The sequence below is a fragment of the Aplidium turbinatum genome, chromosome 17 (assembly GCF_918807975.1).
Source record: "Aplidium turbinatum chromosome 17, kaAplTurb1.1, whole genome shotgun sequence".
NCBI classification, from domain to species: Eukaryota; Metazoa; Chordata; class Ascidiacea; order Aplousobranchia; family Polyclinidae; genus Aplidium; species Aplidium turbinatum.
In genome coordinates, this window is record NC_137488.1 from 925,552 (window position 1) to 997,640 (window position 72,089).

At 40.6% G+C, this 72,089-nt stretch overlaps 1 protein-coding gene across 1 annotated transcript; it reads right to left on the minus strand.

Moving 5' to 3' along the window:
* Positions 1-26,691: 26,691 nt before the first annotated feature.
* LOC145786311 (protein CLEC16A-like) lies at positions 26,692-58,232 on the minus strand. Its single transcript, XM_082597950.1, has 25 exons — positions 58,040-58,232; positions 54,035-54,163; positions 42,020-42,153; positions 41,429-41,577; positions 39,216-39,321; positions 38,153-38,276; positions 36,977-37,163; positions 36,843-36,890; positions 36,300-36,395; positions 34,932-35,046; positions 34,712-34,858; positions 34,575-34,629; positions 34,214-34,317; positions 32,507-32,626; positions 32,292-32,401; positions 31,306-31,350; positions 30,883-30,933; positions 30,597-30,725; positions 30,360-30,480; positions 29,783-29,931; positions 29,461-29,582; positions 29,253-29,392; positions 28,779-29,140; positions 28,486-28,651; positions 26,692-27,299 (listed from the first exon to the last, which is right to left on the minus strand). Exons 1-25 carry the CDS (start codon positions 58,105-58,107, stop codon positions 27,241-27,243), a joined length of 3,036 nt encoding a protein of 1,011 aa, XP_082454076.1. The 5' UTR covers positions 58,108-58,232; the 3' UTR covers positions 26,692-27,240.
* Between the last annotated feature and the right edge of the window lie 13,857 nt (positions 58,233-72,089).

Sequence of the window (72,089 nt, forward strand, 5' to 3'; positions counted from 1 at the left end):
TATTTTGTAGTTGCCCAAATCAAGATGATGCGTTTATGGATATTATGAAAAAAATTAGAGACTTTGTAAATTTTGATGCCGAGGCAACTGCATCATGCCAATTTGGGCAGTTTTATAAATAGACTACTATGGTCAGATAATTTCATATTTTTTTGTTGCCCAAATCTAAACGATACAGTTATGTAGGCTTAAATGGGAAAACTTAATGAATTTGTCCATTTTGGGGAAACTGCCTCACGCTAATTTGGCCAGTTGCATAAACAGACTAATCAGTTTCATCAGATAATTTCATGTTTTCAGCTGCCCAAATCAACACGATGCATTTGTGAAAATTAATAAAATTAGCTATATAGCAAATTTTACGTTTTGATTTGGGCAGTTTCACAAAAGTATTAGAGATATATTTTGGTGGCTGCCCAAATTGGCATGATGCTGTTGGTTAAATGCATTTCGTACTACAGTTTGATCACTATGCAATACATTACATCAATACGGGTGTGCCAAATGAAAATTTTGCTGCACATTTCTTGTGCAAATAAGAGGCTGTAGGCCTACTTAGTTTGACAGGTAAAAGATGTTAATTTATAGTTTTTCTTAATTCATGCATATTTGTAGCTTCTTATGTAGCTATTTTTGCCCTAATAATTGCAAGATTTTGCCCGAATTCGCGATGTTTTGAAACAACAGGGGGGGCAGCTGACCCCCCTGGCTCGTACGGCTATGCGCTAGTGTATGCGCTGACGCCGCCAACTTTTTTTACAAGTTACGTTGACGCATACGGCGTATGGTTTTTCGAACGTTTGCGTTTACGCTGACGGCGTCAATATTTTTTGTATGCGCGTACATCACTGTTTTTGACAGCCACGTAACATCCAGACCCTGTTTCTTGCAGAAGATAAGCCTCAAATAGCTACTGCCATCACAGAACATGCCAGCAGTGTGATGTCAGCCGATTATGAAGTAGTGAAAGAATCTGCCTCGAAAACCGATCACTACGTCCTTGATGGAGGGTTCTTGTTGCATCGTGTGCCATGAAAACTGGAGACAGTTATGGGTCTATTGCACAGTCGTATGCAGATTTTACCATTCGTCATTATCGCTTAGCAACGGTGGTCTTTGATGGATATGGTGGTCCGTCTATCCAGGGCGTCTATCAAAGACAATACCCATCAAAGACGCGGCATGAACGGACGTTGTTCACCACCCGGTTGTTCACTTTACTGTAGACACCGAGTTCATTGGAAAGAAGGAGCAGTCTTGTCTCGAGCTTTCAACAAGGAAGAATTAATTTCTCTAATTTCTGCTCATCTGAGGAATAGAAGCTGCAATGTGATCAACGCACCAGGTGATGCAGATGTGGACATCGTCAAGACGGCAGATGGCCAGCTCTCATCGACATAGCACGACTTTAATTGGTGAAGACACAGACCCTTTAATATTGTTACTATAGGCTACACTATGCTGACACTGACCCAGACATTAAAGACCTTTACTTCCGCTCCGACAAAGCTTACGCAACCAAGATACACGACATCAACAAACTTAAAGCAATCATCGGACCAGACATTATGCTCACAGCTCCTCTTCATTCATGCATTCACCGGTTGTGATTCAACGTCAAGGATATTTGGTATCGGAAAGAAGACGCTTTCAAGAAACTAGTGAAAAGTCAACCAATAATCAAAGAATGTGCAAATTGCTTTATTCTCCCAAATCAGACAGACCACATCATTAAGGATTTTGGAAACAAAGCTATGACCCAATGTTTTTGGGGTCAAACCATATATCACCCCCCCCCCCCCCCCCCCCCCCCCTATAGTTATTGCCTATACCTTCTATACTAATCTATAAGAAAAACATCTGGAAAAAAATCACATAACAAAATTATGACGTCATTCATGATGCAATACTGACGTCATATTTGAAGGAGTAGCCTAATTATTTTAGCATTGGTAACTTATTGTAACCAAAAAAGTAACACCAACACAAACAAGCGACTACAATTAGAAAAAAACAAGCAAAAAATTAATATTTGACGTTACAATGACGTTATTAATAACATAATTTTGTGTGATTTTTATCTCGTGTATTTTGTAGTGGCAGTCAGACCAAATGTAAAAAATAACGTATCTAATTGCATAGAAATGCCGTAAAAAGAGCTCAAAATTGATTTGGGGGAAATCCCCGATTTGGGGGTGATCACGTGACCCAAAAAGGTGCGACACCCACTAAAATTGAAGTTAGATTCATCAACTACAAAAAAAATGCAAAAAAACAACGTGTAACATGTTTAGCCTAAAGATGCTTATGTTTGCCCCTAAAGGCCTGCACTAGGCATTCAGATCTATTTGTTCATTCGCTACAACTATTTTTTTTTTTGAAAAATTTGTATTTTTTATTTACCTGTTCATTAGGGGGGGGGGGGGGGGCATCGCTGTAACGTCTTGATCTCTCAAGATATATTGATTCTTATACTGAAATATAGCTTCATCAAACTAGCGGCTTGCGCATACATCAGTAACACGTGAGAATGTATATTTCGTCATAATGATTGTAACCGCACATATATACAAATGGTAGATGGCGCTATAGGCCTAATCGTTCAATCTGTTACATCTTCCTTCTTCAAATAGGCCAACATCATTTACACAGCATAAAAATACATTCGTGAAATATGAATAGTAACACAAATGCTTGTAAGACACAAGTCGGTGAATAAATCAATCACGATATCTTTGTGGGGTGACAACTTGTCTGCCAGATCGCGTTGTCCTATTTTCAAGTCGAGAAGTACTTGATTCATTTCGAACATCAGGCACATTTTGATTCAAGTCATGATTATTTGCGATACAGTTTTCATCAGGATCAAAATGGAAATCACCATGACAGTACAGATCAGCGGGCATTTGCAATAGATGTCTACGATTACGTCGAAGAGGTCCACGTTCATTATGAACAATGTAAGATCGAGGCTCATTGCATACATTCGAAACAACAGCATTGTTCCAATAATTACGTGTTTTATAACGTACTTTATCTCCTTTCTGCAAAGTAGGTAAGGGTTTTGTATGACGATCAAAATAAGACTTCTGGCGATTTTGACGTTTGCGTAAATCAGCATATACATCAACAACTTTAGGCACAAGTAAAGTGTTAGCAATAGGCAATTTACTGCGAAGACGACGACTCATCAAAATTTGAGCAGGTGAATAACCAAGACCAGCAATGGGTGTATTACGGTACTCTAACAAAGCTAAATAGGGGTCAGTGCCTGCATCAAAAGCTTTTTTGAGCATTTTCTTTAACGTCTGAACAGTGCGTTCAGCCTGGCCATTACTCTGAGGATATTCGGGGCTGGAAGTAATACTCTTAACACCATACTCTTTACAAAACTCAACAAACTCTTTGCTTCGAAACGGCATATTGTCGCTGACAATTTCTTCAGGAATACCGTGTCTCGCACAGACACTTTTAACTTTGTTCTATAACAGTCTTTGCTGTCTTGTCAGCTAAGGAAAGCAGTTCCGGGTACTTGAAATAATAGTCAACAACAACAAGATAATCGCGATTTTTAACAGTCATTATGTCCATAGCATTTTTTAAAAAGCGTCCATCTGGTATTTCATGAGAAACTAGCGGTTCACGTTGGTTGTTTCGTTGATGAGCACAACAAACATTGCATTTTGCAACAATGTTTTCGATGTCTGATAACATCCTTGGCCAATAAAGCAAGTCCTGCGCTCTGGATTTGCATTTTTCCATTCCAAAGTGGCTTTCATGGATTAAATTCAACATAAACGATCGTAACTCGACTGGAACAACGATTCGATCGTTGGCCATTATTAAATGTTCGGCTTCATGCAATATGTCACGCATATTCCAGTAACTTCTAGCTTCGACTGGAACGTCTCTTTGTGCACGAGGCCATCCATTTTTGCAATAGCTTTTGACCTTTTTAAGACCTGCATCTCGCTCTGTAGCCTCAATAAGCTCGTCCATGCGAGATGGCGTAACTGGAAGGCTACTTATAAGAGTGTGGATTACACGGACAAGGTCATCATTCAATTCATTGTCTGGCACAACATCGAGATAAGCACGTGATAAAGTATCAGCTAGGTAGTAGGTACATTTCTTTTCCTGGAACAAATTTAATTTTTAAATCGTATGGCTGCAAACAAAGCATTAAACGTTGAAGTCTAGGCGGAGCTTTGCACAATGGCTTCTTCATAATTGATTCAATTGGTTTGTGATCAGACTCAACAACAATAGAGTCTTTTCCATAAATGTACTGATGGAACTTTTTTGCTGCAAAAACGATAGAGAGCATCTCTTTTTCAATTTGTGCATAGTTTGGTTCGGCGGAAGTCATGGACCTAGAAGCATAGGCAATCGGTTTTCCATCTTGAAGTAAGCACGCTCCGAGTCCCTTTTGAGAAGCGTCGGACTGGATTATTACACTGTACAGGCTTCATGACATCGTAAAACAATAAAACTGGCTTACTTGTCAACAGTAATTTAAGATGAGTTAATGCTTTGTCATGAGCATCAGTCCACTTCCATTCAACTCCTTTCTTTAACAGATCACGTAAAGACGCTGTAATGGAGGATTCATTAGGTATATATTGAGATAAGAACTTCGTCATTCCTAGCAATCGTTGCAAAGAATGGACATCTGTGGGCTTGGGCATGTTCACAATAGCGTCAATTTTCTTTTCATCCGGCTTCAGACCATCTTGTGAAACAATATTACCCATATATTCAACAGTTTTCACTTTGAGTTGGATTTTTTTTTTGTTAAACTTCACTCCTTTTTGACGAGCTCTGTCTAGCACAGCTTTGAGAATTTTGTCATGTTCTTTCTCAGAAGATGCTGCTATGATGATGTCATCAGCTATGACATGCACATTGGCAATGTCACCAAATGTCTCTTCATTTCGTTTCTGCATAATTTCAGATGCGGACGACAGTCGACAGTCCAAAAGGCATTCGAAGAAATCGTTTTCTACCCCAAGGGGTGTGAAACGTAGTGAGGTAAGAAGATTCTTCTGTCAACTTTACATGCCAGTAAGCGTCTTTCATGTCAATTACAGTAAATAAATTCTTTCCGGACAGTTGGGTTGGACATCCGCTGGTGTGGGAATATTATGACGTTCACGCTTTATAAAAGTATTCAATGGTTTTGGGTCTAAACAAATGAGCAACGATTTGTCTTTCTTTTCAACCACAACAAGGTTATTTACCCAATCAGTTGGCGTATCAACATCAGCAATGATTTTTTGAGTTTTTCAAGATACTCTTGCAAGTGTGATCTGATAGCATAAGGGATTTTTCTGGGGTGCTGGATTACAGCTTTGGCATCAGGCTTGAGCATTATGTGGTATTCTTTATCATACGCTCCAATGCCAAAAAAAATATCAGCATATTTATGGGCAGTGGCGTACGCAGGATTTTCTCAAGGGGGGGGGGGGGGGCATTGAGAGTAGCGTTGTCAAGAATTTTGAAAGGGGGTTTTTGACGACCTGCGGGCAAAGCCCGACGGCGTTTTCGCTTAAGACGACACCCAGTGGCGGGGGTTCTGGGGGGCCTCCCCCAGAAAATTTTGAAAAATTACTTTGAATTTGGTGCATTCTGAGAGCATTTTCAACAAAAATGTGGGTATGAATATTCCTGTAAAATGGTGCTGTCAGGTGGCATAGCAAAAGAATAAGATCATGTTTTCTTCGGCATTTTTCGAAAATAAAGCTAAGTCTCTATGTTTTCTTGTTGTTAATTCCTGGCTGAGATGTTTGAATGTTTGGTATTGGCAAAACTCGTTCTTTTAATGCAGTTTTGTTTAAAATTAGGCAAGTTTTTTTTTAGACTAAAAGCATCATTCCCAAGCATAAAGAGACTGAAAGCATCATTCTCAATATCGTGACGTCACACGCGTGCCAAAGTGGGGTTGTAACCCCCAACCCCCCCTTTGGCTACGTCACTGGCTATTGATATCCCAGACGTCTTCATGATATCCCAGTATGGTTTTAGTTTAGACTTTATCCATTTTTCTCACTAATCACTATAATAGGCTTATAGAACACTATGCTACATTGGGCATACCTGGGGTGGGGTAGGTGGATTGGGCCATGTATTTCGTATTGGCTTAGTCTATAAAACAACTTTGTTACAGTAATTGCTTTGACAGAGCAATGCAAAACATATTAAATGCCTTAATCTACGTCGTTAACTACTAAAACATTTTTAAGGGGGGGGGGGGGGGGGGCATGGCCCAATGGCCCCCCTGCGTACGCCACTGTTCATGGGTAATATTTGCAATAGTACCAGTGCCTTTTTGTGTGTATGCGTCGACACGTTTAACAAGGTTTAAAATAGCACATGCATGTTCACCAAGAATAGCAATATCAATGACATCAGTTACGTAAAATAACAAGTCAAAACAATTGTCGCTTTTATCATAGCATTTGATTACGGTGGTACCATGCGGCTTAACAACCAGGGGTGCATTCCTAAAATTTTTTTTGGGGGGGCTCTAACACTTAGCTGTGTTGTTATAGACAAAGTATGTATAAGTAATCGGTGTAGGTTAGCCAACAATGTTTACCTTTTTTAAAAGGAAACACTGTTCAGTATGTTTTTACTTCTGAACATCATGTCGAAAAACAACCCATGCTAAAACATAGCTTAAAGTACAGAAAAAAGGTAGAATCAACAAAACGTGGTTGAATCCGATATAAAATTATAAGTCTGAAATTTGGCTTGGTTGCTACACTGCAATCTCTTTTGCTTTTTTTTTACTGCGTAGGCCTACACTTGAAACTCGATTTGTATGAGCTAATTCCAATCTCTTAACTCAATTGTAAACTTATTTGTATGAGCCAATCCTAAGCACACTTGCAAAAACATTGACTGCAATAGGAAAGTAAGGAAATGCAATTCTTGAAATGAGCGATTGTGGTTGCAGATTTGCTATATAAGAACCAATAAGCTGCCAATGTGACAGTTACACTAAAATCTCATGTAGTTATTAGCGAACAGTTTAAAAAACTCCAATTACAGCAAAAGCATATTCCAAGTTGGTGCAACAAATAGCCTGTCTGCCAGGTCTTTGGTTTTATGGGCTAAGTTAAAAGCACCACGACGGTCCTTGATTTTAGCCAGCAAACAGTTTTGCAGAGATCTGAGTTCATTCAATGTGGGCAGCTTAGAATGCTTAACTTGAATATCCACAGGCGACCGATGAGTCTGCAACCACTTCTGAGTTGCCGCAGTGCCATTCCATAAATGAGGAGGTGGTCCATTGATGCTGATGAACAACAATGCTAAAACAAGTGATATGGTCAGCCGTGATCGTAGCTGTGTGATGACTAAGTTCATTTGTGAAAATCCAGTTCGGCTTCTGCAGAACTTATAGCAATCATGTTTAGTACGGTACTACGTTCTTGAGCAACTTTATCATATCTGGGATATGACAAGGATTGTCAACATACAATCGAAAATCGGAGTGATGACATGAAATCTCTCCTCTATTTTTCGTAATCTCTGCTCCCCTTCTAACCATGGAACTTCGACTGCAGTAGGCCATAACTCTGGTACAATAATTTCCAAGCTCTTCACAGAATTTTCATTGTTGGTGTCCACCATCCTGCTTTCAATGTTGTCAACTAAAGCTTGAATAAACCGATTACGATCAAAAGAAGGGTAGTCTCTACGTCGAGCTTTGAACTGGTTCAATGTTGTGCCTTTAAAGGAGTAGTTATTGTACTTCCGGGACTCAAGGTAACGACTTCATCAAACGAATACTTTCCTTCTTGACTAGCTTTTTTTATTTGAAGTAGAGAATTAACAGTCCATTTGACATGACGATTAGCTACTACGAAGTTGATATTCCCAGTCTGGAGAGTTTCTGACAAAAGTGATAATTGGCGATTGCTATCAACTTATGTTCGTGTTTTTTTGCAGTTCTCTTGTGGGAAAGCTGTTAAAGTGTTACTTGTACAGTCGAGAAGTTGTTGCTCAGCCAGAAAAGCTGAAAAATGGAAGCTTGAACGAGCCCCCCTGAGCCCCCCCTATATCAAGCCTTTTAATATTTCGGGGGGCTAAGCCCCCCCGAGCCCCCCCAGGAATGCAACCCTGTTAACAACGCTATGACCAAAACCACAAAGCTTGGTGCTCGTCTGCTGCAATTCAAGACCGGACATTTGTGCAAAAAAATTGTAAGGAATAACATTTGCAGCTGCACCAGTGTCAAGCTTACACAATACAGAATATTTGTGACCATCAGGATCACCAATAAGCAGGCGAGTTTGCATTTTCGTGTTGCTTTCTTGTTCATCAATGGTAGAAACTTGTAGAAACGTTGGTTCTGATTCTTCGGCTTTGATGTCATGCATCGGCTTCGTAGGTGGATTTCGATTTAAAATTACCGATTACCGATTTAAAATGATTACGCACACCACAGTTGAGACATGTTTTACTTTTACCATAGGCAAGGCATTGTCTAGGTGCGTGGACTTTACCACAGTATCTACAACTGTCTCTTGGCTTTGGAACGGGTTGCGCCGCAGACAGGGTGGCCAGATGTTAATTTGGCAAGGAGCCAACTTCACGTTCAAAAAGGGCCAAAAAAGAGCCAACTTCTAAAACAAGGGGCCAAAAAAAGGGCCAACTCAATTTTCAAGTACTAAGAAGCAATTTCACTGAATTAGCAACACATTCTTAGCACTATAGCTATATATTTCACTTGTAAACAAAATAAGTAAGGTAATATCTTATTTAATAGTTATTGTGTAAACAAAAAATTTCACATTTCTTTCTTGTGCTAGTTGTAACATGTTATTTTGTTTGGTAGTTGCAGAAAACAATAGATTTGTTTGGCCTGCGGATGGAGCCTTAGCCTTGTGCTTATCAGTTTTCTCATGCCTTTCTAAATTAACGACCTTTGGAACAATAGTGCAATGGCATAACTTACAGAAATATTCTTCTGCTGCACCTGGAGCTCTTTTTACCCAAAGTTTTTTCTCAATTACTACTAACTTACCATTATATTTCCTACTGCTCTCATATCCTGCTTTCCACTTTTTTGGAATCCTAATCTTCCTGGATCAAGGTCAACAAACACAATTGAAATAAAATAGTGTACCAATATTGGTGTTATTGGGTTACCACCTGGTCACAGCGGTAAACCATAATCGCTTCGTGAGAAAATTGTAACGTAAGATTCCCGAATCCGTTCGTCTGTATGTAATGACCGAAAAAGAAACACTCCTTGAAACGTCTATTCAAAAAGTGTATTCCTGTAAAATTAGCCCGCGGCTATCGAAATCGGGATGCAACGCCGTACACCTCAAAAAACTGTCACTACAATACAAACTACTTAGTTAAAGACGGAATTTTTGTCCAGCTAGCAAGCACTAAGCAAACAGTTAAATGTGCGACTAACTCTCAAGCAACCATTTCACGAATGACCAGAATAGATATCAATATCTCAAATTCACGTATGCAGTACTGTGACGCAATAGTGACAGACATTGTCACGCAATTCAAAACAGGTGTTCAAAGCTGGTAATCCAATGTTTCCTGTTTAAACAAGTTTCAAACTGAAACAGGCCTAAACAGGTTTGACACAAGTCTTACGAACGATGTGCAATTTTGGCACATTTTCTAGCAACTTCCATGACGTAATATTCAGTAGACTTGAACGGTTTTTATATGACGTTTGATTAGGTGAACAATTGTCTGGAACATAGCGGCCCCTAGTTATGACAGTCTAACATGGCATAACTAAAAAAAATTTAAGGACAATTGTGAGCCAATGAATAAAAACACATGATACACAAATTGTTTGAATCACTCACGTTTAAGTTAATACGCAAATACAAAGGGCATGCAAAGAATGAACAGCAATAAGAATAAACACGACGATACATGAAATTGGTACCATAGGTACACGCTAAAATGACGCTATATACAATAGTTGCGATAATAACCGACTGTTCTGGGCTCAGACAAGGGTCGGCCACCGCAGACAAAACTAGGCTCAAACCCTAACACTTAGGTGTTCTTTACGGGGGCGAGGCACGAAATATCCCTCAACACGTAGTCTATTTTCACTTTCCCCGTACTCTCATCATAGTTGCAGACGGCAACTTTGGCTCTACGAACCACAGGCTTCCCTTTCCTATTTTGTGGAACTCCCTTATGCACTCTCCCAAGTTGATACTTCCCACGTTTACCAATGTCTTGGAGAGAACCCACCAGTACAAGTTGACCAGGCTCCAAATTCTCGGCCATTTTTTGCCATTTTTTCCGGCCCTGAAGACCTGGCAAGTAAAAATCGATCCATTTACTCCAAAACTGCTGAGAAAGTGACAAATTGAACCGATAATCCCTTCTTAGTTGGTCACGATCATGTGGTTGCCCAACAGCACAGTATGGGTCTAAGTATGGGGTCAAAAGTGAGGCAGGGGTGATGACAGTAAAATCTCTAGGGTCATCACTCAAAGGTACCAAAGGGCGTTCGTTCACGATCCGAACGGCACTGCCTGTGTACGTAAGCAGTTCAATGAAATTGGGCTTGCGTACTGAAGCGTCCAAAATGTGAAAAAAGTATTTGGTCACATCAGCCATGAAACCAAATCTTTCATGCCGAAATCTGGCCAAGACATCTGCCAGAAGGTTTAACAAGTCAGACAAGTCAGGACAAGAAGACATTACATCATTTACACAAGTTCCTCGGAATTCAGACTTGCCATCGTAAACAATGCGCTTTTTTAATTATGACGTCACAAAGTATGGTAAATACCATTCAAATCCCTTGACATTTCCTGCTTCACCAGCACGCTTAATATAGCCATTAGATTTAAGATCCTTCATGGTGTCAGTAAGGAAATCACAAAGTTCAGGTTGTTTTAAAGCCTTCTTTCTTAAAGCAGCAGCTCTATCTGACGCCAACACAAAATTGTTAGGTAAATCAATATCTTCCTTCAACGGTACAGGTATCTCAAATCGACCATCTTTCAACTCAATATTCGGTTCAACAAGTTCTCTAGCCAAAATGTCATTGCGAGACAATTCACAGGTTTCATTTTGCAAGGTCAAATCCTGAATGACTTTATTCAGGTCTGCTATTTCCATATCACGAGACTCAATTTTACGCTGAAAGCCAGAGATGACATCCGACTCTGAAGACGTCTGCACTCTGCACACGTTAGCAACGCTTTGATTTAAGGGTGACTTACCACCACAAGCCAACCAGCCGAGAGGAGTGAGTAAAGCATGCGGTTCACTACGATTTTCACCAACACGCTCTTCTTTTGCACACATCAAATAAGCGTTGTCGTTGCCAATAAGTACATCTACAGTACTACAATCATTCAAATGAAACATATTCACGTCATGAAAATGACGGAAACCATTTAAATCTTGTTTATGCGGTAAAGTTTTAACATCGTCAGCCCAAGCTGGGTTAACCACCGAAGTTATATCACAAAACAGTTCATCTGTCTCTAACGACTGGATGTTGAGTTTTACATGGTTAGCACAAGTAGGTTTCTGACCAGCCAGAGTATCCATTTTAAACGACGCTTTATCGTACGGTTTAAGACCAAGTTCGCACACCAAATCACTCGAAACAAACGTCAACTGCGAACCAGGATCATGCTGACAATACACCAACTTCGATTTGCCAGTCATTGGATTCAAAACACGAGCAGCAATAACGCGGTAAAAAGCTGCTTTAACATTTCCAATCTTAACATTACGCACAGGAACTCTGGCACGAGCATCATCTTTCCCAACCGAATCCAGAGAATCACGTGACGTCACATAAAAATCATGCAGAAGAAAATAGTGTTTCCTATCGTTGATAGGCCCACACTTACGACAGTTATTTGCATGAACGCAATCCCTAACCATATGCTGGCGCAAACAATTCAAGCATTTGCCAGCTTTTACAATAACATCTCTCCGACCTTTAGGTGTCAAGCGCAAAAATTCTTTACAATTAGACAAAAAATGATATTCAACTTGACCATGTGACGAACAATAAAAACATGCCGGTATGTCACTACGTCTGGCCACACCACAGCACGGGGCGCCAACAACTGTCGAGTACTGCAAACTCCCTGAAATCACATCATCTTCTTCTTCTTGCGTTTAAGGCCGCCACAGATCACGTTGTTACATCCAGGCACAGCAGCCAATGGATTGTGTATTCATCGAGCATTGTTAGGTCCACATGTCTATCTTGTGGTCTTCACATCATCATGGGGTTTTACCGACGTCTGCCTAACCGGACATGAAGGCAATTTTCCTTTGCCAAACTTTTTAAGATGCTGCGACTCACCAGAATCGCCCATTAGCATAATGCTAAAATCAGTCGACTTACGCGTTTCTTCCCGAACTACAAATTCAAACAAACTGTGAAAAGTAGGCTCATCAGTGCCACCATACTGATCACCTAAAAAGTCAAGATAACGCTGCTTAGCGTCAAACGGGAGTCGCTTAGCTAAATCCAAAACAAAACGTCCCTCCAACTTGTCACGCTGACCATAAGCTTGCGCATAAAGCAGACACTGCGACAATTCATCTTTAAACTCTTTCAAATCACTGGAAGAGATCGAAGTCAATTTGCTACCATAGCGATACTTTCTAATTTCCGGTTCGGCGAAAAGACCTCCACGAACTCCAAAACGTTGAGACAAGCGAGCTAATGACATTTCTATCCTGTCTTCCTCTGACAAGCCAGGAGTGTCGGAAACCAAATTAGCAATCGTTTGCGCAGCTGTTCTAACACAAGCTGCTTGTAACAAAGTCAATCGAGTTCCCTTAAAGGACGAAGCTGCCATTAAGGCCGTAACACGATTTTTAAAGAAGATAAATGGCATATTATTACCATCGTAACCAATCAAGGCCGCCTTATCGAAAAACGTCCTACTATTTTGGTATTCAAAAAAGCAATCCTGCTGTTGAGAACTCGATTTAGCGGGAGAAGACAAGCTATATCCCTTAAGGGGCTGAGGGGGCTCAGTCACGTGCACAGCACGATCAAGATCCCCACAAACGTTAAAATCAGTAGACGCGACACGCCTCTCACAACCACCCAAATTACGTGTAGCTGGGCGATCAAAAACTAGCGGCGCAGAAAACTGTGAAGGGGGCAAAGCATTACTGCTAATGGCGGCCCCGTGACCTGTACGCTCTTGGGGAGGAGTTCTGTTGTAATTCACAGGCCTTGGCTCTACAGCCTTCGGAAGACCCTTAGCTGCGGCCCCGAGACCTCCTGAAACAGCTGGAAACCGTGTGGATTGGACTGGACCACTTACGGATTGAACAGGTGTCTGGAAAAGGTTATCTAAATTTAATTGAGATTGATGTTCACTTCTGGAATGCCTAGAAGATCCCTTCTTAGAGCTACGCCGGGAGCCCAACTCCGAACGATATTCAGCTAAAACTACGTCTTTACGTTGTTCAGCCCTCAACTGAGCGTCTTTGAGTGCGAACTCAGCAGCTCTAGCTTCGGCTCTCGCGGCGGCCTCAGCAGCTCTCGCTTCAGCTTTCGCGGCGGCCTCAGCAGCTCTCGCTTCGGCCTCAGCTCTCGCGATGGCCTCAGCTCGTATGGCCTCAGCTCTCGCGGCAGCCTCAGCTCGTATGGCCTCAGCTCTCGCGATGGCCTCAGCAGCTCTTGCTTCGGCCTCAGCTTGTATCTGGAGCTCCTCTCGTCTTAACTGTAGGTTAATTTGTGCGACTATCCGTGACGAGCTCTCAGACATCCTAGTGCCTACATTTGAGGCGCTATCCTCAGGATGCATGTCAGCGTCCAACATATCTGAGAACTCTCTTACTTTTTCTTCGAAGTTATTTTTTAACGAGTTAAATTCGGGATCTACCCTATCACGAAGTTCTGCCAAGATTGCAGAGTTAAAAATTTTAGTCAAAAGAGCATGGAAATGCCGTAAATCCTCTTCCAAAGTAGAGAACTTAGATCTAAAAATTAACAGTTCCTGCTTATCACTCAAAGAACCTAGGGCTACAGAAAGTTCTCCAATTTGAGTCAAAATATCCCGTCTAAGATGCCGGGCCTCTCGAACTGACTTAGCCTCATCGTTACTGATGGGTCCCTCCCCAGAATGGCCTGCCCAACCGCAAAGAACATCATCAGGCTTAAACTCAGTCGAGTCGACGGCGGTCGAGTCCCTGTCGCCACCGAGTGTAGACATATTAAATGTTGGGGCTAAATTTAACAATTAAAAAATTAAGTTACACAAACACACAAATTATTACAGTAGTTATAAAAAACTTAACTGCAAAGACCGTAAAATACAAAAAAAAATTTAAATGCACGATACCGTAGCTGTACGAGTATATGATGTCCAAAAGTCCACAAAACTTGCTTGGATTCGTCCACTTGAATCTTCAAGCACAGATGGATTGTCTTTAATCTTCTTTCTTGCCAATGAATGTCAAAGTTATTTTTCTTCAGTACCAAACTGAGAAGAAATGTCTTTACTTTTTAGCTTAAAGTTCTTCAGTAGCCTACCAACTGAGAAGAAATGTCTCCAATTTTCTTTGCTTCTGTAGACTACCAACCAACAAGATCTTCTTTATTATTCTTTGTGCTCCTAAGTTCCAACTGACAACAGCGTCTTTATTTTTTTATGTGCTTCAAGTGCTTCTTGGCCTACCAGCTAACAAGCCACGTCTTTATTTTTTATGTCTTGCCTGTGCTTCCGTACAAACACTAGCCAGAGAATCGTCTTTATTTTTTATGGTCACAGCGGTAAACCATATTAATCGCTTCGTGGGAAAATTGTAACGCAAGATTCCCGAATCCGTTCGTCTGTATGTAATGACCGAAAAAGAAACACTCCTTGAAACGTCTATTCAAAAAGTGTATTCCTGTAAAATTAGCCCGCGGCTATCGAAATCGGGATGCAACGCCGTACACCTCAAAAAACTGTCACTACAATACAAACTACTTAGTTAAAGACGGAATTTTTGTCCAGCTAGCAAGCACTAAGCAAACAGTGAAATGTGCGACTAACTCTCAAGCAACCATTTCACGAATGACCAGAATAGATATCAATATCTCAAATTCACGTATGCAGTACTGTGACGCAATAGTGACAGACATTGTCACGCAATTCAAAACAGGTGTTCAAAGCTGGTAATCCAATGTTTCCTGTTTAAACAGGTTTCAAACTGAAACAGGCCCAAACAGGTTTGACACAAGTCTTATGAACGATGTGCAATTTTGGCACATTTTCTAGCAACTTCCATGACGTAATATTCAGTAGACTTGAACGGTTTTTATATGACGTTTGATTAGGTGAACAATTGTCTGGAACACCACCTTCTCCAGAAGACAAGACAAAAAAAAGTCACTGGCTACCAGCTCTCACAGCATCACATTACGTGAATGATTAATCTTTTCTCATTTCACAAGGATTCGTAGTTCGGACACCAAGCGTTTCAAAAAGATCTGGAAATTCGAGTTTTAAAATTTTAAAAGCAAAAATTTCTTACATATACTTTGAAAAAGGCCAAACTAAAATTTAAGGAACCAACTGGTTTTGAAAAAGGCCATAAAAGGGCCAAAGAACCAACCCAAAATTTGGGAGCCAGCTGGCTTTCAAAAAGGCCAAATTTTTGAAAGTTGGCCCCAAAAAGGCCAACCTGGCCGCAGAGGCTGCACTGTTCGTCATGGTTGGCTGGCGTTTACTACTACTGCTGTCGATATGTTGTGGTTGTGTGTTATTCATGACCAAAAATGGCTTCTTGTTGCGTCATAAGCGTGGCATAAATCAATGGCTTTTGCCAGCGTTAAGTCTGAGGTTTGCATCAGCTTTTCTCTGATGCTCTGGTTTGAAATACCACAGACAATTTGATCACGAAGACTTCTCTCTTTAACAGCTTGATTATGAACTGCACAGTCATTTGCAAGTGTTCTTAGATCATTAATCCAACAATCAAAAGACTCACCATCAAGTTGATTTCTATGCCAAAACAAGACTTAAGTTCGGAAAGTAATTAACGAATTGATCACTAGCAAATCCAAGTCAATGTCATCGCTTCCCACCAATATGGAAATAAATAACATTTTACACAAAACTGAATCAACCCACTTTGCAAACCTATTGAATGAGCACTTCACCAATATTGGTACTAATATGGCAAGTAAAATTAAACCAACTGGCGTATCCTCTTCAGATTTTTTAACAACAACATGCCAATCCAGTTTTTTACTTGAAGACATCAATCCCAGTGAGGTTTCAAACATCATAATGACATTGAAAACAAAAACTTCTCCTGGAATACACGATATCCCGATAAAATTCATCAAACTTGCAAACTGTATTATTTCACCCATTCTTGCTCGATTATACAACAACTGCTTTGCTCAAAAGACCTATCCAGATCCACTGAAGCTGTCTAAAATCATCCCAATACCAAAGGTATCCAATCCCACCGCTTTAACCGATCTCAGGCCAATATCTCTTTTGCCCACTTTCTCTAAAATTCTTGAAAAGCTTTTGTACGAACGAATGATTAAATTTCTGGATAAAAATAATATATTAACTCCCAGTCAACATGGTTTAAGGACAAACGATTCGACAGAACTCAGTATAACTCACATATATGATCATTTACTCAAAAACTTAAATAACAATAACTATACGTGCTCCATTTTTCTTGACCTGAGTAAAGCATTTGACACTGTTGATCATGGAATTTTATTGAACAAATTATATTGTTATGGTTTACGTGGAAAAATATGGAACTTGATGAAGTCTTATTTAACCAACAGACAACAATACACCAAACTTAACTCATTATCATCAAACTTTTCGACGGTCAAATGCGGCATCCCCCAAGGGTCAGTCCTTGGTCCTTTGTTATTTTTATTATATGTGAACGATCTACCTACTGCGTCCTCTTTCATGACCACTCTTTTTGCGGATGACACCAGCCTAAACATGACACACCATAATTTGACTTGCCTAGAACAACAAGCCAATGAAGAAATAAAAAAGATTGATGTATGGATGAGAACCAATAAATTATCGATTAATTACACTAAAACTAATTTTATGATCGTTTGTAGAAATCTTCCTGTTGCAAAATCGTTCTCTCTCACCTTAAACGGCCAAAGCATTAACAAAACTGATCAAGTAAAATATCTTGGAGTAACGATGGACCACAGATTGAACTGGAACGCCCATATCTCTGACCTTTGCACAAAATTGAGTAAAATATGTGGCATTGCTTACAAAATCAGATACTATGTCCCATTATCTACATTACGATTAATTTACTTTTCATTATTTAAATCAAATCTTCAATATTCGATAATTAATTGGGGTAGGGCCAACAAAACGTTAGTACACAAGGTGGAAGTGATTCAGAACAAATTTATTAGAGCGTGTTTGTTTGGTGACAGGAAAACTTCGACGACCTACATGTACAGCAAATTTCAGGTATTAAAAGTGAGTGACCTTGCAAAGCTGGCATATGCACAGTTCATGTTCAAGTACGAAAATAATTTTTTGCCAGCATGTTTCTCTGGCTACTTTGTTAAATTAGACGACATACATTAACATGATACAAGACATAAGGCTAAAACCAGATTTTTTCTTCCCAGGTTTGAAACAAACTTTGGCAAAAAAACACTCCATTTCTTGTGTGTGCAAGTGTGGAGTGAAATTTCACACGATGTAAAAGATTTACCGTTCCATTGCTTTAAAAAAAATCTCAAAAACCAACTGTTACATGAATATACATGCGTACCTTAAGTGCTCAATACAAAGGATAACTTACCTTTACAGTAGGCCTATATCATCATATCGTAAGTTACTTATTAATATTTGTTCTCTACAGTTATTAGTATCAAATTGCCCTGTTTTTGTATGCTTCACATAAAAATTGTTGCAATTCGGTGGTGGTATCCACGTTTTTCCTCGTTATTTCAGGAAAACTTTCGCAAGTGCTGTAGCCTATTATAGCACACAATCACTAATTATTGGTGGTTGGTCAATTCTTGGTCGTTGCTCGTTGGTTTGAATCTTCATCCTCGGCTTACTCAGTCTGAGAATGCAGATTCAAACCAACAGTAGTTGTTTTTCAATCTCAGTGGCGAACCCTTTTTATTCAATGAAGTAGTGTGCCTGCCTCTGCACACTAGTGTGTATGAATGTGTAGTTAGATTTACTGTGATGGGGTGGTGGCTGACTAGATGACTGCTTATGGTCTTTCGCTACCATCCTGATTGCGCCATAATCTAACCAACAGTTGTACAATGCATTGTTTTGACAATTACATTTTACTCTGATTATGTGTTAATATATGGCGCTGTTAAAACAAAATAAATTGACTTGACTTGGCAGGCAAAGAGCAAGGCAGGCAAAGAAAACCCCACAAAGAAATCCTACCACGGGCAAAGCCATTTCAAGCGCAACGCACCATAGGCCTTGCACGACTCACAAAATAGATAGGCTATAACTTGACGACATGAAAACAATGACAAAAACAAGTAAAACAAACTAGCAAAAACAACATCATCATCTTGCGGAAATTTAATTATACCCAGGGAAGTTATGTTTTGAAGATATCAAGCGTGCTTTGATAAAACTTGCGTTGATAAAGCGATAATTTTAGACCTCAGTCAGCTAAACTCGTCAGCTCCACACCGATCCAACGTTAGCAAACGTTGAATCAATGCAAAAACGACAGGCATCGCCAGCTGGGATGTAGTAGTGGCATGACACAGTAATATGATAAATTTGGGTTACCGTATGTTTTACACTTACTTAGATTTACCGTTCCATTGCTTTAAAAAAAATCTCAAAAACCAACTGTTACATGAATATACATGCGTACCTTAAGTGCTCAATACAAAGGATAACTTACCTTTACAGTAGGCCTATATCATCATATCGTAAGTTACTTATTAATATTTGTTCTCTACAGTTATTAGTATCAAATTGCCCTGTTTTTGTATGCTTCACATAAAAATTGTTGCAATTCGGTGGTGGTATCCACGTTTTTCCTCGTTATTTCAGGAAAACTTTCGCAAGTGCTGTAGCCTATTATGACGATCCAGTCCAAGATATTGATATAAAACAACTGGTTGGAGCACATGGCCACCGCTTCACCGAAAGATGGCGATTGGTCGAAGAGGATGGAAAAACTTCTGCAGACTCTGTCGAACTTCTGTGGACAAAAAAACACAAGAACCAGAAGGCCAGTAGGAGTACTTACAACCTTACTATTTTGCTAATAAATCTACACACATTGGCCTATTATTTCTGGGCAAAAAAATATATATATATATTAGTATGTTTGGTGCATGTAATACTTAGATAGGATTATTTCAAGGAAGATTTAGCTTGTTCATTTTTGATTTAAAGCCTTTTACAGTTTTGCATTCATTTCTTATAGTAGGGGAAAGCTTGTTCCAAACTGTTGGCCCCATGTACCGTATTGATTGTTTGCAAGTGTTTATTCTGCAATATATCGGAATATAAGGAGAATTACTTCTTGTTGTTAGGCTACTTGATTGTTTACACATAATTATATCATTGAATGTTGTGGGAAGTAGCTTTTTTGAATATTTAAACATGAAAGTTGCAATCTCTGTATTTTTCATGTGGTTAATTGATTTTAAATTATTGAGTTCCATTACTCCTTTTATGCTTTCTCTGCGGTCAATGTCAAATACAATACGAAGAAAGTTATTGCATGTACGTTGCAGCTTTTGCAATGTAGTTTTGTTTTCATGACACCATGTTGAGATACAATATAATATCTGACTCTCAACTAGAGAATGGTAAATGGAGAGAAGTGCTTGTTTGTTTAGGAAAGGCTTAATTTTTTTTGTCACGCAGAGTGTTGATCTTATTTTTTGAAGCAAGATTTCCATATGAGATTTCCATGACAAATGCTCGTTTACAATTATTCCCAGAAACTTCATTGAGGCAACTTGTTCTATGTTGTTTTTTCGAATATTTAAGGGTGGGTTGCATGATAGTGTCTTGCTTCCTTGACTTGAAAATAATATATGTTTGGTTTTGGTGACATTTAGAGACAATCGATTTGTTGATAGCCATTGATCTATGCATACAAGCTCTTGATTTGCCATATCATATACAGTAGAAACGGTTTTATTTTTATATATAATGGTGGTGTCATCTGCAAACATAATTGCAGTTCCGTGTTGAAGGCAGTTAGGAAAGTCATTTACATAAATCAGGAATAGAAGAGGGCCTAAGATAGACCCTTGTGGGACACCCAAAGATATGTTGTTAACATTAGAAGATAGTGTGCCATTGAAAACCACTCTTTGTTTTCTATTACTCAGGTAACTCATGAACCAGTCATAGGCCACGCCTCTTATTCCGAAATGATATAATTTAGCTAGCAATATTTTATGGTCAATGGTGTCAAATGCTTTAGATAAATCAAGAAAGATTCCTAATGCAAGATGGTTGTCATTGAGTATACTGGTAATACTTTCTATTAGCATTGAAGCAGCATGGCTTGTGGAATGATTTTTTCTGAAACCAAATTGATTGTTATAGAAAAATTTATGTCTAATTAAAAACGAGTATAATCTGTTGTACATGATTCTTTCTAATATCTTTGAAAAAACAGGTAGTAGGCTGACTGGTCTGTAGTTGTTTGAATCTTTGCAGCTACCCTTTTTAAAGATAGGTATCACCTTCCCCAATTTAAACGAATTTATAAATTTTCCACTCGTTAAAGATAAGTTAAATATATGAGTTAAAGCATGCAGTATATTGTTTGGGGTTGACTTTACAACTATGGATGGTATTTCATCGAAGCCACTGCTAGTTTTTGCTGGCATAGCATGAATAATATTGTTAATTTCATTCAAAGTAGTTTGATAAATATAAATTGTCTCAGACCATGGAGAATCAAGATATGTTGAAAATATTGTATTTGATTTGGGAATTTTTTTTGTAAGGGAATGGGCAGCACAGGAAAAGTGATCATTGAAGTGATTTGCAATAGTTAATCTGTCAATGACTGTACTATCATTTATTTTGATGCCATGGTTAGTCTTAGACTGGGATTTACCTAGTAGATTGTTGATTGTTTGCCAAGTAGCTTTCATATTAAACTTTTGCTTTTCAAATTTAGATTTATAAAATTCCTTCTTTTTTTGTTGAACTGTATGGAAGTATAAGTTTCTTGCAGAGGTGTAGTTCTTTTTGGAGTGAATAGTTTTATTTGCTATGTACTTTTTAAACAAACGCTCTTTTCTTCGTAATAGATGTAGTAGTTCTCTATCAAACCAAAATTTATTCTTTTTTAAAGGTGTTTTTTGTAAAGGAAAATGCTTATTAAATTGACTAGTATATTCTCCTATGAATGACTCATAAGCTTCATCACCATCAGTTTGATTTAAGCAACATGTGATGTCCATATTTTCCAGAGCATTTGAGAAATTTTGTATGTTTGAGAGATTAAATGATCTGGTATATTGATGACATGTAACTGAGGGTTTTCCAATATTTGTACAATGCATAACTGGGAAGTGGTCTGAGATTGCATTAATTAGAATTCCACACCGACTTTCATTACCTGTTTGCACATTGGACCATATTTGATCTAAGACTGTTGCACTGGTGTCAGTTATTCTAGTAGGTTTATTAATTAGTGGGTAAAAAGAATTTGAGAACATCAGGTCTGTAAAATTGCCTACATTGATGTTTTCATAATCCAATAAATTATAATTAAAATCTCCCATTATGTAGCATTGTTTTGATGTACCTATGTTGTTAATGCACTCACTAAGAAGATCAAGAAATTCCAAATTTGACTTAGCATCCAATGCAGGTGCTCGATAAATGCTACCACAGGTCACTTGTTTGCCACCAATAAAAATATCAACAAATAGAGATTCGAATACTTTTTCTTTCATAATGGTTATGTCATCGCGCTTGGTATACATAATGTCACTTTTTAAGTATATTCCTACCCCTCCACCGCGACTGTTTATTCGAGCATTTGATATGAATGTATAGCCTGGTAGGTTTAAGTAAGGACCTTTTGAATTAGGCTGAATCCATGTTTCGACAACAGAAATTAGATCAGGACTAATGGGTATAGACATCAGCAGGGCCTCAAGTTTGGTGAAATTATTTACATTGACTATGGACCGAGCATTGATACATAATGAAGAGAAGACTGGCCCCAGTGAGCAGTCCATTTTTAGTTTGTTGACAGTTGTTGAGTCTAAATATGTTTCAGATATGTTAGGCATAAAAAGGTCATCTATGTCATTGTGGTTTGTGTGAGATATACTAGCAAACATATCATTCAGATAGTCAGGCTTGAAGGTAAGATTTGATACACTGTGGCTTCCAACCAGTGTAACTATTTCTGTATTGGATAGATGTACAAAAGGGGGATTCCAGTCACTGCACAATGTACATGTCCATTTTTTTGTGTCCTGGTAAGTTGCGCTTTTTTTACAACATTTGATATGAGCTTCAATGGGACAAGTTAAGCAGTTAATAAACTTTTGATTTTTTCGGATTGTTTTCATGCAATAGTTACATTTTGGTTTTGTATTCATGTATAAAAACTTGAAAAAAAAAAAAGGTATAAAGTAGGGTTGGTTCAAAAGCTAAGCTTTTCAAAGGTTCTAGGGAATGCACCAAGTAAAAGGTTCCTGAGTTTGGTTTTACAGTCATTTATAATAATATGTCATATGGTTTGTTTAGCTTCAAAATAGTTGAAAAACAGCATAATAAAAACAGAGAGAGACTGTTCACAGCATAATGTAAACTATATGATATAGTTAAATATATAACTGTAAACAGGTAACATGAAATATGTAAGGTAACATGTAGGCCTAATATGTAAACAGGTAACAGGTAATATGTAACTGTAAACAGCATTATGTTATTTAACAAAATAGTTTAAGATGGACTTATGGTTAAAGATTTTAGGAATGTCTGAAAAATCATCTATGACTTGCCTTTTATTATCCCAGAAGCACCACACAGTTCCTTTGGATGTCCAGACATCCTTGAAGCCAAAGGCATCTCTTGCTTGACGAAGTAGTGCAAGACGTCGCTTGGTCAAGAACTCTGTGATTGACAGTTTAGGACCATCATCAGTTTTCAGTTTACTTTTGCAATAAAAAATTTCATCCCTTGTCATCCTTCTAACAAATTTAATAATTATTGGTTTATTTTTATTTTTTGATGGCAAGGGGTGGCATGCATCTATGTCTCTCACTGTAAGACAGTTTGTTGGTTTAATAATTTTATTTAACTTTTTTACTACATATTCAGAATAACCAATGTTACTTCCCTTGCTTGGTGTATCATTGCATCCATGCAGTATGAGGCAATTGCTTCGCCCATACTGCTCCAAGTCATCCAGCTTGCGATCCGTCCTGTATGCAGACTGTTGGAGGTGCCAAACTTGCTCTTGGAGAGCATAGACCTGTTTGGATAGCTCCGACAACTCCACTTGTTGAGCCTGCTGCAGCCCATCTGCAAAAGATGAAGACACAGCAACAGCAGGGGGTGCAGCAGTGGTTAGGTCATTATTGTATTTTTGTTCATACCTTTCTTGTCTTTTCAAAATCTCTTCCATGCCTGTCAGTATCTGATCCATCTTTGCCTTGTTGTCCTCAGAATTCATGTTGCAGTTTGATATTATTTTTGGGTTATTTAATACGATATTATTAGTGAAAGGTACAGGAACCTATACAACACTCTGCTACTCCAGCATTCCCTTATTCAAATAGAATGTGTGGGCACATTTGTCATGAAAAAAGGTTCGTGTATTTTCTTTGTTAAAAGCAAAAACTTTCTTGATTTTGTCAGATGATACTATAAAGATGAAAAAAAATTAGGGTGGCATTTTTTCTGTGCATTCTAATGACCTGAAATCCCCTATCAAAATGGCCATAATGAAGTTTTGGCCCCATTCATCAACAATAAAAGATTTACAAAAGTACTTTATGACGTAAATACTTTGTAACAAAGTTACTTTGTGACGCACATACAGCAAGCTTATTGAATTATTTTAATCAGCTGTTTTTTATAATGTGTGACGTCATAGATGAATGACAGTGGGCTACCAGAGAGAACCCAAGCTAAGCTTGTAGAACGATTTTTACAGGTTTACTCAGGCTGCTGAATAAAAATAACAAAAAAGTGATACTGGAGTAAAGGGCGAAACAGCCTGTTAAAGATTTTTAATAAATTGAAGAACTCATAGGAGCTGCTTTTTATGTAGAAATAGTTTCTGGCGATGATCTGTTAAGCAAACAGTCTGCGAGTAGCCAGAGTGTCTAATGATCACATGTGATACACAAATAAACCACTATTGCCCATGATCATTTAAATTATGCACGCGTGTTACCTCTTTACATTTTTACAATGCAGCAAGCAGAAAAGAAGCACCCAGAGATTTGGGCAGAGTTGGAAGGAAGGTGCAACTGCCACAAGAACAATATTCCATGTAGGCTACAGAAGTCTGTGGTCTCAGCTGTAAAAACAAAACTATCTAACCAGTGATAAATGAAGACTGAAAATTTTGAAGATGAATTGCTTTCTTTGACATTTAATAAATATTATAAATTCCGTAGATGTCGGTTGTTAACGATAGTAACTGCCATTTAATCAGAAGGCCTAAGACTTTTACATCTTTCGCGTGTAATACGACTTAAAGGATCGAACATTAATTCAAGTTTCATTGTAGGCCTATTTAGATCAGTTCATTGTCTTTCTAGTGGCGTATTCTTTGTGAAAAATGCATGCATTTAAGTTAATACAGTCCTTGGTGTAAAACTACAAAATTACGTAGGTAGCTTATAGCATAGGCCTACGTTTCGGGTGGGCGGGGGGATTTTGAATAACTTAATATTTTAAAATTTGGCACTTGTATGTCATATATGTAACCTAAATTCGATGATTCCATTAGATTACCTGGCTCAGAAAACATATATTCAGATACTTTATTTGTAATTGTAGCCTATAGCCTACTTGCGAAAATATTGCATAATTATTATTGTGCCCCATCTTGGATTTCGTGCCCCAAAAATGTTCAGAAAAAATGCCACCCTAATTTTTTTAAGCTTAGGCTATCCGCTATCATGTTTTCTTTCAGAAACAAGTGAGTTTTTGCTTTTAACAAAAAAAACTATTTGCTATCATTATCATCATTGTCTGGAAAGACGAAATTGCTAAAAATTTCTTGTGCTGCAGTCCCAGCACAGTGTAGCAAGATTGCGACTTGCGTCTCTGCTGATCTCAGCGGCTACATAGTAGGTTCGGAAAGACATCTCCCATCTTTTCCATGCTTCTGCTATGCTTGAACTGTTAAAGTTTATCGGGGCAGGCTGCTTAAAATCTGCCATGTTTTAAGACTAAAAAAACGATTATTGATAATTCTTCTTGCAATACGTAGGTTCAAATAAGTTCTGACACCATGTAACGTCTTGATCTCTCAAGATATATTGATTCTTATACTGAATTATAGCTTCATCAAACTAGCGTCTTGCGCATACATCAGTAACTCGTGAGAATGTATATTTTGTCATAATGATGGTAACCGCACATATATACAAATGGTAGATGGCGCTATCGTTCAATCTGTTACAATCGCCTTTTATCCTCCCCCCTAAATACGCTACTGGTTGCAATTATTGTGACAACTAGCCTACGTCATATGGGGTGTCCAACTATCGTATACGCCCCAAGGTGGGCGTCTTTAAAAGTAGCGCACTACCGCTCCAAATCGATAAAAGTAGCGCGCGCTATACCGTTACTTCTCTAGCCATTTTTGCCTCAACAACTGACAGAACCACTCTGTGACGATTATTCGTTAACACTGCCATTTCAACGTCGTCATAGAAACATGTTCTAGGTGAAATTTCTTGTTGCGCATCTTTCAAAAACTAGAGCATTTTAAAATGCGAGTCGCTGAGTCCTGCTCTCTTCAGCACGTGTTTTCCAGCGGAGAAAGATCTCTCCACCACAGCACTGGAAGGAATAGAGTGTTGTATAAACAGAGACGTTATAAACCGGCACTAAAAAAGCTCAAAAACTTGCTTCTGTCTGAAAATTAAATAGACCGCCTCCACTAGACTTTTTTTATGTACCGACGTTTCATGCGATGACACCAACACACCAAAAATTCATCCTCGCAGTCGTGACTGGTGTTAGTGTCACTCTTGTCGGTATCAACGTGGCTTGATGTTTCCCGCAATGGTCGAACGATTTTTGTCTTGATGTTTTCACGGGTTGTTTCCATAAATTTTTTTTCAAAAACGAGTTATTGTTTTCACATTAAATTGGAAAGTAGCGGGAGTGCAACTGAACAAAATGTAGCGAGTCTCCGCTGCATTAAAACAAAGTAGCGCGCTACTGCTCACGCCGCATGAAGTGTCCATATGCCGCATTGGGTGTCCAATCGAGATAAGGTCCAACTCGCCAACATCGCATGGAGTGTCCAACTATCCTTCAACAGCGCGAAGGAACCTTCCGTCAGAGGGCTACCAAGAGCTGAACAACAAAAAGTCGATCTGGAAACTGGTCGCATGCAAGCTGCACAAAAAGACTTTCCTCTGCAAGAATGAGCGGATGGGCAAACTTCTCGATGTTTCTTAGATGTTGACCAAGCGACAAATGCATAGCATAAGAACACGGTGTGGAAGCTCTTGCCTGCGGATAGCGTTGCAAGACAGTTCAATATATTGCACAAACATCGTACAATTTGAAGACAGTGCCGAACAACACTCCAAAACAAAACTGTGAAGATAAGTTGGTAAACAGACTTCACCAGGAAACGTTCCAACCACAACATCCCTACAAAATTACGTCAGAGTATGGTAAGGCAACGTTAGCGCTATGCCGAAGAAACAAATTCAGCTACTTGTGAAGTCTTCACAATCCAACTGTCAGAGCTGAATGACAATCCTCCCAGTGATTGAAAGGTTGCCTCCATTCACAGGATAGGACCAGCAGAGGGCGATAAAGAACACGGAGAATTAACAATGTTACAAAAACAAAACGTCCTAAGAGAATCTGTGAAGTTACGTATGTGTGAGCCCAGAAGCAAATAAATAATGCGAGACATGGACAGACGGCAGGTCGGTCCATCGCAATCAAGACCGGCACGTAGTTTGGATGGTATTTTACTGTACATCTGAAAGATGTTTTACGTGTGCAGCAGATTTCAACCTTCAAGCGACGTGGAGATCTAGGGATCGGCAGGTGGAAGGAGACCTCGCTCGGCGGGAAGCTTTCCTACGTCTTCCACTGCAAGTAAACGCACACATTACATTGTGTCGTAATAAAACTTATGGCCTGGAAACATGATAGCATTGGATAGTGGCCATGTCTCCAAGCAAAAAACATTCATTGTCGCAATGAACCAAATGCGAGGAGAGTCATCAACAATGACTTATGCGCCACCCAGTGGTGCAGTAACAATCTCGTACCGCCAAAGTGATCAGGAAGCAAGTTAATTACGTCATGGAAATAGAATGAGCATTAAAAATTATAATGGAACTTGTTGGCTCAGCTATTCAAGACCGCACACGTCAGTAGGACAACATTCTATTGAAAATATTGTTCAAGGGTATGGAAAAACAAGGTTGGATCTTGACTTGGAAGGTTTATTCTTTGGTGACAACCACGTAAGCGAGCACTTTTTTCTAATCACGTTTTTAATTGGTTTCATTGCAAAATGTAGCTCCTGCGCTAGATTAAACAAAAAAGTAGAATGCGGATAAAAAAATACATATTTGTGACCAGTTTTAAACATCACACAAACTGGTTGGTTGGTTTTGAATCTTGACCCTGGGACTGACAAAGCCTTGATAGATTATTCTTGGTAGTTTCGCATACTTGTAGAGGCTCTTGACGCAGGGTCGGTTACCGAGATTGGCAGAGTGAAGTTTTCCGATTGTTGAAGTCTTGTTGCCGGGGAATTATTCCATCCATTAGATGCCGGTGAATGGAGAGCAGTCCTTAGAATGCGTTGCTCAAGCGCCCACCCCGAGAGCCGAACCAGCGCCGCGTGATCTTGAGTCGGGCGTGTAACCACTGAGCTAACGGAACGGACAACTAACTGCCAATTGCAAATTCAATCTGGCAGCCCTGCAAGGGTATATAGCAACTGATTGAAGGAGTATGTTTTAAATCTGATTCATTCATATTGAAAAGAACACTTCCCACTTTCTCCGCAAGAGCCTTAACAGCAGACCAGTTAGTTTTTTTCACACCAAAAAAAAAATCCATCTTAAGTGACAACAGTGGCGTAAAAATCTTCGTGAATCAAACTCTCTGAACCCAAGACATTGGGGGCAACATTTTTTACAATCAAAGCCGGTAAAAGGATAGACCAGCTGAGCCAAAGAAGATTCAGTTAGCTTAAACAATTGAGCCGAAAAGATAAAGTTAGATAGATAAAACGTTCCCTCACGTAATATTAGTCTCGTACCTCGGCCATCCACATCCGGGTCTAAAGACGCCATCGAGGTCGCATCAAGCGATGAAGAATCAAGAGCAAGAGCTTCTAGCGACACGGCATCCAATGAAACAGCATCAAGAGCTACTTCTGTATCTTCTGACTCTTCAACTTCGATTCCCACCTCCACTCCACAGACCTGGAGATACTTATTTGGTTGATTTGGAAGCTGCATTAAATGACTAGCTCGGTTGTCCACCTGTCTTGGATGCGTGGTTAGCCGAGCTATGGGAAGCCCATTGAAATACGTTACAAGCCAACAGTACCTCCTGTGGGAGCTCCTCCGAGCTGATCACGACGCTCCCTCCTCGTTTGTGGCTCTTCTTAACGTTTTGACTCTCTTGATCTGCTGACGTGGTAACCTCCAAATCCGTCCCCGGTAACGCTGGGACATCTTGAGTGGGAGCAAGTGATCTGGCAGGGGAGACCGGGAGTCCGAGGCTTCCGATTCTCCCGGAAGATTGTCGGGATGCTGCATGGCCTGGTCGCTTGAGGAGGGGATGGACGCGAGCAGTAGGGGTCCGGGAGAGGTCGCGCATGGGAAGAGGGAGGCCCTGCCGACTCCCATCAGTGAGTAGGACTTGTGGTTCGGCGATGGCGCGAAACTGATTTCGTGGCGTTTGGTAGCCTGCAAATGCGATGACATCACAACTTAGGTATTGGCTGACGCCATTGAAACCGGTCGCATATGACCAAGTCTAGTTGGCGTCCACAAAGAAACAAAGCCCGTAGCAACTTACCTGAATTGAGGAGATAGCTAGAGGAGAAGGGGTCATCGTTGGTGTCGGCGGGGAGGCCCAGGAGGACAGCGATGCGACGGCTCTTCAAGTGGCGTGCCCTCATGCGGCCTTTGGTAAGCCTCTGCTTGGCGGCCATGCACCTTCACAAAAGCAGCGTCAGTGTTGATTGGCACCCACTGTAGCAATGCGCAGGTCGTTAACCACTTACCTGATGTGGTCATCGAACACGAAGTTCGCTGCGAGGACTGGCACTCGACGCGCGCTGGATGGATTGTGAATTGTGACGTGTAACGCTCTGCTGTCGTCCGGATCGCCGCTCACTTCAACGTCCTGAAGAAACGTCAGTCACTTAGAGCTGGCAAGCTACGAGCATCATCCATGCGCAAGTCAACATTCCTCACATCGTTTTGTTGTTTGATAGAAAAGTTGGAGATGCCATCAAACAATCTTGCATTGTGATTGAACACACAAAACATTATATTGTCGGATGGAGGCTCAGGCATAAAAACTTATAACGTGGTCGCACGAACTTGCAAGAGCCCTGAGAACTTGACCACGCCCCATCCCAGTCGCTTGCTGTCAGGTTCGACCAGGATCAGCTGGTAGAGGTCGACCACGAGAAAACGGCGATGTCGCGATTCCTTCTTGACAACGGTGCAGGCTATAAGGTCGCTGTTGTCTGCGGTAAGCACGCATTGTAACAAGTTGTGGCACTCACATAACGCAACCGCGTCTGTTGGTTTACGAAGCAAAACTGTAAATTCGATAACACGATTGCATTTTTGTCAAAACTACATTTTTGATGCAGTCTAGCTATGTTTACGTCGCTGCAAATTATTTCATGTTAACCTCAAGCACTGTGCAATACAGTGACTCACTCTGAGTACGTTGCTGTTGCTCACTGCTTCTGCATTCCAGCACTCCGGTGAGTGAAAGCACCTCTTGGCATGCTTTTCACAACATTTTAAAGATCTAACGTAAAGCAAAGGTTGCTTGGACAAAAACGATTTCATCTACAGTACAAATCTCTTGTAGGCATTGTGCAACAAATACGATAAGAGAGTGCTCAAGCACTTCAGAAACAAAACACCAACAAGATGTGCTCACTGAGGTCGAGCTTGTCGTCAGTCTGGATGCAATCCTGCTCCCGAGTCAAGGGAAGTTGCGTCTCCGCTTCCTTGCACAGCGTCAAAGAGAGGTCGCGGAGGGCGAAGAAGACTCCGATCAGCTGCAGAAACAAGCAATTAGGACGAGCCGCACTTCCTCAGATCAATCGAAACGCTTAACTTCGCTACTACGCTGCTGGTGACGTCATGCTGCGACGATGACCACATAATGACGTACCCTCCTGCTTTGCTCGGTGGGTCCGCAGGGGAGTCGTTTCATAAAGTCGATGCCGGTCAGTGGGGTAACCGTCGGAGGGAGCAAGAGGGAAGAATCCATCATCAAGTATTCAACGTTGAGAGGTTTGTTCTATAAAGGTGGGCACTTGTTAGATGTGCCGCCGTAACAGACCATGCAGAAGTGTGTGAGAGTTGAAAAGGTTGTGAAAATTGTATCGGAAGCATGCTGTGAAACGAATATCGCGCCTTTCTCAAACAACTGGCTGGATATATGGATCAAGACTTACCCGAAATGTCCTGTACTCATCCTCAAATATATCAAGGAACATCTCCTCCTCCTAAATAAACAACTTGCAGTCAGTGCAACTCATCCTATTCCGGTGTACATTACAGGGTGCATCAGATCCCTATGCTTTTGTCATTTTAAAAACTTTCTACTGGCAATTTAATAAAAGTGTTGTAAATCATAAAAAACAATTCTGTTAAAACTTTAAATCATCTACTAGGTCCATATCGAACTCATCTCTGCGGCCATCATGATGCAACACAGATCAAATACTGAAAGAAATGTGAAGACAAACTCATTTTACACGACCGCGTAATTTTCGTACGATTTTGTTTTGTAACCAAGTAAAGGTGAAAGCACCTTTAGCGCCGATAGAGCTGCCTTGGTGTGGCTCGTTAGTACATTCGCACAAGTTGCAGCTTACCTTCAAGCTCTTCTGCAAGCTCTGCATGCTTTCCGCTCTGTATTGCTGCAATAAAATATACGTGAGAATATAAACACCATTTAGTTATATGCTTGAACGTATAACTTACTGTTATATCTTGAACAAACTTTTCAACCATTTTCGTTTAACACGTGAGCATGCACTTTGCGGTGTACGACCTAATGCCGCGAGCACGAATGACGCAATACATAAATGGCGCAAGACTTGGCTTTTCTTGTGTCCGTTGTTGAGGTTGAGCGGGTCGGAGAAAACGCAGTTTGATAGCTTGTGCAAACATTGCCCATGCCATGACACTTTGTTTTATTGGTACTCTTCTCGAGCTGCATTTTAAAAGCAGCAGCAATTTTCGAATCTTGAAATTTTTTGACACAATTTTTTTCTTAGGAAATTTTAACTTATTAGGCGCCTTTTCGCCGTCAATAGTCGCGTGACTCTGCTGCTAGGGCACCAGGTTTCGTGGCGGCAAGTCCGACTCCACCTTATGTTGGATACGGGTGTTTATTGCAATAAGGTTGCAACCGCCGCACAAGTCTAAGGTTGTTTTTTTATCAAATCCATACTTTCGCACGAACTATGCTTCGACTCCTCCTACTTTGTCCATAGATATTCCATGCGACAACAAGGCTATCTTTCCTTGGTATCTTATCTGTCACTTTCTGAACATGTGCAGTCAAAGTGACGTCATCGATTGGGTTTCAATAGACACGTGGCCAATAGCCTTGTGGAATAACCAATTAAGGCTTTGATTTTCTGTTGTGGAATCCAGGCTTTCACCTGGTGATTGAAGATTTAGATTAAGAGGATGGGAAGGCAAGGAAACCAATCTTTGTGTCTACCTTCAGGCGTGTCTTTGCCACCAAAGACACAACTAATCGAACGGACACCCATTCGAGCGTCGAGTCAGGACTAACCACTCGACTGTACAGCTAGATAGAGCGAGATGTTGCAGGCGAGAAGTGGCTCACCTCGATGGAAGTGATGTGCTGCTCCAACAAGACACACAGATCTCGTTTCACACCAAGGTCCTTGAGCAGGATGGCTGCCAGTCGCAGAGTAGCCAGACGAACTTTGCTTTCTAAACAAAGTATCATTGTGAGGGTACAAGGGGATTGAAAGGAGGGCATTGAAGGAAACAATCGACCCAGTGATGCAATAACACGTTAAAAAATGAATGACGTACCCGGTTTGACAGCCTTGCTGATGATCCGCAGCAGGCGTTCAATCAACCAATGACTATACGACTCGCACCTCTCTTCGGATGACGTCATCTCCACCACTTGCTTCAAATTGGTGCTGATACCTGTTCAACAATCCTCATATACAAATTACAAAGCATCAACATCCGTGCTGCGAGCCGTAAATACAACCAGGCCGGTGAAGTCGGGCGAAAAATATACGACTCCGACTCCTCGATTGATTACTAGCCGACTCTGATTTTACTGATGCCGATTTTTTTAAACTTTAGAATTATTTCAAAAAGTAACAATTAATTTTATGAGACGTAGTGCATGAAAGTTGTGTTGTTGCAAGTCGTAGACTTTTGGTGTTATTTGTTGCATTGATATCTTCGTTGTAAGGAGTTTAAAATTCAATTAATGTCCAAGGCAGTGGTTCCCAACCTTTTTAGACTTGTGGCGCCCTTCAGAAGAGAAAAATATTTTGTGGTCCTCGGCACCCGGTGGCAAACCAACGAACTTTCACCTCGAAAGCAGCAGGTTGTTAGAACAAACTTCATCGTTTCATATCAAAGGGTTTAAAACATGAAACTCATAACTTCTCTGCTTGACTTTCAGCCTTAATGCAGTGTGAAGAAAGTTCGCTTGTTGTGCGTGTCCTTAAGAAAGGCAATTAACAATAACACCTTCAGAAATTAACATAGTAATAATGACATTTCAATTTTATTTGGAAATTGAATAATTGAATGCCACTTTGAAATAATACTTTATTATAAAAAAACAAAGTAAAGTTTACTTAACCAAAGTCAGCATGAAACTTACTAGAAAGGCATATATACTCCCCTTAGCACAGTGGTTCCTAATTGTATTCGAAGCGAGCCAAATTTTCTAAAAAATGAAGTTTGAAAAATTTTGCAATGCAAGGACCTGATATTTTATATTAAAGGCCTCCAGAAAACAATAACATTGACATAACAACCCACAACAATACAAGGGTGCCACACTAAGAATTTGTGACGGCAAAACATCATAGACTGATAAGGTATGACAGAAAATTGAAAAAGATGTAAAATAATCGTCCATAAAAACTTATATTAGCAACAATGACCCTAGCTAACCATTTGAAGACAGGTAAAAAATAAACACAAAAATAACTCGTGGCACCCTGGTTGGGAACCACCGGTCTAAGGCAAGCAGGTTGGCGTTTATTGTTTGTCATTTTGTATCAAGTCGGAGTCGGCCTTTTTACGATTCCGAAGCAGTTTTGGTACAATAAGCTCGAGTCCACAAAGGGTCATCCAGGAGTCTGGCACCCCCCAGAGAGCAAAGTTGATAATTGCCACAATGTTACACCATTAACGAACGAGACTAACATTCAAGTGGTCAGTGGAATAGCCAAATAACGTCACAACATCAAGTTCAAGAACAGCCAACTCACCTGCGTCTGCGTCGTCCAAGGGCAATTTAAAGTAAAGAAATCTTCTCATTTTAAACAAATATGAATAAAATACAAACTGCTTGGTTCATGATTCCATAACTTAAGAAAAATGGATTGGATACAAATATCATTAGAATCCAAAAATCAGTTGTTCGTTTCGTGTTCAAAAGGAAATGGGATGTGGCAGCATTCCGAAACATGGCTCATAAACATTAGTAACCAATTATAACTTAAAGTAGTAAACGCTAAAGTGCATACAAAATCAGCACGTCACCTCTGTTGTGGAGCATGGCATAAAGCAGGCACAACGCGAACAAGGCTCCATAGTCGTTCTCCGTGCAATTCAGTTCGCTGTATATCGTGTCGAGGAAAGGGCGGCTATCAACATTGCTTCGTTAGAATCATACGCATCTCGCAAACCGAAGATCGTTGTTATTAAAACCAAGACATGTTGTTCACATCGCAACTTAGCTTGTTGCCTTAGCAAACTGGTCAATACAGCTCAAAAGTTATCGAACTAGAGTGAAGGACACCAGTTGCTAAGCCTCGCTGGGTCATGGCAAGGGTTTCAATTTTTGGAAAGGTTACAGGGACTCACTAAATTCTAGATGCACTAAATTGATGAAGGAACACACCTGTCAGTGAGGATACCGGCGCTAGTGGATGATAGTTGCTCGTCTCCGTCTGAAGCTGTTCAAACAAAACCGTGTTGGTGACATGAGGTGACACTATGCAATTCGGCATTATTCGCTTCAGTTAGTCACCAACTCACCACAACTGGGATGACCCACAATTGACGCGTCAGTGTCGCGCTGGAGGACACGGCTCGCAGTGCCGACCGGGATTTGGTCGAGAGACTTTAGATCACTTGGAGAAGACACGCTCTCATGTCGCTCATCATCGATTTCATCCTCGGAGTCTAAACGAAAGAAATCATCCCTGCACATAAACTGCTTTATGATCAAACAATGCACAACGACGTTCACGCAAACCTAAGTTCCGGAAGTTGGGTCTTTTTCTGCGCTTTCTTTTCTTGTGCAAACGTTTGGAGCATAAAAGTTTTTCTAAACTTTCTGGCTGCTCCAAAAAGTTGGGCTGGTCGGAATCCTGTAAAAAAAGGCATCGCTAGTCTCCAACGGCCGTGATTGAACAAACAATTATGAAACCACTCTCAAAAAGTTGGATAAAACAAACAGGGTTGATCTCTAAGTGGTCAAAACTGGTTTTGACCACTAAGCGGTTTAAACCTGGTTTTAACCGGTCAAAACTAGGTTTAAACCGGTCAAAACCCAGAAAAATATTTTTATGTAGTGAATGGTCGGCTACCTGGGCTATTTAGGAAATATAAAAGTAGTTGTGAGTTGTGACCATTTTGATATGCAGGCCTCGAAATAGCTGGCGGCCAGGGCTGCCTGAACTTTCATTAATGCCCGCCAATACCGACCTGTCAGGCAAAATTTGATGGCAAATGTTTTTCATAAAAAAAAATTTGTTGGAATAAATTCTTTTACCGGTACTTCAGTTAGCTGTGCTAATTGTTCATCGTTCTACCAAGCATTTTTTGGTTCATCAGAAACTTATTTTTAGAATTTGAATTTTCTCAATAATTAAAATACCCATATTTTACGGACCATAAGGCGCAATTTAAATCCTTTTTTTCCTCATAAACTGATCGTGCGCCTTATAAGCCGGTGCGCCTAATGTATGGATCAAGTAGTGCATTATTGCCTACACTTAACACCAGTACCGATACCGTACTATTATTATATAAATAAACCACCGTCTTACACAATAAACTAGGGTAAAAACAACTAGCAACTGTGATATTCACTAGGTTCATTTTTTCTTTTGCTCATTGTACTATTGTGACTTGCTTACATTTATTAGGCATTTTTGTTTAATGAGCTTTATATGGTAACCCATACTCCTTAAAATACTTTGCGTTCTATAGCCCGGTGCGCCATATGGCTGAGCAAACAACTAATCAAAGCAATTTATTGACAGTGCGCCTTATAATCGGATGCGCTTTACGTCCGCAAAATACGTAACCAACTGATTGAAATAACAAAAATAAACAGAGAAAATGAATATTTTTTGTTCCAAATCCAGCATTTAGGTTATTGTTAATCAAAACAAAACATAGTTGAACACCAATGTTACTAAACATGGAGGGTAATATTTTTAATTCAATTGAAAAGCAACTTGATTCATACACTAAAGGGGTTTTGACCAGTTTTGACCAGTAATAGGTGGTCAAAACTGCCCGGTTTAAACCAGATTTTAACAGGTTTTAACCGGGCGGTTTAAACCGCCCCGGTTTAAACCGATCAACCCTGAACACAAATGGCCCATTAACTTACCGTTCCATCAATGGACAATAATGATTCCAAGTTCTTGTTAAAGATCACTTCAGCCAGTTGATAGACCAGCGGCTCGTGGTGAAGGATGAGAAAGACCTGAAAGCAAAGTAACATTGAACGTCCACCGCTATCGGCGCCAACACCAAGCACCTCAGTGACCACTGACCACCATCACATTTCCTTGGGTGAGGGAATAAGAACATGGTCCACGCTCTCAGCATAAACGTTCAAATCTCGGGAGAGACAGTGTTTACAATGCACTAACTTCATCTGGGTGAGAGTGATCACGTCATTGGGACCGCCAACAAGCGCAAACGCTTACATCAACACTCCAACCGAGATACATTTAAAAAATTGTAACAGATCATATTGGGGAAAAAATTGTATTGCGAAATAAATCCAGTTTGAACAGCAGGGCTGGTTTATTCGACCTTGCTATGAAAAAACACACCAGTTGTTCATACACATCATTCGCGAAAGATACCACTCAGTCACAGCGACAACGCGCGGGTCGCCGTGCCGTGCTAACGATTATTAACTTACCTGCGATAGTAGAAACAACGCGACCACAGAACTGACAATCGGGAACTCCTGCAAACAATACGTCAGTAAAGCAACATAATATCCGCCAACCAATCAACAAACAGCGCGTGCAGTGTCGATGCAAAGTAACTCACAGATTCGTCACCAGGGGCGCCATCGGCAAGTGAGCGCACATACAGCGGCAGAAAGAGTCGGTGCAGCAGATGTTCGACAAGCACATCGTTGAGCAGGCTGTTGTTGAGTGCGAGAATGTCGTTCAGGTAGTGCATGTGATCGAGATGTTCCGCTACCAAATCCCGCAATCTATCGCTATGCTGGTGACTGAAACATCGATGTTATCTGAATGTACTGGACCATCGGAGACAGAATACAATGCTCCATGGAGTGGAAAGATTGAAAAACACTGAGCTAGAAACTAATCAGGTTGGAACGTAGAACTGCTCGAATCCAATTCGATTTACATTTTTCAAGTGGACACCCAATGACGCTGACACGATGTTATCGTGTATGATTTGGGATGGCAACAACGTGAGCCAATACATACCGGTACTCCCTTTATTCAATGAGACATCATGTTGCTTTATTTAAATTGTATTGCACTTTTATCACACTGAAAAGGGTTTCTTCAACGAAATGAATGTCACAAATTTTTAGGAGTAGTCAGTAAACAAGTCGGAAAAAATAATTGTTTTTTCAAAACAAAATTCTTCACCACTGAAGTTATTTCGCAATGAAAATGAAACAACATTTTTTCTTCTAGTTTTAAAGCTGGTATGCCGCGATACCAAATAACAAACTTGCAAGTGGAGTGAAACAAATCATGCATGTTGAATTTTAAGATTTGTGGCAGAATTTATGGGTTTCATTTCAGAGCATACAAATTGTTTCGATTTCAAAATGAAAAATGTCGTTTGCGAGAAAACAGAAGTTTCAAAAGCGAAACTGCAACAATTGCGCACTTTGATAACGTGTAGCTGCGTTGCCATGGCCACCAACATGTTGATTCGGCTTCAAGTTAAATAATCCGATTAGAGTTTGGTTCAATTGCCCTCAAATTGATTGTAATCGTAGACTGTCTGCATTCATTTGCCGCTATATATATATATTTAGTGAATCGGTCAAAAATTGTTAGTGAAACTATTTGCACATGTTAAACGTAAAGATAAAATTCAGTTAGTCTAACTAATGATAGAACCAGGAAACTGGGTAACAATTCTGATCGGTTAGCACGCTGCAAGGTATCGCAGCACATCTGGTGAATGGTGATCCTTGCGAGCGGTCAGGTAAACATTGAACAGAATCAAACTCACTCCTCGTTGCTCCTGACGCACTTGTCCACCTCCCGTACGTGTTCGGCTATAAACCAGACAAGGTTGGAGAAGTAGGGGGCGGCTGTCTTGTCGCAAATGAACCGCAGCATGGACGCGTCGTTCACTGCCGATGCAAAGTCAGCGGCCGGTAGATTATTGTGGGCTTATGACGTCAACAAGTAACAGGTCGGAGAATATTTAGTGCACCAGAGCAGGCATGGGACCAGGTGGAACACAACAGCATCCCGGTAGTAGTCTACGCGCGGTAGTCTCGCAGGATATCATCATATTCACTGCCTGTAGAGGCAGCAGTTTGCGCTGTTTCCGACTAATTCCTCGATACAATATCAGGAAGCAACCGCTCACAATTGCGGCCGGAAACCAATAGAAAACATGACAAACCGTTCAACATTCGAAGCGCTTGCGAAAGGGATGAAAAAATAATTAAATAAAATCAGGTTTACTGCGCCCACAAACCTTGTTCTTCGCACAAATCTTTTCGTAAATTTCGTGTTCGTACGAAAAGCATAGCAGCTTAAGTGGCTCTGTTTACAAAGGTTTTAAATCCAACACAATAATCGAGGCAATTTAACCAAAACATATTGAAAATGAGTCATGCAGCAGCTGATTCTTAATGGTTACTATTATTACAGTATATCACAATACAGTTTCAATCTAAGTTGTAATCTCTTTAAACAATTTCTATCTTTTTAACTACGCAATGCGTACATTTCCATTACGTGGAAACTAACTTTCTGCAGCATTCAAATGCCGTAAATTCAATTAAAATTGAGTGATGTAGTTATCACGTCAGTCAAATCACTACAATTTATTTAAATAATATTGTTTACATAAAATTGTTTACTCGTATGGTACCAGAAGAATAATTAACTTTCTACAATAAATGTCTTTCTACAGTATAACAAATCCAATCAAAACACGCTTTAAGAAATAGGAAGCACTAGAGAGGTATTTTGGCAACAATTTTTTAAGAAGATTTTTAAACATTGAGCTTTCTTCAACCTGTTTTTGCGAAACATCAGAGCAAACACACGATAGTCACCTTTATAGACGTTGAGCGTAAGGGTTCGGACCGCAATTCGCACCATCGTTTCAGAGTGGTTGAAGAACTTGATCGCTTCGGTGTACAAAGCGAAGTCGTCGGTGTGCTGCGTTAAGCGACATATTGTTTCCTATTTATTTCGTTCACAAATTTCAACGTAACATCAGCTTTAGTTTAGCTTTGTTTGTTCAATTGAATTAAGCAAGTTAAGATAAAATCACTATTCTGTGGAAACGCTACAGGGTTGAACCAACTTAATATGATTATGAATGAAACTATCATACGTTGAAATATCTGTTTCCACTTCTAGAAAAGTCACTACAGTATTTGTATTAAACTAGAATTCAGCAAAACATTAAATCCGTGTGCCCCTGTTCAAAATAGTCCTATAAGACATACAAAAGAAAAAATCTATTTCGTTCAAATTTGGCCAACTGCAATTGTGAAAAGATAGTTATTTTCTGAAAATTAGTATGTATGTGCTTATAAAGTAAGTTGTATTCCAAATTTCCAGTTTTAATCCGACAACGTCTCCATCACCAAGGGTGGCGGGATCCACTTCCACGTGCCACAATGGCCTCCACATCAACCTGTTTAAAGCGCCCTCTCTTGTCAAGCTGACCTTGCTACTTTCCTCCCCAACTTGCCTTTTCCACATTTTTTTGGGTCTTCCTTGCTTTCTGCGACCCTCCACTTGCAACAACGCTCTTCTCAAAACATCATCTTCATCCCTTCTCAAAACGGGTCTTCTACTATTCGGTGAGTCCGATTCGGTGAGTTCCTAACCTCTAACCCCTATCCCCTAACCTTAAAACGGCAATGAAAATTAGGCTACAGTACCCAATAATTAAAAAAAAAAATCAAAAAATCACTGAATAGGGATCGGACTCACCAAATCGGACTTACCGAATCGGACTCACCGAATCGGACTCACCGAATCGGACTCACCGAATCGGACTCACCGAAACGGACTCACCGAAACGGACTCACCGAAACGGACTCACCGAAACGGATTCACCGAAACGGGCCATTCCGTCTCAAAACATGCCCATACCACCTCACTGCATTCGTCTTCGCCAACTTATCAACATTTTCATTCAACATCATTGCAAGTTCATAAGTTCTTCAGTATTCCTTTTGTCCATCAGCTTCACACCACACGTTGCTCTCACCATCGCTCTCTCAGTTCTTTTTAAAATCGCCAATTCGTTTTCCCGTAAGCACCATGTCTCACTTCCGTACAGCATTGCAGATCTCACACAACTAGTATATATTCTTCCTCTCATTTTCAATGGAAATCTTCTACCACATAACAACTCTCAACACTCTCTGAATTACACCCAACCAAACCTTACTCTTGCAGTCACTGCCGCTTCACATCCACCACTTGCATTCAATCTATCTCCTGGATAACAAAAAGTATTCAGTTCACTGATTCAACTTCGTCATTCAGCTTTTCAACAGGACCAACCATTATTTCTTCAATCTTCTTGCATCTTTCACATTCACAACAATCTTCGAATCTGCATGTCACCCTCTTCATCTTTGCACATCTTACATGCACCCACTTCCTGCATTTCGTACACATAACAGAATTTTCCTTTCTGTTTTTCTTTACAAACCAAGTGGAACAGCAACATTCGTCTATTTTTTTTAAAACTATATGAAGTTATGGACAAAATCCTCATCCAAATCTAAAACTATCTGGTTCAGTTAAACTGCGATGTCAATTCCTGATGTTAGCAGGTCAGCGGTTCCCCAACTATTCTAAACATTTTGCTTGGAGGACCTTTTGGATTTTTTTGATGACTCGTGACCCTGCACAATACATTCGTACAAGTTAATCAGATGATAAATAAATTGATACCAAACTTTTCTTTTGTGAACCCTGTGAAACTGCTGTATGGACATCAGTTTGGAAACAGCTAGGCTAGACCATGGCAACCCACTAGTCTTATTTTAACTTTCTTAAAGTTTTCTTCCTTGATAAAAATGCCAGTCATTGCTTTATCTCTATTTCATGATATACGTTTTCTTTATTTTTGATTCCTGGTTTACTTGCAAAAATTATCACCACAGTGCGTTAACGGCCAGCAAAGATTAAATCTTTAATTTTAAACAAGCCAACCATTAAGTACCAGGCCTTCCACAAAGCCCAGTCGTCTAATAATACAAGTTCGCATTGAGTCATGAGTGAATGACAAACAACAAACCTCGTTGTAAAAGAAATGAATGGTGTGCTGGTTGAGACGCAAGGAGAGAGTTTTGAGGAAGGATATGTAATAGGCCATCACCTCTTCATCAGAAAAGTCAAACTTATGGCAAATCACGTCATTCACATGATTGTTTGAAAGTAAATAATCTGAAGGTTTTCAACACATTATCATTAATCACAATAATATTTTCACCCAATCTATTGAACAAAAATCTCATTGTTGAGCCACAATGTTTAATATCACGAGACTTACGGGTGACAAACAGTAGTCTAGTTATAATTTGGATAGTCACGTTTTCCAACTCATTAATATTTTTCTTGATTGATGCAGGTTTATCGTATTACCATTGGTTCATCCAATCCTCGGCTCGGTTCTCAAAGATATTATACTTGTTTATGAGGGAATATGCCATTTAAGCTGAATTATATATATACATAATACACAAACATATATTTTTACATTTCAAGATAACTATTTTTAGACATCCATTTGTAAAACTTGAACCAATGAGCACTTTCAAGTGTTTTTTCTAATTCAAAAAACTTGTTTTAGTTAACAATTAATTATAGAAACAACTCTTCCACTCACACAGTGATGTCTCATGCTGGAGGTTCTCAAATAAAATGTTGAGGGTCTGAAGAACTTGCACGCAAACATGATTCCCGGCATTTTGTTGGAGGATATTCAGAAAGAATAAGAACATGTTTTTTTCAAGATAGAATCTAAAAAGATAAACAATTACCCATTGGTGTTAATGTCATAATGAAAAATAAAAGATGTCACCATAAAAATGTGCAGTCTAACTAAATTACAAAATATCTTCTGCTCTTTAAATAAATTATGAGAGTCAGCTATGAAATGGTTTGCACCTCGTTTTCAAGTTATTCTAACCCAGCCAACCAACCAAATCATGAAAATATATCTAGGTACTAAGTACTTATGTATCTATCTATGAAAGTATGATAGGGTACTAGTCCATATTTTCCAACTTCTGAATTTTTAGACAGGCACCCTCTAAAAGTTTTCCATTGGTTAAACTGGAAAACTTCATTTTTTTAAAATTTAACTGACATCTAAGATAGGGCTTCTCAATGTGTGTGCCAGGAGAGGGCCACATCACATGCTACTAGTGATGCACTAAGGCCAGATGTTCCACTAGAGCAGGGGTCACCAAATTACGGCCCGCAAACTAATTTCATCCGGCCCATCAAGTGCTGCAGAAATAACAGCTGCACTACAACTAGTAAGGAAAAAAGTTACCACACTTTTTGTAAAGGACTGACGTTGCTGTTGAGCAACACGCAACCTGCTAATGATTCTGTTTTTATCATTAGGCCACCACAAATGGGGACAGCCTAGGCCAAATTTGGAAAGATGTAGGCCTAATGTTTTTTCAAGAACACGATGCCCTGTAGTGTATCGCAGCAGGGGATAAATTTTCCAGCAATCTTTCGATTTTCATCACAACTTTGCTATTCTACCGCTGACTTTGTTATTTATTGTGCTCATTTCAAGTCAATGGAGATTTTAAATAGTTGTAGCCTATATCTTTTTGCAATTTACAACCGGTCCGCAGCTGTTAATCTCGCAGCAATCCGGCCCTCAGAGAAAAAAGTTTGGTAACCCCTGCGCTAGAGAATAGCTTCCGGCCTTTGTTAATACCTACTTCAAACAGTCAATGTTTTCACCAAGTGGTTGCTGGTAGTAGCAATTTTAGGGGCTGGTAAACATTCTAAAGGGGTTGGGAACACCAGGAAACTACCGTATTTTACGGGTCTGCTACTATTCGGTGAGTCCGATTCGGTGAGTCTGATTCGGTGAGTTTCTAACTTCTAACCCCTAACCCTAACTCCTAACCTTAAAACGGCAATGATAAATAGGCTACGGTACCCGATAATTTAAAAAAAAAATTGAAAAAATCCCCCGTTAAGGGATCGGACTCACCGAATCGGACTAACCGAATCGGACTCACCGAAACGGACTCACCGAAACGGGCCATTCCGGTATTTTACGGACCATAAGGGGCACTTTAAATTCTTTTTTTTCCTCATAAATTGATCGTGCGCCTTATGGTCCGGTGCGCCTTATGTATGGATCAAGTGCTGTAGTGCTTTATTGCCTACACTCAAAACCAGTACCGATACTACTATTATATATGGTCCGGTGCGCCTTATGGTCTGGTGCGCCTTATAGTCCGCTGCGCCTTATGTATGAACAAAAAACTAATCAAAGCAATTTATTGACAGTGCGCCTTATAGTCCAGTGCGCCTTATAGTCCGGTGCGCCTTATGGTCCGTAAAATACGGTACCTCTTATTTGTTGGGTATGGTGCGTTTTTCTTAGAATTGTCTGAATATGGGGCCTGAGAATCTCGTTGCTACTAGACTTCTCTGCACGGCCCCGGTAGTTGCTACACCACTCCTATCAAGCAGTGAAGCAATAACCTGGCACTCATAAAGAAGGTGTTATGTGGCAACACTCACGGTCCTTTAAAAGGGTTTATTTAAGAGTAAACTTTTGGGTAGATTTCAAATTTGACCATGCTTTCTACACAGTGTATAACTGTATACACTTGATACCGGTATAGTATTGCTTTTATGATATTGAAGATTTTTAATTAACTTACTTGATCCGATTTTAAATCTCATATATAAATTTAGGGTCTGCTGCTATTCGCTGAGTCCCTATCCTCTAACCCTAACCCTTAAACGGCAATGATAACTGTGGTGTAGCGCGTGTCATCACGCACCACATCTCTCTTGCCAACAGCGCAGTGTGAGTTTGCCGATTGCCTGACTTGGCTTCTCTTGGTTTCTTTCGTGTTGGTTCATTCTCTAGTTTTCAGTTAACAGTGTAGCAGTGCAATTGGCAGTTTAAGTAGAGTCTTGTTTTAGTTTGTCATTTAATACTTTCTGTTAACATTCTATTTGTATTCAAAGATAATCACGTTTTAAATTTAATAAACTTATTTGAGCAAGAATTAGAAAGATGGACAGACATATTCCTCGTCCTAAAGACCTTTCAGTTGATCCTAACTCCGCTGACGCTCCTACCATTTTCAAGTTCTGGTTTCAGACTGTCACTGACTACATTGCTACACTTGAAGAAGTTCGCCAGGAAGGAACTCCTAATATCAACAAAACTAGAATACTTCACAAGGTAGATTTAAACGATCTGTCTTAGCCTGATGCTGTGAGTTTGCTGTGGCAATAGTAAGTTGCGCTAGCATTCGGAACACAGTTCCCTAGTCATGTGCTATGATGAATGGTGTTGAAGTCAGTGAGTGGTTCTTAAGTGTGGTTCTTTCGTTTAGCTTGAGGCTGCTGGTTGTTGAGTTTCTGTGTTGTTAGGCGTTTTTTGTTGCAAAATTTGTTTTCAGTTGATTAGTAGATTAGATGACGTAGTTCTTCCCTTTCGGCACGGTTGTTGATTTTAGGATTTTGTCTGCTGATGAATATGGCCTCTTTGAAACGTAATTTTACCGCGTCATTTTCTCGGGCAATTATAGTAAATTCAAAGTCGGTGTGGCATTGTTGTTGATGATTAAAGACCGAGCTTTTGTCTGAGCTGAGGTGTTCTTTGATGCGGGAGTGGAGTGGTCGAATCGTGCTGCCTATGTAGCTTTCCCTGCATTTCTTGCATGCGATCTTGTAGACACAGTTCTTGGTGGTACATATGTCATCGTTCCGTAGTGGGCAGTTTTGTAGCCGGCAAGGTTTGGGTTTTTTTGGTTTTTGAAGGGCGTTTCTGAGGGTACGTAAGCGTCGAAAAAGGCGGACTGGCAGATCCAGGTCTTTGAAAATTTTCTTTGCTTTACGGTCCGCGTCGTCGCTCATATATGGAAATTCAAAATGTATTGGGTTATATGGTGTCTGGGGGGTTTGTCTGTTTTGCTGGTGTCGTCGTCGTCTGGGTGGTTGTTTAAGAAAGTCCTTGGGGTATCCGTTTTCTTCGATTGTCTTCTCAAATTCCGTCAGGTGTGGTGTTGCTTTATTGGACGAGGAACATCTATCTTTTCTTCTCTGTGTTTCGTTTAAGAGTATGGTCTTCTTGGTACTTGTGGGTAGGGCCGAGTTGAAGTGTGGGAGTAGCTTTGCCTTTGCTTTTTTCTGGTAGAATTCGTGGTGGATTGTACCGTCTTTGTCGATTTTTATGGTGAAGTCCAGTAGTGAGATGGCGTTGTCTGTTGTTGGTAGTTCTATTTCAAAGTTAATAGCTGGGTGCGCTTGGTTGAGAGCATTTTGGATAGCTAGGGCTTCCTTGTTGTTGACTGTCAGCAAGAATGTGTCGTCAACGTATCGTCTGTAGAGGGTGAGGTTTGTTTGGTTCCGCAGTGTCTGTTTTTCTAGGGTGTCCATGAAGAGGATGGCGAGGACTCCAGATACGGCGTTTCCCATTGGTAGACCGCCGACTTGGCTATAGAACTTCTCCTTGAAAGTGAAGACGTTGTTCTGAAGGATAATCTCGAGCAAGGAACCGATCTCTTCAGGGTGGAACGGGCTGCATAGTTGTGTTTTTCCTGTCGACAGTTTTTGGATTACGTTGTTGATCGCTTCCTTAGGAGGGATGGAGGTGTACATTGCTGTCACATCCAGGCTGAAGGGAAAGTTGAATTTTCTCAGGGTGTCTCGTGGCATGTCTTTAAGTTGATTGAGTAGTTCTTGACTATTTGTAAGGTGTGCCGGAACTTCTTTCAATAGGGGGTTGAGCAGGGTGCAGACTAGGTGTGACAGTTTGGCGGCTGGCCCGTTTGTGCTTGAGACGATTGGACGAATCTTGATGTCAGGTCCTTCTTTGTGAGTCTTGATCAGGTGGTAGAATCGTGGCATACTCGAGTTGTTAGTGATGTAAGATCTGGCCACGTGATGGGGTAGTTGAGCTTTGGTGGCTATAGTCCTCCATGTGCTGTTAAGCTTTCGTTCTATGGTTTGCGCTTTTGTAATCCTTGAAGCTTTGTATACTTTTGGGTCGCTCAGGTGTTGTTGGGCCGCTGCATCGTAGCGTTCTGTTTTGTACCGTATCTCTTAGCGTTTCATCATCGTAGCGTTCTGTACCTTTAGATCTAGTGCCTTTCTAAGAAAACTTCCTTCCTTCCTCCCTCCTTATTACATGTCCATACCATCTTACTCCATTTGCCCTTGCCAATTGGTCTATGGTCTCTCTCATCTCTAGCATATCCAACAATTCTTCAGTCCTTTTTCCCCTTCTCGTTTTCACCCCACACATTACTCTCACCATTGACCTTTCCGTTCTTCTCAGGATTTCCAGTTCACTCTCTCTCAATACCCATGTCTCGCTACCATATAGCATTGCAGGCCGCACACAGCTCCGATATACTTAAGTAATCTTAAGCGTTATTGGTAGTAAAAATGTGCATACTGTAAAATCCATCAAGCTTGTCAAATTAGTCGTGTTTGTTCAAGAACAATAACATAATTATCGTAATTTACTGATAATTTCAGATAAATGTTTTCTGTTTTCTTTGTGAACACCATCATTAAAGCAATGGCAGAACGCTGAGTTGTTGAGATAAGAATTACAATATAGGCACTGTATTATTAGTGGGAATAAAGATATTTGATTGAGCGTTGGCTATGTCGCATAGGGTGTACGGTTTCTAAACTTTTTTTCAAATTTTCCAACGAAACCAATTTTTTTGTCGGGAAATAAGTAGTTATGACCACATGTGAAATATTTTTTCTCAACTCCATGGTTTCGAGGTCCCAACTGCCACTTTTCTACATTTAAACACACCTTATCTACAGTGTGTACGGTAACAAAAAAATAAACGCATCTCTTGATTTTCATTAACTGATATTTTTTTTTGCTTCAGCTTCAAAGGAACCAAATTCAATATGTTAGCAAGTGCAACAATAACTTCTGTCCATTTTTTATTATTACAAGGACATGAGTACTGAGCACACAAAAAGGTAGATACATTTTGGTACACACTGTATGAAACCATCAACACTACTACAATGTCCAATGTACTCCTTTGATGCTTGTCTACACCAAAATTTTGAAATATCAGTCGGAAAACAAACATTTTAAGCCATCAAGCATTCAGCCATCAAGCATTCATGCAATAGCTCGGGAGTTGCAAATTTTTAAAAAATTGCTCCAGCGCCGGCTCCATTAAGTATGTTTATTGTTTATGGCATTTACCACAGTAGGACACAACGGTTTAGTAACCCATTTAAATAGCTTTATTTCATGAACCAATCAACATAGTTACAAAAACTACACTGAAATGGAAAGCTGCGATGTTAACAATTCTGAAAAACAACATGCCTACAATGTAATACTACATCCACAGTAGTAATACAGCAGTTCATAAAACATGCTCCAGATGGCCACCGTTGCGCTGGAGGCATATTTGAGCACGGCGAGCGAAGTTGTCAATGACCCGAACACATTCTTCCTTTGGGATGGCCCTGATCTTTTGGGTGATGGCTTGTTTTAGTTCAGGGATGGTCTGAGGATTATCCTGGTACACATTGTCCTTCAGATAGCCCCACAGATAGAAGTCAGGGGGGTTGAGGTCCGGGGAATGGGGGACCACTCAGGGTCTCTGCGGTGGCTGATTAGGCGGTCTGGGAACTTCTCATCCAACCACGCCAGGGTGACATTAGCAGTGTGGGGGGTGGCACCATCTTGCTGGAACCATTGCTCTGCTCTTAGGAACGGGCTTCTTCCTCTGGCTCTGTTTCTACGCCCCAGAGCGGTCCAGAACTGCTGGAGGACCACAAGGTAACGCTCCTTGTTGACGGTGACTGCGTTCTCATTTTCATCTTCGAACCAGATTGGGCCAATGATGCCATGTTTTGAAATTGCAACCCAGGCAGTGCATCTGACTGAGTGCAGGGGCCTCTGTAGCACTTCATCAGGAGGAGAGGTGCCCCAGAACACATTGTTTTTACTGTTGACATACCCATACAGGGTGAAATGAGCCTCGTCAGAGAACCAGAGGTTGTCAAGGAAGTCAGGGTCCTCTTCGACGATGTCCATGAACCACTGGCACATGATAACTCGCTTAGCCTTGTCTGCATCAGTAAGTTTATGCTTTATCTGGATCCTGTATGGATAGAGTTTCAAATCTTCCTCCAGAATCCTCTGTACAGAGGACCGGGTCAGACCAAGCATTTGGGCCCGTTTACGGATCGATTTCTTTGGACTTCTCCCAACAGAGTCCCTAACTGCAGCAATGTTCTCTGGAGTCCTAGCTGTCTTTTTTCTCCCATTTTTTGGTGTTGTAGGCATTGTCTGTTTGTTGTGAAGTGATCCAGTAGCTTGAAACTTTTTGACCCAATAAAAAACGAGTGCTTTTGATGGAAATTTGTCGAAGTTATACTTTTGCCTGAATTTTGACTGCACTTTTTTGTACGATTTTGACTCCAAATACAAAGTCACACAGAACATTTTCTCTTCCTTGGTGTACTTCATCCTTGCAGATCTAAATTTGTTATGGGCTAATTTAGTTAAATCTGAAAATAAATGAAAAAAGCATTAAAATTGACAAAGTTATGCAAGGTTATACGGGTTAAAAGTTTTGTGAGACACCATGTATATAAAATTCTGTTTAAAGGGGCAAGCACACTAAAGTAGTAATTTTGCAGCTTCATGTCATCAGTTTATCAGTATTACTACTTGATTTTAAGCTAATCAAGATTAGGCTACCCAACCCTGAAGCTGGAGCAGATAAAATTTTTGTAGCTCCGACTCCACAGACATTTAAAAAAAGGCTCCAGAGAAAATGCTTGGCTCCACAGCCCTGAATGTTGCTGCAATAAATTTCAATCTTGTTGTTCGTTTTTGATGTGATTCTGTGCTTTTTGTGTTATGGTAGTGTTTAAAATGTTTGTTTTCTGACTGATATTTCAAAATGTTGGTGTAGACAAGCATCAAAGGAGTACATTGGACATTGTAGTTGTGTTGATGGTTTCATACAGTGTGTACCAAAAATGTATCTACCTTTTTGTGTGCTCAGTACTCATGTCCTTGTAATAATAAAAAATGGACAGAAGTTATTGTTGCACTTGCTAACATATTGGGTTTGGTTCCTTTGAAGCTGAAGCAAAAAAATATATCAGTTAATGAAAATCAAGAGATGCGTTTATTTTTTTGTTACACACTGTAGATAAGGTTTGTTTAAATGTAGAAAAGTGGCAGTTGGGACCTCGAAACCACGGAGTTGAGAAAAAATATTTCACATGTGGTCATAACTACTTATTTCCCGACAAAAAACAATGGTTTCACTATAGGTTGTAAAAAACCGTACACCCTAATGTCGCATAGGTAAATCATCGTCGTATCCAGGCTTACACCCGGTGGTTGAAGATTTAGATTAAGTAGACAGGAAGGCAAGGAAGCCAATCTTCTTGTCCACTTTCAGGCATGCCTAAAAAAGTGTCCTGCGAAAAACAGTGTCCTGCCCTTTCGATTGCCGTTCCAGCGCTCTCACCACTCGGCTATGCAGCATAGGTAAATGAGAAAGGTTATACTGTATTTGGGTCTGCTACTATTCGGCGAGTCCGATTCGGCGAGTCCGATTCGACTAGTCCGATTCGGCGAGTTCCCTATTCGGCGAGAGCCTTTTTCGGCGAGTGCCCTATTCGGCGAGTTTTTGAAATTTTTGAAAGGAAATTATCGGGTACCGTAGCCTAATTATAAACGCCGTTTTTACATAGTTTTAACGTCGCTAAACGTTGAAATTGTGCAGAAAGGAATAAAAATAAAATGTTTGAACTATTAAATTAAAATTCGTCATGTCAGTTCAGTTGTTTTTATTTCTGACCATCATATGAAAAACAATACACGTCAACATAGCAAAGGTGTAAAAAAGGTAGAAGCGACAAAACGCGAACGTTAAAACGTGCTTGTGACCGAAGTAAGTTATTGAGTTGAAAGAAACATACGCGCCGACTTCAGGGGGGGCCGGCGCCCCCCGTAAATTTATGGTTGAGGGGCAACAAAAATGGTGATGACAAGTGGTGTTTCAAATATAAAACACTTCGCGAAGGAGATTTAGATAACTTAAACGGACTTAAAGAATGCCGAAAGCAAGAAAAGCCTACGTTGCTCTTGCCCGCAAAACAGCAGCTCGCATGGCTATCTCATACGGTATGGAAATTTCAAAGTAGATGGTAGAGTACTGCTGGAATAGTCAAGTAACTATTCACTGCAATATTAAGTAAACCAGCTAAATTAGACGCGCTATTTTCAACGAGGTCTTCCCGCTGTGAGATCAATTGTGATTCAACAGAACGCATTGTTTTTGCAATGTATGAGAATTAAATTGAAAACCGAAAAAAGAAAAGGTGTTTAATGGTCTTGGTCGCAGATATTGCCTGCATTAACGACGTCTCTTACCGCTATTATCACCTAGCTAACCTGACATCATTGTTTTATGCGGCCGCTAAGGTTTGACATCGACTTTAACGATCATGGAATGTTACGTAATAATAAGAACGATTATATCCTACACGCAAAAATAAAAAAATGATCTCCTCTTTCTGTTTTGTCTCGTGAGCTTTGCATATTGCTCAACAAGTGCCTAAAGTTTAGAATTGACAAGAAATCATTGAATTTGAAAATTAAGTTTGAATCACTGCAAATAAACGTATTCAAAACTTTCACTTAAGCCGACGCGATTTCACAATCCGTAATCTACGTCGACAATGATTTTTAGTGCGTTCATTTTTAAAATTGCTGAGCTGGAGACAACAGCTTGTCCCGTGTTAGTTGAACTTGTCTTTTTGAGGTGAAAATCACTTGCGAACATCTCGACCTTTACTCGAGTATAGCCTACTGTATTCAATAAAAGACTATAAAGACTTTCGATAAAAACAGAAGAGAAAACACTTCGCCGTTGTCAACGCTTTGAAAGTAAGTAATTAGCGAAACGAGGTTAATAAAACTGATACCGGGTTTTCACTCTGCTTGAGATCATGATTTTTTGCGTTTTATTTCGATAACTTCACTGTCTTGATCGTTGTTGTTCACTCGCACGAAAAGGAAATGAATCGGCTTGTTTTCCAACAGTTCCAATTATGAGCTAACAATATCAAAAATTTTACGACTAGGCGTACTGCGTGCGTAAAACTAATCCTTTCAAGCAGCGCTTCTAATAAATTCGGTTTGCGACCTATTTGTTAATATAAACACGACACTAAGCTTAATCAAAGACTATTTTAATTGAGTAAATAGCGCTATGGTTATGACGTTATCACCTTTCTCGCCCCCCAAGGTTTTTTGAAAAGTCGGCGCCTATGGAAAGAAATTTGGCACGGTCGCAACACCTTCAGAAAAATTTAAGATATGAAGGGAAAATAAAACAAAGAAAATGTTACAAAAAAATACAAAATAAATCATGTTTATGTCTGTAAGTTAGCACTTTTGAATAGTTAAAATGATTAGTTTGGATCAACAAATGTGTGGCCTACAGCTTGGATTTAAAAGAAATTATCGGGTACCGTAGCCCAGTTATCCCAACCAGCAAAAATTTCCGTTTTTACATCGTTTTAACGTCGCTAAATGTTGAAATCGTGTAGAAAAGAGAACTTTGCTGACTAGGATACGTTGAAGCTGAGAAACATTCACAGAAGCCCTTCAAATTGTTCCAAGAACCCATTTAGCATAACATTTCATTTGTACATTGATTCAACGTCTGAATACATTATCTTAAAAATGCAACGTATCGTAGGGCTTCTGTGAATGTTTTTCAGTTTCAACGTATCCTAGTCAGCAAAGTTCTCTTTTCTACAGGATTTCAACGTTTAGCGACGTTAAAACGATGGGCCACACATTTGGTTAGCCTTTTCATTCTGTTACTACAATGGGTTCTCATTTGTTGATCCAAACTAATCATTTTAACTATTCAAAAGTGCTAACTTATAAACATAAGCATGATTTTTTTTGTAACATTTTCTTTGTTTTATTTTCCCTTCATATCTTAAATTTTTCTGAAGGTGTTGCGACCGTGCCAAATTTCTTTCAACTCAATAACTTACTTCGGTCACAAGCACGTTTTAACGTTCGCGTTTTGTCGCTTCTACCTTTTTCTACACCTTTGCTATGTCGACGTGTATTGTTTTTGATATGATGGTCAAAAATAAAAACAACTGAACTGACATGACGAATTTTAATTTAATAGTTCAAACATTTTATTTTTATTCCTTTCTGCACGATTTCAACGTTTAGCGACGTTAAAACTATGTAAAAACGGCGTTTGTAATTAGGCTACGGTACCCGATAATTTCCTTTTAAAAATTTCAAAAACTCGCCGAATAGGGCACTCGCCGAAAAAGGCTCTCGCCGAATAGGGAACTCGCCGAATCGGACTAGTCGAATCGGACTCGTCGAATCGGACTCGCCGAAACGGGCCATTCCGACTGTATTTAGCATAATTTTACCACGCAACTCGATGCGCCTATTGTCATGCAAAAACTACTACAAGATGCAAAAAGTGTGATGTCGGTCTGCATGTCAAATGCTTGCAGCAATATCATATTCTGCAATGACTTGTTTCAGTGATGGTGGCGCGAAAGACCATGTTTCCGATGCAAAAGCGGCCTCGTATTGCGACAGTTTCATAAACCACTTACCAATTTCTTTCGCTTCGCTTCAAAGGAATCTGTACCGCCTGTGCGCTTACATTTTAATTGTGAAATTCACTCGCGATTGCCGATTGCAGCAAAACAACAAGAGACTTGTTGCATGCATTTCATTGCATTGCAATTTGCAACTCTAAAAATTATTGCGTTGTCAGGGCCGTCGCTGCAGGGGGCGTGCTCCTCCCATGACAACGACCTGTGCACACACACTTCAGGCACTGAAGAAGAACTGGTTTTAATTTTAGTTTCATGAACTACAGTAGGTGGCTAGTAAAAATATTACTTTTCATGGTCTTTCCACTTTTCCACTTAAAATTTATCGGCGATAATCAAATATTGCCTTTGGCGATAACGATAAACAATAACTGAAAAAATAATTAAGCGATAACGATAAGCGATAAAAATTTATCGCCGATAATGCCTATCACTGGCCCCAGCCACACACATTTCCAGAGCCACTATCACCACCGGCCCGGAGCCGAAGTTGAAACAAGAAGCCGGAGGTTGTTCCATCACTATTGCAACTGCACCATCTATCATGTGCCAACTAGTGTACATAGTCTGCTCGAACTGGATGACAAATCAAATCAGTGGCTGCTCGACACCTACTCAAACATCTATCTCAAGTTTCCACCACTGTCCAAAGGTAGTAAAAGACATAGCCTTTGTATTATATGATCTCACAGTCTGGCGATGATGACAACTACAGGATTGTGGAAAATACTGTGCTAAGCATTGCACCAGCCATTCAATACACTTTTTGTTTGTCTTCTGTGCAGTGAAATAAACCAACCTACCACTATTGCATTTAATATACACTCATATATATAGTGTTTTTTTTTGTTTTTTTTATCTCATATGTAGTTTCAGCGGTACACTTTCTTTCAATATGATTGATATAATATGATATTCGTTGGGTACTGTAATGTGCAATTTAATAAAGTTAAAAAAAGCATTCATAATTGCAATTCAAATAGATAGTCATACTTACTCAAACACTGAACTATCATTTTGATCTCCCCAAATCAAGATCTCAGACATTGATCTTAGAGCCTCCACGATCATGGATTTATTATTTTCATTGATGGTGTGATTCTTAGTGAGAATGTGATGAAGGTACCTTAGAAAAACCATACACATTTGAAAATCATTATGCTGGCTACATTTTTTTTTAGGAAGTGGCTATTTTCCACACTTAATGCCATGGTTACCATCAGGTGTTGCAGATGCAACTTAATTCGTACCATGAACAATTTGTACCATCAGTTCGTACCTTAAAAAGATCGAGAAAAAAAATTACAAAAAGCCGAAGTCGCTGATTGCAGTTTCCGCAAACAAACAAAAACTCTAAGGATCATTACCAAAAATTTTAACATGTTTGCGGAAACTCCGATCAACCCTAACCCTTTCAAAATGTTGGCGGAAACTGCATCAGCGACTTCGGCAAACTCTCAGGATCATTACCAGAAATTTTTAAATGTTTGCAAAAACTGCAGAAAAACGGAAACTGCGATCAGCGACTTCGGCTTAGTTCTATTTTTTTTTCTCGATCTTTTCAGTTTGTTTGTTTTCGGAAACACCCTAACCCATTTTAAAATGGTTGCGGAAACTCCGATCAACCCTAACCCTTTCAAAATGTTTGGGGAAACTGCGATCAGCGACTTCGGCAAACTCTTAGCTGATCATTACCAGAAATTTTAAAATGTTTGCAGAAACTGCGGAAAAACGGAAACTGCAATTAGCAATCTTTCTCTCGAACTTTTCAGTTTGTTGTTTGTGGATAGCGATACTCCGATACCCTAACTACCGATACCCTAACCTTGCGGAAACTGCGATCAGCGACTTCGGCTTTTTTAATTTTTTTTCTTAATTGGTACGAATTGTTCATGGTACAAATCAGGTTGTACCCAGGTGTTGCCAGAGTTAGAATTAAAGTTAGGAAGGGTTAAGGTAAGGGTTAGAGTTAGGAATGAGATTAAGGTTTTGATATTTGCCCAGGACTAAAAAAATTTCCAAAATACAAGTTTTTGTTTTAACAGCTTTAAACTTTTCTCAAATTAGGGCAGAATTCCTTATCTGGCAACACTATTGAGGCTATTATTACACTAGTTCGTACCATGAACAGTTCGGACCGTCAGTTCGTACCTTGAAAAGATCGAGAAAAAAATTTAAAAAAGCCGAAGTCGCTGATCGCAGTTTCCGCAATCATTTTAAAATTTTCCCCCTGAAAAGATCAAGAGAAAAAATAGCTCAAAACCGAAGTCCGCTGATCGCAGTTATCCGCAAGCATTTTTCTGCAGTTTCCGCTAACTCTAACCATAGAGTAATCTATGCTCTAACCCTAACCCTCGCTGATCGCAGTTTCCGCAAAATTGTTTCCGCAGTTTCCGTTAACCCTTACCCTAATTCTAACCATAAAGTAATCTATGCTCTAACCCTAACCCTCGCTGATCGCAGTTTCCGCAAACATCTTTCTGCAGTTTCTGCAAACATTTTCCCGCAGTTTCCGCTAACCTTTGCCCTAACCATAGAGTAATCTATGCTCTAACCCTCGCTGATCACAGTTTCCGCAAACATTTTTCCGCAGTTTTCGCTTACCCTAACTCTAACCATAGAGTAATCTATGCTCTAACCCTCGCTGATCGCAGTTTCCGCAAATATTTTTTTGCAGTTTAAGCTTACCCTAACTCTAACCATAGAGTAATCTATGCTCTAACCCTAACCCTCGCTGATCGCAGTTTCCGCAAACATTTTCCGCAGTTTCTGCTAACCGCACTATCCGATAACCCTAACCCTCGAGTTTGTTTCAAATTGTTTGGGGAAACTACGATCAGCCACTTCGGCTTTGTGCTATTAAACTGCGATCAGCGACTTCGGCTTTTTTTAATTTTTTTCTCGATCTTTTCAGGGTACGAACTGACTGTACAAATGGTTCAAGGTACGAACTAGGTTGCACCCATACCAAGCAGCGGGAGCCAAGACAAGATTCACGTAATACTAAGCCTTGAAAATTATTGAACCTGAAGTGGGAATAAAATGGCAGTGGCTATTTGACCGGCGCCGGTCTTTGAATCTGAAACACTATTTGACCGGTCATGACGTCACTCTATAGGCACTTCTTTCTTTTTCTCTTTCAAAGCAAAAGAGAAGAGTACGTATATAACTTGTAAATTCGACGATTATCTTCAACTGATTGGATGGCGCGTGGGTTACGTCTCTGGTTGGTGTTCCAGAGGGAATGAGTTCGATACTTCGTGGAAGCGTTTTTTTTTGGCAGTGGCTATTTGACCGGCTCCGGTCTTTGAATCTGAAACACTATTTGACCAGTCATGACGTCACTACATACCGTAAGCACTTTTTTCTTTTTCTCTTTTAAAGCAAAAGACGATAAGCGCCTTAAGTTTTAAATTCAAAACGTTTTTTTCAACTGAATCCGTGGCGCATACGTAACGTATCGGGCTGCCATTGTAGAGGGAATGAGTTCGATTCTATCCGGAAGCGTTCTTTTTTTTTTTTGATTAAATTTTTGAAAGTGGAAAGTTGTCTTGAAGGGTTGGTTGAGATGATGATTTGAAACTTGACTGACTGTTGTGCGACAATGAGACTGGATTTAATTTTTAACTTCGGACTTCAGCGAAACGTAATCTTACAGCCTATTAGAAGGTGTGATTTTTTCAGAGAATTTGTGCTAAGAAATGAAAGGAATTTGTTAAAAATAAAGACTAGAAAAAACTTTTTTAATTCGTTTTGAAACTTTTTTATTCACTTGTTGATTCATTCATATCAGTTTGTATCCTTTTGTAGTTAAAAAAAAAAAAACGCTTCCGGATAGTATCGAACTCATTCCCTCTAAAATGGCAGCCCGAGACGTTACGTATGCGCCACGGACTCAGTTGAAGAAAACGTGTTTAATTTAAAACTTAACGCGCTTATCGTCTTTTGCTTTAAAAGAGAAAAAGAAAAAAGTGCTTATGTAGTGACGTCATGACCGGTCAAATAGTGTTTCAGATTCAAAGACCGGAGCCGGTCAAATAGCCACTGCCTTTTTTTTTTTAATTTTTAACTAAATTTTGACCCGAAGTGACTCAATCATTAGGCTGCTGCATTTTTTGTAGTCAATTTTTATTTTCGGAAGCCTACAGCCCAATTTTTTATGTCTTTTAAACTATGAGTAATAAAGTCAGAGTTGTTTAATTTTCTTGAATTTGAGAATTTCTCTGGATAATTTTTCATTCGTCATAAGAGGATGTGACCGTGTTTGCCAAACGACGCAAAAATGTAATGCGTCGTTCGGCAAATACGGTCACATCGCAAAAATGTAATGCGTTGTTCGGAAAACACGGTCACGGAAAATTATCCAGAGAAATTCTCAAATTCAAGAAAATTAAAAAACTCTGACTTTATTACTCATAGTTGAAAAGACATAAAAAATTGGGCTGTAGGCTTCCGAAAATAAAAATTGACTACAAAAATGCAGCAGTCTAACGATTGAGTCACTTCGGATCAAAACTTAGTTAAAAATTTAAAAAAAACGCTTCCGCGAAGTATCAAACTCATTCCCTCTGGAACACCACCCAAAGACGTAACCCACGCGCCATCCAATCAGTTGAAGATAATCGTCGAATTTACAAGTTTTATCCGCACTCTTCTCGTCTTTTGCTTTGAAAGAGAAAAAGAAAGAAGTGCCTATAGAGTGACGTCATGACCGGTCAAATAGTGTTTCAGATTCAAAGACCGGCGCCGGTCAAATAGCCACTGCCGAATAAAATCAAGATTGTATGATCAGAAAGTGAGTGCCTTATCAGCTGCACCATCCCGCGTACAGTAGTCTATCATGCATAGGCCTACAAAGTTATAAAATCACATGACCAATAGACTGATGATACACAAAAGAGCACTATGAAAGAAAAATACTTTACCTGGAAATGGCTTAATTGAGAGCATTAAATGAAGCTACTTCCCTAAAATGAAACTTAAAAAAACATTTGTACAGTACCTGAGGTGCGCAAGAGAATGAGGATTTTTAGGAGCCTTTGGCCCTCCAAGCCATCCTCTATTTAACATCTCTGCAAGATGACAAAACAAAAATTATGTTTCAAATTATCTCATTTTCAGAAACTTTAAGTCAGCGTTTGCAAAGAGAAAACTGGGTGCAATGCAGAAAAGCACGATCGCCCAGGTCTACCACTACCAGGTTCAGCCCTTCAGGTAATCAGTAATCAAGTTACAACCAGTGTTGCCACGCAAAAACAAAACAAAAACGCGTACTGTAGCTTGATTGATCGGACCACCTATTTAAGGTACGCAATCGGGTTACAAATAACTTGCAGGGATTCTAGGTTATTTTATTGAAATGTTCCCCTGATGACAGCAGAACCGCTGCTGGCGTAACTACGCTTCGATGACACAAAAGTAACGAAAAATGATTCTCAAGGAATTTCTTTATAATAATAATAATAACAACATTTATATAGCGCCACATCCACAGTCAAACTATGCTCCTGGGCGCTGTACACGACAATGGTGATAATTAATACGGTAATTTTAGTCATAATGTTCATTGAAGTAGAACGCTTTCAAGCGAGTTTTGAATTCATTTAAATTTTCTGCTTCTTTCACACAAATAGGCAAACAGTTCCAGCAACTGGCAGCAACAATTGGGAAGGTACGATTTCCATATTGTGTCTTATATGAAGGGTTGCACAAGAGCAATGGACCTTTTGCACATTCAAAATCACCAGAGCGTGACGTTTGATTTACGCGGAGTCTGAGGGTTAAGAATCGCTTGTTTTCTACGGTTTATGAAGGCGTTTCTTGTTATTGCAAGCAAGCGTGAGGTCGCTGGCAGGTGAAATAAATTTTTTGTGTTTATGAATTGTTGTAGGTTATCGGTACACTTCAGTTCTTGTTCGTTTTAATCATAATGTTGGCTAACAGACTAGGAAAGGCAATTTAGGACGGCCATTGTGGAGCGTGTGCATTTTGACCGGGAATTATGGATCACGTTAGTGGTAGCCTACCTTGTCTTGCAACATTTTCTTTTCATTCTGCATAACATATGCAACAAACCAACCACACTTCATTGGTGTTGCCAAGCATAGTCACTGGTATTTTCCTGTCGAAGATGTGAAATTGACAAATTTTTTTTATGGCCCACTCTCTACAATACATGAATGCGATGGCGTGCAATACTTCGTGTAGCCTATTCAACACATCGTCTTCACTCATTTGAGGCCTACCTAGGAAAGGAGAGATATTCAAATGTAGACCAATACCAAGTAGGCTAAATCTTTTTCTATAAGAAACCCTTTTTCGGCCATAACAGCATCATTGAAGTGCAGTGCATTAGCAGCTATTTTCTGCTTCAAAAGGTGAAACATCCACTCCTCTGACATATTTCTTTGTCACTCACATTACCAGTGTAGCCTACAACTGAGATACAAACATAATAGCCCTGTCGCGGTACTCCCCTCCATGGAACCCAAATAATAATGTGTTTTGTGCATCACTGGGGAGACAAGCTCGTAGTAGCATACGTGATTGGTCCTCTCTTCCACAGTTCTGGAATGTGACGTTAGATTTAGTGAGAGCGCAGTGTTTGTTTCTTCGTTATGAGAGATGCGCTCCTCTCTTGTAAGAAGCCATTTTTATTTCTGAAACTTGAAAAAGAAAGTTAGTTCGTTTTGGACGTCTGCTTAACGGTCGCTTATTACAGTCAAGCACTGGATATATGTTTAAATGCATAATCGATTTATTTCGGATCTTGTATCAAAGTAATGATTATATGTTGGAGATACAACCCTCAACCTTTGGATGTACAGTAACGTGGAATAAACTACTGGACGCAGTGAACAGTGAACACGGTAATAAGTAGGCTACACAGTTATTGTTATACAGTTACACGGTCGCGTCGCCGAAGCGACTTCCATCACAGTTGCTTCGTAGACCGTGTGGCGCTTAGCAAAGGGCTAAGCTGGTGACCCCAACCCATCCATAAGCGGAAAGACGACATTGGTGACCCCGACGTGATTGGATTTGGAACGTTGCAACAATTTTTTATGTAACTTAACTTGGCCTAATTCAACCAACATGGAGTTTATTGTTATTGTATAGTGTCACTTTTGGCTATTGTGACGTCATTTTTAACTACTTTACTGTATTTCGTAGTGCGTAGCATTAATACTAAGGCAAATAATAACGCCACAGAGGCTTTTCACACTGCTGCACAAAATATTATGAACTTGTCGGCAAACGTACCAGTATCAAAAAAACTTAAATTACCTGTGTTTACTCATAGCAATGTGCAATTATGGTTATCATTGTGTGAATCTGCGTTCATGCAGCACCCTGACATGAGCTCACGTGATAAGTTCGATTGCATCGTACAAAAATTTGATCCTAAGCAATTGGCTGATATGACAGAAATTTTGGATAATTGTGTACATTGTGATTTACCGTATGAAAATTTTAAAACTTTGATCACTGCCGAGAATATGAAGTCTTCTACGGAGAGACTTCACGAGTTCTTACATGGTAACAAAGATCGAGGCCTTAAGCCGACCGAGCTCTTAAAGCGTTTACGTCAATTAGTTGCTATAAACGGTCGTGTTCCTGAGAATTTTTTTCCTCTCCTTCGCATAGTTTTTCTTGACCGTCTACCTCCTGGAGTGCGACAACTTTTAACCATCTGTAAGGGTGACGATCTTCAAACGCTCGCCGAACGAGCAGATGACACCATTGCTGCGGGAGAGCCATCTAATTCTGCTCCCACGCAAGATACCAATAAACAGCCAGAAATTAACTTCCACTTGGAGAACCGCATTTCTTCACTCGCGGACCGCCTGGAAGAGCTCCAAACCTCCATTACTGCTTCTTCTGACTCTCGTTCATGTACAACCTCGATGTCTACACTGAGCTCGCCTGCGAATTTTAGGCGCTCGGAGCCGAGTACCTCTACTCCGAAAATTACGGACTCCACCGACTTCAAACCCAAACCGAGGTCCAATGACTCAAGGCGTGTTTTATGCTATTACCACCTCACATATGGTAATAAGGCACATCGCTGTGAAAAACCTTGCTCTTGGGTCCCAAGAGGCAAGCCAAAAAACGAATAATGCCGAGGGATGGACGAGTGGGCAGCCTCGGCTCCGCAGGACCTACGACACATTCCGCTCTTTTTATGATTCTTGACACTCTTACTGACATTAACTTTTGTGTTGATACAGGATCGATCTTTTCGTTGTTGCCGCGTTGTTATACCGACGTTTCCGAACCGCAATCCAGTCTACGCGCAGCTAATCACACTGCGGTTAACATTTTTGGCAAAAGACCATTGACTTTGTCGCTTGGTTTTGACCGCACATTTGAGTGGACGTTCCGCGTTGCAGACGTAGATTTTCCCATTCTTGGACTGGATTTCTTACGCCATTTTTGTTTAACACCTGACGTTGTTAACGGCCGTCTCCTACAGACGACCCCAGGCGATCCCTGTGTATCGAGTACTGACTTTGCTCCTGATACGGATTTGTCTACTTCTTTGTATCGTTTCTTTGTTCTTATCGTTTCTTTGTTCTACTTCTTTGTATCGAGTACTGACTTTGCTCCTGATACGGATTTGTCTACTGATGCTTCTGAAGTTCAACTCTATTCTGATGCCTGTTCACCTTCTGCGAGCACGGCACAGATTCCTGCTGAACTAGCTTTCCTAGAGGAAGAGTTTCCTTCTGTTTTTGAGCTGGAGAACTTCAACCGTCCAGTTCGCCACACAACGGAACACTATATTCCTACCAATGGTCCCCCTGTGTGCCAACGGGCACGACGACTATCTCCAGAAAAGCTGGAGGGTCTCCGCAAGGAACTGCAGACGCTCCTTGACTTGGACATTATAGAACCGGCGAACTCTCCATACGGTACACCAGTACACCTTGTACCTAAGCCAAATGGGCGGTACAGAATCACGGGTGATTTTCGCTTGCTCAACAAACAAACCACGAAAGACTCCTACCGCATACCCTATCTTCACGACTTTGTAGACCACCTCTCTGGATCCACTATCTTCTCCAGCCTGGATCTCGTGAAGAGCTACCACCAGATACCCATAGCAAAACAGGATCGTCACAAGACGACCCTTGTGACTCCAATGGGGAGTTACAACTTCAAACGTACAGCTATGGGTCTCTCGGGTGCCGCACAGACGTTTCAGCGCTTCATGGATGAAGTGCTGCGGGGTCTTCCCTATGTCTATTGTTACATTGACGACGTCCTCGTCCATTCTCGAGACTTAGAGGAGCACAAACGCCACCTATCTCAGGTGTTCAAACGTCTTGACCACTACGGTCTCATCCTCAACAAGGAAAAATGTTCCTTTGCGGTACCCGAACTGAAGTTCCTAGGACACCAGCTCGACTCGAGCGGCATACGGCCGCTTCCTGGCAAAGTCTCAGCTATCCTGAACTTTCCTCTACCCACCACCGTAAGACAATTACGATGTTTCCTGGGTATGCTCAACTTCTACCGCATGTTCATACCACACTGTGCGGAAATCCTTCAACCTCTGTACACTTCCTTACCGCCTGGTAAGTCGTCAAAGAAACCTCTGATCTGGACTGACATCATGAAGCATGCTTTTGAGACTGCGAAACAGAGCCTCGCGAAAGTCACGTTACTCTCTCACCCCGTTCATGGTGCTCCCATCCAACTAGTCACAGACGCGTCAGATACTGCCGCTGGCGCTGTTGTTCAACAACTCATCGATGGCGAAGCCAAGCCGCTCATGTTTTTTTCTCGTTTCTTTAATACAGCTCAACAGAAGTATAGTGTCTTTGACAGGGAGCTTACAGCCATGTACCTCGCCGTCCGACATTTCTCCTACTTCCTTGAGTCACGTGATTTCACAATCTTTACAGATCACCGTCCGCTAGCTGCAGCTTTCAGCGCAACGATGGCGAAAGCCACAGCACGACAGTTACGTTACTTGGCCTACGTCAGTGAGTTCTCCACTGATGTTCGCTACTTAAAGGGTAGTGAAAACTTGGTCGCAGACTGTCTCAGTCGCGCTGCAGTCAATGCCATTTATGAAGATGGTATCAACTTCGACTTTTGTGACCTGGCCATTGCTCAACACGATGACACCTCCTTAGCTGACTTTCGTATGAGTCCTACCTCTCTTACGTTGGAAAAACGACTCCTACCTGAACACGGCATCTCCATCGAGGGGGATACCTCAACTGGACGCTTTAGAGTCCTGTTGCCGACGACGTATCGCCAAACAGTTTTTGACAAACTGCACAACCTCAACCACGGAGGAATCAAATCAACACAACGCCTTATTGCTCAACGCTACGTTTGGCCTGACATGAAGGCTGACATTAAAGCTTGGGTTAAGACATGTGTCTCTTGTCAACGCGCCAAAATTCAACGGCACGTCTCGGCGCCTCTAACTCATTTTCCTACTCCTGACAAACGTTTTGCGAATGTCCATGTTGATATCGTTGGAGAACTACCTGAGTCCAGCGGATATTCGTATCTCCTCACCGTTATTGACCGCCACACGCGTTGGGTCGAAGTCCTACCGTTGACCAGCATTACTGCACGTGCATGTGCTGATGCCTTTCTCTGAGGTTGGGTATCACGCTTTGGCGCCCCTGTCACCATGGTCACTGACCGTGGTCGACAATTCACCTCTCTCCTGTGGAAAGAGCTATGCCAATACCTTGGGTGTGATCATCGTACAACTACTGCTTACCACCCTGCTTGCAACGGATTAGTTGAAAGGGTGCATCGCACACTCAAAACTGCCATCAGAGCTCAATCCAACCCAAACAACTGGTTCTCCCACCTCGGATTGGCACTCCTGGGCACTCGTGCAGTGATAAAGGAAGATCTTGGTTTTTCTTCTGCTGAAGCCACACTTGGCACCACCCTTCGTTTACCAGGTGATTTTTTTGCAGACCCCGTTGTAGGTCTTGTCAATTCCCACTACGTGCGTCAGTTACGTGATTTTGTCAACAATTTTCCTTACATACGCCCGCGTCATGGCAAACGCTCTGTTTATATGGACGCTGACCTTGACACATGCTCACACGTTTTTATACGACATGATGCAGTGAAGGGACCGTTACGTCCACCTTACGACGGGCCTTACCGTGTAATCGATCGTTGTGAGAAGTACTTTACCGTTGACATAGCTGGTCGCACTGATACAGTTACCATTGACAGATTAAAACCTGCTTATATGGACACTTCCCCTGATGAGGATTTTTCAAGTCATGCCGAAACGTCACTGCCGTTTCGAGACGATACGTTCTTAACTTCTTCGACTTCTTCTATGCAGTACGTTCGTTCCCAGGATGATCTTAGGGTTTCCGATGAGCTCCCAGTCTCATCGACCGCTTCACACTACGTGACACGTACCGGCAGAGAAGTCAGGTTACCTACTCGTTTCCGGAAGTGATGAACCCTTGCCTTTACCGTACCTTTCTGCTGTACACAGTTCCTTTTTTTTACCTTACCTTGAGTCTAGGGATTCTGTGTTCGTGTCCCTTCGTTTCTCTGGTGAGTCTTGAACATCTTTGAGTATGAGTGTGATTCAAAATTTTTGACTTACTTTAGACACCTTCCTTATGAAGGACTCTTACTGCCTTGTATATACTTTGTAGATATTCACCTCCAACACTGCTGTAGACTGGGTGACACAACTTTGAAAGATCAGAAGAAATCTAAGGACTGATTGGACAATTACGGACATTATGTCATCGCGAGCAGGGATACTCTGCATGTCGATCGCTCACGCGATACTGCGGCCGTTCCGTGGGATTTTTATCACATCCGGATTGCTACTCGGAATGACCGTCATGCTAGAAGAACAACGATCATTCTTCTCCGCCTGCTTCATGCCGTAACAACGACCATCAACCGATTCACCCAGAACTACCAATATTTTTGTCATTTCGTTTTGTATTCTTGTCGTGTGTTCGCATAACTTCGTACCCACTTAGAGGGGGAGCTATGTCGCGGTACTCCCCTTCATGAAACCCAAATAATAATGTGTTTTGTGCATCACTGGGGAGACAAGCTCGTAGTAGCACGTGATTGGTCCTCTCTTCCACAGTTCTGGAATGTGACGTTAGATTTAGTGAGAGCGCAGTGTTTGTTTCTTCGTTATGAGAGATGCGCTCCTCTCTTGTAAGAAGCCATTTTTATTTCTGAAACTTGAAAAAGAAAGTTAGTTCGTTTTGGACGTCTGCTTAACGGTCGCTTATTACAGTCAAGCACTGGATATATGTTTAAATGCATAATCGATTTATTTCGGATCTTGTATCAAAGTAATGATTATATGTTGGAGATACAACCCTCAACCTTTGGATGTACAGTAACGTGGAATAAACTACTGGACGCAGTGAACAGTGAACACGGTAATAAGTAGGCTACACAGTTATTGTTATACAGTTACACGGTCGCGTCGCCGAAGCGACTTCCATCACAGTTGCTTCGTAGACCGTGTGGCGCTTAGCAAAGGGCTAAGCTGGTGACCCCAACCCATCCATAAGCGGAAAGACGACAGCCCCATTTCTTAGATCAACCCACTAATCTAATGCCTTTGTAATGTTCGTACTTTTATAGTTCGAGTACGTTTGCGACTGACGATGAAGTGAGGATGGTGTTTCGAGACGTACTTCAGTCCAGTCGATGGTGATCATGGTGCTTGAGTAGGCTAGTCCTTTTTGAAGTCTAGCTTCATGGCTGCTATGATGACATCACGATGACGGAATATGTTCAAACTAATCAACCTTGAATACATGAGATGAGATGCATTCATGAATAAAAAATACGGTGTACAGTACGAATGCAGAAGTAATACCAAATCTTGTGCCTAAGTCTGTATAAAACAAACACATGCGAAGCTTCATCAACACCAAGAAAAATTCATCTTCCACCGCTAGTCTATGTAGCCTAGATGCAGTGCTCCTGTATCATTTTGAGGTATTTCGAAAGTAGCATCGTCATCAAGTTCTGCATCAACATTTTGATTTGCATGCTTAGCTTTTGAAGCTGTGTAATACAGGAAATTCTTCCGATCTTTGCCGGGCAAGATCGCTTCCAATACAGTAAAGAACGGGTCGAAGGTTAACACTTCTGTAGCCTATAAGTTTACAACTTAAAAGAGTTTTATTTTCTGGAAAATTATACTGAAACACTGATACACGCCTGTAAAGACCACAAAACAACGTTAAGCAATTTATTCGCCTGCAAACTACGCCACTAACTCTATTGCACAGCATTGCAAACAGCGGCTAGTCGTTCACGACTCCAACGTCACGCTCTGTTGGTTTGTTATGCAAAAGGTCTATTGATGTTGAGAACGCAAAGTTCTGGCAGGTTTATAATGAACAAGCAAAGTGTCCAGATAGTTTGGAGCAAAACCATGGAAAACTTTATAAATTAATAGACATATTTTGAAGCGAATACGATACAATACTGGAAGCCAATGCAGAGATTTTAGTATAGGAGTGAGTAGGAGTTTTATTCGTCAGCTCGAATTGCAGAATTTTGAACACCAATCTTTGAATTGGCGTTTTTTAAAATGAATAGATTTTGAATTTGGAAATGAACTTTTTTTTCAATTCAATTTAATTTATTTTTCTTTGTCGGAAAACAACAGCAATGATAAAGTTGCTAATAGTTTACGGTAACAAACCAAGAAAAGGAAACGGCGGCAAAACCACAGAAGTTTAAAAGTTTGCGCGTTGGGCTCGCAGTGGCCGGGTGGTTTGCGCGTTGGGCTCGCAGTCGAGAGCCTGCATGTTCGACTCCAGCCACTCGCACTTGCTGTTGTTTCTCTGGGCAAGAAACTTTACGATAATTGCCTCTACCTAGTGATCGATTTCGAGTAATGGGTAGTACCAAATTTAAGTCAAAAGTAAAGTAGACAACCGGAAACAGACATTGCTGTCGGCTGCAGCGTGGGTCAGGTGTATGTCGGAAGGCGTACACCGATGCATAGCGCTCAAGTCCGCTTTCCCGCAATACAGGATAAAGATAAACAAACAAAAAACAAATGTAAATTAAGCATAGCCTACGTCGATGAAAGTAAAGTTAATAGTCTGAGTGTAAAATGCGAAAATATAGGGCCAGTGGTGGCTTTTGGGGTGGGCGAACTGGGCGACCTCCCAGGGCCCGCAAATTTATGGGGCCCGCGCTTTCATTAAGCACTAGCAGAAAGCAGTAAGCTAACTTAAACTAAACTACAGAGCTTAACAAGAATATATTTACCATTGAAAACAAAAGAAACCACAGTTCCCTCTGTTGTAGACTACAGTAGGCTAAATATGTCCGTGTACAGTATAGGCCTATCTGTATCAAAACAAACTGATGTTGTGTATCCTAACTTGTGTCTGTTACTAAGACTATTTCTTAATCTTAGCTACTGTGCCAGTTACTGTAGCTTAGATTAGAAGAAAGATCATTTTCTAAACTAAAGTTGTTAAAAATTACCTTCGTTCTACAATGAGCCAAGAACGTTTGGTTGGATTGCTGTTGCTTCCATTGAGCACAATGTGGGCAAAACATTGGACAACGTTTCTTTTATCAAAGAGTTTGCCACAATAAAAGCTAAAAAAGTGCATTTTGTGTAAGTGCTGCAGACGGGTGGTGTAGGACTCGAAGGGCACTGGATGTGGTCAGGCCCGGATTTAGGGGGACAGAGGGCGCAGGTGCCCCGGGCCCCCTTTTGAAGGGCACCCCGACGTGGAAAAAATGTGATGATGTGTTATTTTTTTCTTTCATCCTTTGAAGTTTCGGCAAAATGCAGTGTAGTGCTGGATTAATGCTACTGTTGACGTAGGCTAGAGGTAATTTTTCGGGTCGTCGGCGCGAAAAATGTTTTTTCACGCCCCCCCCCGATCTAAAAGTGCCCCGGCCCCCCCATCAGCTAAATCCGGCCCTGGGTGTGGTGGTAGGCCTACAACATAGCATCAGAGTGATGTGAAGACTTTACAGCATGAAGTAGGCCTACACTTTTCTCTCTCACCATCGCTGTTTGTTGTTGTAGGCTATCATGTTAATTCCTTTTTGTTTTATTGTGATTTATGGCTATTTGAGTTTGCGTACTTTAAATTGTCGATATACCGGGCTGTAGGGGGCCCTCATATTACTTCTTGCCCAGGGCCCACAGCAAAACCTTAAGGCCACCACTGTATAGGGCCGTCTGGAATAAATTGCGACCTTAACAAATTTGGTATCATTGCCTTTCTCCTATGCTCTGCCGTTTCATTTTGCATTTCGTTTTCAATTCGCGTCATGAAACGCGAATTGTAGGGTAGGCACTTTAACATTACCCACTGGTCGAAGAGGTACGCAATCATGCGTGACATGTTCATTCGCGATTCAGCTGATTTCAGTCATGTTACTCGTGACGTGTTATTCTGATCGAAAATTTTTGATACAAAGAAATTTAACTGAATGCTTCACCACAACCACCGTTGCCTAATGGTTAGGGCAGAAGAGTATAGTAATTTCGATTTCGTGGGTTCGATTCCCACCCTCTGCTAATACTATTTTTTCTTCTGCAACTGAACTGAGTGCAAGAAGGATCTTAATGGTAGCCACTTGGTCACAGCGGTAAACCATAATTCTTCGTGGGAAAATTGTAACATAAAGTTCCCGGATCCGTTCGTCTGTACGTAATGACCGAAAAATAAACACACCTTCGAAACGTCTATTCAAAGTGTATTCCAGTAAAATTAGCCCGCGGCTATCGAAATGACTGGTGCAACGCCGTACACCTCTAAAACTGTCACTACGATACAGATTACTTGGATAAAAGACGGAGAATTTGTCCAGCTAGCAAGCACCAAATAAACCAGTTAAATGTGCGACCGACTTCCAACAAACAACTTCGAGAATGAATCAGAAAAATTTGTGATAACTCAAAGGCACGAGAGCAGTTCGTGACGCAATATTTCATGTCCAAACAGGTCTCAAACTGAAACAGGTTTAAACCGGTCTGACACGAGTCTTACGGACGATGGTGCAATTTTGGCTCATGTTTTAGGAATTTCCATGACGTAATATTCAGTAGACCCGAACGGTTTCTACATGACGTTTGACCAGGCGAACAACCGTCTGGAACATAGCGGCCCCTAGTTATGACAGTCTGACATGGCATAACTAAAAAAGAATTGACGACAATTGTGAGCCAATGAATAAAAACACATGATACACAAATTGTTTGAATCACTCACGTTTAAGTTAATACGCAAATACAAAGGGCATGCAAAGAATGAACAGCAATAAGAATAAACACGACGATACATGAAATTGGTACCATAGGTATTAGGTACACGCAAAAAATGACGCTATATACCATGGTTGCGATAATAACCGACTGTTCTGGGCTCAGACAAGTGTCGGCCACCGCAGACAAAACCAGGCTCAAACCCTAACACTTAGGTGTTCTTTACGGGGGCGAGGCACGAAATATCCCTCAACACATAGTCTACTTTCACTTTCCCCGTACTCTCATCATAGTTGCAGACGGCAACTTTAGCTCTACGAACCACAGGCTTCCCTTTCCTAATTTGTGGAACTACCTCATGCACCCTCCCAAGTTGATACTTCCCACGTTTACCAATGTCCTGGAGAGAACCTACCACTACAAGTTGACCAGGCTCCAAATTCTCGGCCATTTTTAGCCATTTTTTCCGGCCCTGAAGACCTGGCAAGTAAAAATCGATCCATTTACTCCAAAACTGATGAGAAAGTGACAAATTGAACCGATAATCCCTTCTTAGTTGGTCACGATCATGTGGTTGCCCAACAGCACAGTATGGGTCTAAGTATGGGGTCAAAAGTGAGGCAGGGGTGATGACAGTAAAATCCCTAGGGTCGTCACTCAAAGGTACCAAAGGGCGTTCGTTCACGATCCGAACGGCACTGCCTGTGTACGTAAGCAGTTCAATAAATTTGGGCTTACGAATTGAAGAGTCCAAAATGTGAAAAAATGCAATTTTAAATTGTTTAACCATTGCCTCCCAGGCGCCACCTTGCGCCGGAGCATACGGAGGTATAAATTCCCAGTTTATCTCTCTCTGTCTCAGGGCGTTGTGAAATTTAGCTGATCCTATCAACTCGGGTAACTTCTTAGATGCTGCCTGAAAGGTACTTCCATTGTCGGAATAGATAGCATTAACCTGCCCACGTAAATCTGTAAACCTTGTAAAGGCAAGTAAAAAATCACTCAGCGACAATGACGTAACCAGCTCAACATGAATAGCGCGAGATGCCATACATGTGAACAAGAGTCCCCAAGCTTTTTTGTGACTTCTACCTTCAACGAAAGTTAAAGGTCCAAGATAGTCTAAGCCGCAATCAAAAGAGGGTTTCCTATGCGCAGTTGTGCGAGACAAAGGTAAATCAGACATGAGCTGCCTTATAGGTCGAGCTTTCTCAATCGCGCATACACCACAGTCATTAAGATACCTCTTCACGGAGGCATTACCATTAGCGATCCAAAACTTCTGTCGCGTAGACAACAAAGTGTGCTGTACTCCACAGTGCGCATTTCCATTATGATGCGACAGTACAACAAGCCTAGTGAAGGGGTGTTTCGAAGGCAAAACAATCGGATGCTTTGCTTCAAGAGAGATCTCGGGAGAATTACTTAAGCGCCCTTCAATGCGGATTACACCAGCGTCATCTACACAAGGTCTGTACTTTTTAAGTGAACGTAATTCTTTCAACCGTTCCTTCTCACGTTGCGAAGCGCCAACACTACCTCGCTTTATCACTTCCTCAAGGGCATCCGGCGATCGTTTGGTCATTAAATGTACCACATCGCCATACACGCTCTTCTGAACAAACTTCACAGCCAACTCTGAAGCACTGTTAAGATAAGATGCATCCAGTTTTGGCTTCACAAAGCTACGCTTTCTCGTTTTACAGCACAAAAATTCAACAAAAGCAACCAAATAAGCGATTCTCTTTTTCATAACATACAAAGAAGGTGCGGCCTCGATCAATCTGTGAAGACCACCCTGTCCAACGTCAAGCGACTCCTCTTCGTCACGAAGATATAGGCTATGGACAGGTACTGGAATGGCATTTTCTACAGATGGAATTTCCTCACACTGGTAGAGAAGACTAGAACCATTTAACCACAACTCTCGAAATTCTTTTTTTGTAATAAGATTTGGCCTTGTGCCAACATCAGCTGGGTTCATATCGGTAGGGCAAAAACGCCAATCCTGGGCTCCAGACAACAATAAAATATGCTCAACTCGACGCGTAATAAACTTATTCAAACGTAAATCAGGGTTTTTAACCCACTGCAACACAGTACGAGAATCACACCAAAAATACTTAAGGCAGTCGGGCATCTTCAATGCCTCGTAGGCCTGCTTCACGAGTCTTGCTGTATTCAAAGCGGCAACAAGCTCTTTCCTAGCTATCGGCCAAGAAAACTGATTTTTTACAACAATGGTAGATTTACCCAGAACGAAAGACACACTCGGAACTCCGTTAACCAGTCTACGTAAGTGAACAACAGAAGAGAAAGCTTGATTCGAAGCATCACTAAACCCATGCAATTGATATGAAACAATATCATCCGGACTGCACACACCAGAGTTTGCAAAATACCATCTCGGTAACGAAAAATCCTTAAGCAGGTCCAAAGAGCGAAGCCACGACTCCCACTCTTTAACAAAGCTATCAGGGACCTCGGTGTCTCAATCAAACTTGTCTATCGCCAATTGCTGAAGTATAAGGCGTGCTTTTAGAAAAAATGGCGCTCCAAAGCCTAGCGGATCAAAATTTTGTCCAAGCTGACTGAGCATACTTCGGCGCGTGTGTTTAGCTAAGGGCTTTAAGGAACATGCGATACGCATCTCGTCAGACTCGGTTTGCCACACACAACCCAATGTCTTCGCTGATGGCAAAGTCATATTTTCAGTCTGAAAGTCAATGTCACGAATCAAAGGTGAAAGCATCTCATTATCCAAATTTGACAAGACAATCATAGCCTCCTTGTTAGCACTCCACTTAACAAG

Bases quoted from the DNA above. Each gene is read 5' to 3' on its own strand.
- LOC145786311 (XM_082597950.1), bottom strand. From the start codon at position 58,107: ATGTTAAATAGAGGATGGCTTGGAGGGCCAAAGGCTCCTAAAAATCCT. The intron at 38,277-39,215 runs GTGACTATCGTG...TTGCATCGGCAG, and splicing joins TACGCTCAACGTCTATAAAG to TGAACGACGCGTCCATGCTG. The intron at 34,318-34,574 runs GTGTGTTCCTTC...CAATGTTGATAG, and splicing joins GCCGGTATCCTCACTGACAG to CCGCCCTTTCCTCGACACGA.